At 36.0% G+C, this 72089-nt stretch overlaps 3 protein-coding genes across 11 annotated transcripts; 2 read left to right on the forward strand and 1 right to left on the reverse strand.

The window, feature by feature from the left end:
- The first annotated feature begins 7788 nt into the window (after positions 1–7788).
- On the forward strand, positions 7789–19636 carry LOC113322508 (valine--tRNA ligase, chloroplastic/mitochondrial 2-like). 3 transcript variants are annotated; one of them, XM_026570604.1, is made up of 29 exons: positions 7789–7884; positions 8201–8289; positions 8384–8471; positions 9444–9570; positions 9812–9895; positions 10134–10228; positions 11049–11140; positions 11450–11503; positions 11806–11858; positions 11967–12034; positions 12136–12211; positions 12981–13064; positions 13261–13409; positions 13504–13621; positions 13721–13837; positions 14198–14418; positions 15221–15310; positions 15959–16070; positions 16169–16279; positions 16360–16497; positions 16877–16993; positions 17126–17176; positions 17263–17375; positions 17697–17844; positions 17930–18034; positions 18200–18301; positions 18651–18723; positions 18851–19017; positions 19166–19636. In XM_026570604.1, the coding sequence occupies exons 3-29, from the start codon at positions 8392–8394 to the stop codon at positions 19295–19297; spliced, it is 2877 nt and encodes a 958-aa protein (XP_026426389.1). In that variant the 5' UTR covers positions 7789–7884; positions 8201–8289; positions 8384–8391; the 3' UTR covers positions 19298–19636. The 3 variants fall into 3 exon arrangements, with proteins under 3 accessions (XP_026426389.1, XP_026426387.1, XP_026426388.1); XM_026570602.1 differs by lacking the exon at positions 7789–7884 and having other exon boundaries at positions 7929–8289; XM_026570603.1 differs by lacking the exons at positions 7789–7884; positions 16877–16993 and having other exon boundaries at positions 7930–8289.
- Positions 19637–20061: 425 nt separating this feature from the next.
- LOC113322327 lies at positions 20062–23737 on the forward strand. 5 transcript variants are annotated; one of them, XR_003347106.1, is made up of 9 exons: positions 20062–20199; positions 20305–20508; positions 20602–20746; positions 21365–21435; positions 21568–21610; positions 21701–21774; positions 21868–21986; positions 22847–23312; positions 23398–23737. XR_003347106.1 is itself a non-coding variant. In XM_026570401.1 (9 exons), exons 1-9 carry the CDS (start codon positions 20088–20090, stop codon positions 23407–23409), a joined length of 885 nt encoding a protein of 294 aa, XP_026426186.1. In that variant the 5' UTR covers positions 20062–20087; the 3' UTR covers positions 23410–23737. The 5 variants fall into 5 exon arrangements, 3 of the variants coding, with proteins under 3 accessions (XP_026426186.1, XP_026426185.1, XP_026426187.1); XR_003347107.1 differs by having other exon boundaries at positions 22847–23300; XM_026570401.1 differs by having other exon boundaries at positions 22847–22951.
- A 313-nt stretch (positions 23738–24050) lies between these two features.
- On the reverse strand, positions 24051–33506 carry LOC113322326 (ubiquitin carboxyl-terminal hydrolase 12-like). 3 transcript variants are annotated; one of them, XM_026570397.1, is made up of 32 exons: positions 33358–33506; positions 33054–33114; positions 32705–32852; positions 32432–32589; positions 31700–31965; positions 31386–31604; positions 31156–31264; positions 30922–31037; positions 30444–30542; positions 30188–30297; positions 29507–29581; positions 29340–29418; positions 28999–29145; positions 28845–28925; positions 28636–28755; positions 28369–28491; positions 28085–28162; positions 27852–27940; positions 27654–27762; positions 27442–27510; positions 27236–27346; positions 27034–27089; positions 26768–26945; positions 26563–26664; positions 26398–26469; positions 26165–26230; positions 25713–25778; positions 25502–25588; positions 25295–25411; positions 25096–25170; positions 24910–24996; positions 24051–24700 (listed from the first exon to the last, which is right to left on the reverse strand). In XM_026570397.1, exons 1-32 carry the CDS (start codon positions 33385–33387, stop codon positions 24659–24661), a joined length of 3345 nt encoding a protein of 1114 aa, XP_026426182.1. In that variant the 5' UTR covers positions 33388–33506; the 3' UTR covers positions 24051–24658. The 3 variants fall into 3 exon arrangements, with proteins under 3 accessions (XP_026426182.1, XP_026426184.1, XP_026426181.1); XM_026570399.1 differs by having other exon boundaries at positions 25295–25408; positions 33054–33117; XM_026570396.1 differs by having other exon boundaries at positions 33054–33117.
- Between the last annotated feature and the right edge of the window lie 38583 nt (positions 33507–72089).

Consider the following 72089-nt stretch of genomic DNA (forward strand, 5'->3'; position numbering starts at 1 on the left):
TAGCATAGGGTAAATACTCAACAAGCCATGCATTAGTGAATAATGCATGTGAGAGTTCAGTAAAACTTATAGAATACCTGGGAGTTGCAACCAACATTATTCTAAATAAATTTCGTATAAAAGTATACTGAGTTACTCAGTACATATGTAAGCAAAAAGGCGTAGGCACTCGTCACCTTTAAATGGCTCTATTTCTCTGCAGAACAAAGGCACATAAGTATGGGGTTTTACGGTTTTGACCATGAACTAAAAACCACCATCAACAACCTCATAAGTTTGTGTTTGTAGCAATCTGACTATATGGACGAGTCTATCTCTAATAACGTACCAGTTCAAAAATTAGTAGATGATTTTCAAAGCTTGGAACCTGAGAGAACTGTCATATCTAAGTCAATATCTACATTCTTTTGATGTAAAAACTGTTGATAGCTGGGAAACGCGCCTAAAAGAACAGTTGGATGAACTTTATGACGAAGGTGACCTAGATATCGATAGAGATGTTGATGAGGAAGTCTCATAATACGTTAAGCTTTTGGATTCATCGGAAAAGAAAAAGTTGACAACTTATCATGTGACACCTTTTCTGACTAATTTCTGTCGCAAAAACAAGAAATTGAGAAGAATTTATTAAGGTCTTTATATATGGAATTCTACTAACGATTCAATCCTCAAAGATCGTGAGAATGACCTATATAAAAAATCACTTGAATGTGCTAATCTTCATAGAGATTTCTTTAAATTGGAAGAAAAACTTGCAGCAACTGAAGCAAGTATTAACTCCCAGCAAACAAGTTTTGATGACAGAGAAAGCGCTTATCTCGTTCGAGAAAAACGCCTTGAGCCTAATTTAACTGCTGCTTTTGATAAAATCAAGATGTTGGAAGATGACTTGAAAAAAAATTAAATACTAGTTCAAGCAAATTAACCACAATAAGCTTGTCTTGTGAAAAATCTTGGAATATGATTCTAAGCAAAGATGTTCAACGGTACTTAACAATATTAGTTATATGAATTAATTTGTGGATCATTTGAAAATTTTCCATGCAAATGATTTTATCACTTGGGAATATTTCAAACATATTAGAGAGAAATATTGAACTTAATGATATTTTTACAGGGAAGGTTGGAAAACCAGTTTGCTAACCATAAATATATGAGTTTCAGAAATACATGAAGGTTGGCGAACCATTTCGCAAACCAAAAGTTCAGTTGGGAACAATTCACGAACCCGGTTGGCAAACTGTAGTGAACTGAATTTTCAAAGTTGGAATAATAGGCTAACAGTTGGCGAGCCATGTTCATGAACCGTTGTCAATTGAGTTTGGTAGTCTTGTAGGGTTTATGAATCTGATTCACGAACCGTTGCACCCTGACTCGTGAAAAATCCCTACGATTGGAAAAACATTGTACCGAATGTCCTGGTTTATATTTTAGTAAATGCTCAAAGACTTATTTTCATAATATGTATAACGTTATTATAACTCTCTTAAACACTTCTAAGACTTCATTGATCACTTAAACACTTGTGTGTGCATCATGATTAAACTCTTAAGTGCTTGAATGAATATCGAATTGCTTTTAGTTTTTTGGATGACTTGCTAAACCGAGTGGTCGTTATACACGGTTCAGTAACCAAACCTAAGTGTATTTTTAAAAAATATAGTTTGCTTGATTCTCAAGTTATCTTAGATTCAACTTTATGCTAACCATGGTCATTGGAAAACTATAAACAGAGATGCTATTTCAATTGGGAATATCAATCCCTGACACTTTGTATCCTAGTTGATTCTAGAGTCGTCCTCTATTGACCTAGATTTCCTCTAATAAACATAATTAGGTCAACGACTAAAAAACTTCGCTTTGGGGATTCGTGAAGCCAGGTCCGACTATCTTTACCTTGATAGTTCATGAATCCTGATCTTGCTTTTCTGTTATCGAGGTTCTCGTAATCTCTTTCAGGAAAGATAGATAGTTATCATAAAGTTTTCTTCGTCTCAGACTTTGTGATTCCTCAAGATAGATATCTGAAATAGTTGATCTTTTGAAGATTGTTCTTGAGAAGTGGTTAAGAATCTAGGCGGCTCTTCGGGAGTTGTAAGATTCGGATTTGTGAGATTTGCTATCTTTGTCTATTGCAAACATATTTTCACACCTTGATCTTTGATCAAAATGGAAATCCAATAGGCTTATTTGTTAGAGGAAGATTGGTATTAAAAGTCTTCACTGAGGCTGAAACAACTCTTAGGCTGTAAAGGACGTCAGCTAAGGAAATCAAGTGCGTAGAGCCTTGCAAGGTTCAAGAGACGTAAGGAGCGCGACTATAATTGAATCACTTGGAAGGTGGGTTCGATGTCAACTACATTCCATTCTGAAGTATGATAGTAAGCTAGTGTTTGTAGTGGCTTAATATAGTGTGATGTTCAAATCTGGACGAGGTCTCGGGGTTTTTCTGCTATTGCGATTTCCTCGTTAACAAAATTTATGGTGTCTAGTGTTTTTTCTTTTTCGCATTATATTGATTATCTTTATAATTGTATTTGCACTGGTTTGTACATATTCAACCTAAGTAGATACGTCCAGTTAATTGTAATCAATTATGAGACTTGTTTCTTGTAGAATTCGTATCTTATAAGATAGATAAGAAGTTTAATTACTTGGAAGAATTCCGATTGGATTATGTAGATACGATTAGATTGATATTGGATATTGATTTTTGAGATCGTCCAAGTACTCTGCTTAATAATCAGGTTCACAGACCTTGTGTCTATACACATATTGATTGACTAGATGTTCAAATATAAACTATATATACATATTTTCAAGGATCATTCAGTTGGTCTACTTGTTATTGTATTAAGTTTTTTTCTATACAAGTTGTCGAACGATAAAGTTGGTGTATTTGGTATCCCATGTGTTTTCATAAAGCGCAAAAACTATTAAATTAACTATAAACTCTTCGATTTCTGAAAAGGATGACAAATACACCCCATGTGATAACCCGTACTAATAATTAGCAACAATAAATTTTCTATCTCTCATAGATTTTTATTTTTTTGATCAGTAAAGTGTTGGCGAGTTTCGAACTCACGTCATTGTATCATCACCCAATGACTTTACCATTGTACTAAATTGATGTATGTTACGTGATTAAATATTTAACTTTGGCGTATGTCGCATGATCATAAAATGTGGAGAAAATGTCACCAAGATCACTAGCTGACAATACAAAATCTTTATTAAAATATACTTATTCTTTTAAGAGAAATAAAGATATTCTCAATCTGAGCAAAAACCTAAGATCCAATATCTTGGTCGTATCACTTATCTATTTAAGTAATGACACCATCTTGGTGCTGCTAAAGAATATCTCTGATCTAAGTTGTTAAAGCATATCTTTGAACTGAGTTGTTAAAGTCTAAAAATACTAAATTAAATTTAAATAATAATAAAGTCTAAGGACTACATTTAAAATAAATTGGTGGAAAATATGTAGATGACAAAATAGAACATCAACCAAACAACTGACAGTCGTGAGGTCATAGAGCTCAGTGCCAAGAAAGAGCTCAGGTTGTGTAAAAGATAACTAGTAGACAGCTCGACCACGACCTAAAGATAACAACATAGCTGAGAGCGAGACGTGACAACTAGTATCGGTACATGTGTAAGATATGAGTTATAAAATAGAAAGCGAAGACGAAACCAAGGGTTGTCATAGTCAAAACCTGGAGATTGAGAACTTAACAACGTAGTAAATTCTGAATGGAACGGGACGTCATCTTCACGTATACACAAGTGGTCCCTCAACAAACATACACTTAGGATGACTCACACGCTTGTAATCATATACAAGGCCGAGAGGGTAATATTATAAACTAAGACATATTATTCAGTCTAACTTGTTCAATAAGAATTATCTTTGATATATTCTCTCTACTACTTTCCTTAGCATCTCAACTATGTTCGACCTAAAGACAGTGGCGAATCCAGAAAAGAAGTTCTTTGGGAGCACACTGTGTATCGATGTTTTAGTCACAGTCATTAAGATGTAATATGTTTTTGTGCAACAGTTCCGCTAGGGACTGCTGGGTATAGGAGAACTTGGTTGTGACCTTGAAATGGAAAATAGCTATACAAAATGATTGCTTACCTGAAAACTAAACGACTAAATGTTTTTCTAATCCAAAAATAAACACATCCAAAGTACTTTCCCTTTTCTGCTGCACTCAAGAAAATGACTATAACATCGAACTTAGACTCTTAAAGGAAGTGTCAATTAACTTAAGTCTTAAAATACAGTGTACTGTAGAATAAACTTTAGTGATTATAGAAAAGCATTAAACCTTAGTACCTAATAGAGTATATTTTCAGATTTTTACCCTCCTAACATTTTTCGAAAGGGCAACAAACTGTTTTTTTGTTCTATGCAACCTACAACACGAACACTCAAGCATTAAAGAAAGAGTAACAACTGATAAAACCAACTACATACACAAATTTCTTCCCTAAAGCTACTAAAATTGAAATCAAAATCTATTATTTTGAATTGATAAAACCAACATCCACCGACATCTCAAAAATTTATGACTATTAACCCATGGATGAACAACTTTAAGTAAAAATCAACTTAGTTTTTTTACCGCAACAAAACCAAGCAATGACATACACTGGTTGTTTGTAAAAATGCGGCAACACTTTTCCCCTTAAAATTGATCAATTTCTCTGAATCTGAAAGAAAAATCCAAAACCCACCATCATAATAAACCAAAATCTAATCAACCAGTTAGAAAATATACATAAATTAAGTGATTAAAGGATAAAAAAAACAAAAATTAGAGTACCTTTGGAGGTAGAAGTAAAAACCCTTCCTAGGAAACGAAATCTATGTAGACGGAAACTGATTAGACTTTAGCAGTTCAAATGAATCATATACAAACCTCAAACCTAAAGAAATCATTTTCATTTCGGTAGAATATGGATTATTTACATGTTATCCTTAATTTTATGGAAATTTCTAGTTCGTGGAAGGTGAAAATTAGTTTCAGAAGTATACCTTGTGTAAACGATGAGGAGGAACAAAATTATATCTACAAAAAAATAAATGGGATTTTTTTTCTTCACAAAATTTAGGGGGACCTTGTGACCCCACCGATCCCACTGTGGGTTCGGCCCTGCCTAAAGATGACTCGATAAGCCTTAATTGTACTAAAACTAAGTTATCAACAAACAAAGATCGGTAATTGGATCAAGTCACGAATATAATCAAACTATTAATCAGGTCGTGATCCTGTGTAGCTACGTATTTCCTTCATCATTCCTAATGCGAAAAACACATATCTTCACGTATTAAATTCACAAGGAATCATCTAGTTGGTTTTTATATTCACAAATTGATTTGCTCAGTACGCAAATTCGGAACTTATAAATAATAAAACTTGATGAATTATTCATTGATTAACTCGCGCACACAAATTGGTCGACTTTGAGACGTTACTGGATACTTTTTAATTCTCTGTACATGACATGATCTGGTCACTTCGGGAACTGGATGATTTGAATAGTTCCTTGACACTTTTTGGAACTTGAGTACACGAACTGATTTAGAAAGTTTGCTGACTTATCAGTACAAAAGTTTCTTAAACTCTGAGTCGACAAAATATTCACGAACTGTTTTGCACAGTTCACAAACTATTTTGGTCTTGGTAGTGATTGATCTCCAACTTATGCTTCATATTTCATGAACGACTTAACCTTGTGAGCTGATAGTGATATAGGCTTCTCTTTGATAAGAATGTAAGTGTTCCGGATCCTCGAGGTTTGATGGACTTTGTTCAATTCCAAAAATAAATTTCCAGACCTTGATTTAAATACATTTAAAGGAAATCAATAAGCAATATGTTAGGGGCATATTAGTTAAAAAGTATTCACTTAGGCTAAAGCAACTTATTGGGCTGTAAAGGACGTCACCTATAGGAGCAAGTGCGTAGGACCTTGCTAGATCCAAGAGACGTAAGGAACACAACTGAAGTTGAAATTTCTTGTAGGGCTAATTCAGCTCAACTACATACATCCCATCCCGAAGTATGATAGCGAGCTACTGTCTGTAGCGGCTTAATATAATATGATGTTCAAAACTGGACTAGGCCCCATTGTTTTCTTTACATTGCAATTTATTCCGTTAACAAAATTCATGTGTGTGCGGTTTTTTTTCCCGCATTGAAAATTTCGTATCATTTTAACTATTAAAAGTACTACACATGTTTATAATCCTATCAGATAAAAAGTTGGTGATATACTTGGTACCCTCTCTTTTTAGTCTTGGTAGAACGTAATAAGTTCACATTCATGGTATACTTTAGTTTCAAGAAATTGCATGCCTATTGTTTCTATTGTAAGATCATTGAGCATAGTTTTCGAGAATGTATATGTAGATCTACATCTATTATGATACCTAAAATTGTTGCCTTGAAGGACGAAAGTAAAACAAAATTCATGGGAAAAACATGGCAATAAGGGAAAGAAATTAGTCGCGTAACGACATGTGCAAAAAAATTGTTGATGGTAACAAAGACGCACGTAAGTTTTACGTTTGAATACAGATGGATCAACTTCTCTTCACGCACCTGAAGGTAATAAAAAACAAACTCCTACCGATTTTAATAAAGTAAATGATGATAAGAACGAATGTAGGGAGTCTATGGTTAACACAAAGATTGTAAGTGATGCTTCTGTTGAGGACGAGGCCATCAGTACTGCTTCCACTAAGGCAGATAACACGACTTATCCGAGAAGTGAAACCAAAGTTAAAGTGGCTACGAGCAATGTCAGCAGTGCTCAACTAACAATTATTGAATAATAACACTTCAAGCTTCTAATCAAGCCATAAAAAAATTATCAACGGAGGTTGTTAACGTAAGATCTCGTGTTAATACTAGATAAGGTAGTAACACTGTTAATGTCGTGAGTCCTAACTCTTATAAAGGAACTCGCCAGGTAGATTTATCTGATGAAGAAGGCGAGGTTTATTCGCAAAGATCAAGAAAACAGAAAACAGATCTCCTCTCAGAGATTAAACATGATTGCAAATGCTAAAACTAACAGATTTAGTAGGCTAGCCACGTACACAAATGATATGATGAACATGATGACTATCCACACTTTCATCACCCCCGGAATTTGAGAATATGTTGGTAGAAGATACTCATTCTCCTCCACGGGTGGTTTATAACGTGGTTTGCATGATACTAAGAAGAGAAATACTAAAGGAAAACAAATAATTTACCTAAAGCTTCCGAGAAAAATTTCCGAAAGAACCATTTTATATGAGCTTGTTGATGTAGTTTTTCGCTTCTCGATTTCTCTCTTCTTCCCCTTCTCTTTTTAAGAAATTTCGCTTTTATGTCCTCTTCTGATTATTTGTTTATTTTCTTTTATTAACAATTTTTTCTTTTCATTTTTTTTAGTGGCCAAAAATGCCACGGGAACGTTTAAGAGTATGAGCAAAATAGAACTCACACGAAAAGAAATCCATATTCCAAAATTTACTAAACGAAAGTAAATTTTTCTGGAAAAGAAATCCATATTTCAAAATCCATACACCTCAACACTTGGGATAAATCATGAAAGTCAAAGTCTCTTGGCGGAAGGTTAAAAGATCACAAAAACACCAATACTAATTGCGTTTAACCTTGGCCGACAAAATTGCCGCATTGAGGACAATCGGCGTAAAAAACAAAATCGACCACAAAATTAAGTGCCCCTCCGAAAGACACACAACACAATTCGGATTGGTACTTTAGTATGGATTCTTTTCAACCGTGAAAACGTGCGAACATGCCTTCGAAAAAGTGTAGACTCCGATGACAAAGAGCAAAGTAGCAAACCAAGGTATTCACCGTCAAGTGAGTCGAACAATTCAACGAGTTTTCTTGTCCATGGTTGGTAATTTACAAAACAGCCATTTCATTGCTCCCGCGTTATCCCTCTTAGACCTTCACTACCACCACCACCACCACTATCTTCTTCCCCCACCATTAAAACTCTGAAAAACCCAAACCTGCTGCCTACTATTTTTCTCATGACTAGTGGGTTTTAGGGTTTTTGTTGACTGATGAGTTTCTTCTGAATTTTTGGTTAAAACTTTCTCTCTGTCTTCAATGGCATTAACAACTCCGTCATTATCTTCCTTTCTATCTTCTTACAGATTGAATCCCCTACTAATTTCAAGATATGGCAGAAGGTCAAGAAGCCCCTATCGAAATTCTATTCGTTGTAAACCAAAAATTTTCACAGGTTATCATGCAACATACATACTTTATAGGATCGTTCTTAATGTAATGTTCTCTTCAGAATTGTTGTCCTAAACTCATTTCTTTTCGTGTTCCAGTTGCGGCCATGGATAATGATGTTGGTTTTACCTCTCCGCTAACGGAAAAATCGTTTGATTTTACTTCGGAGGAACGAATATATAACTGGTAAGTCCTTGTATAATTTGTTGAAACGAGCGATTATATTTCAAATTCAGCTTGTTTAAACTGGCATTCAATGGAAATGTGGAAGTTTAGAGTTGAATTTACGAACTCAAGTTGGGTATTATCTTTGTATAAGAGTTGTTCATTTATTGGAGTTCCTTTGAGGATTTTTTTTTTCTGTGTGCTAGTCATTGGTCAGACTCACATGACAATAATTCCATTTCGCTTTATTAAAAGCACACGTTGGTTCTTACTTCTTAGATAAACACTAGGTGTTTACAGAAATGTATTGGTAAATGGGCATGCTTGTTCAACCATTTATATTGTGTTGAATCCGAATTGCCACGTCCAAGTGTTACTTCCAGTCTATACTACTTGTATTTAGGAAATTCTTCCTGCAAATAGTGTCCATTTTTAGTTTCATTTATCTTTCTGTGGGTTGTTTGTATCGTTGTGGGTCTAAATACGGAGTTACTCTACTTAGTGGGCATGAGAATTGCATTCTCAATCCTGACTGCAAGAAATTATAAGTTTGTGTGGTTAGTATGTCTGAAATAGGAATCTTTCAAGTCAACTATAACTCCCGAGGAACAGAATTTTGAGAATTCAGTGATATCCATTTTTGAGAAGAACAAAGAAGTAAATTTCACTCGAGGTGAATGATGTCTAGAACATGTTGAAATTTTGAGATTGAATACTCCCATGAATCCGGAACTGGTCATACATCTCTGCACTTTATTCCACATAAGTATTCTTTTTGGGGATGTTGTTGTTGCTAAAGGATATACTAAATCACCATACAACCTAGAGTAAAACCCCTTTGACCCCGCAAGCTTCTTAGAAATGAGGTGTAGTTGTTGACTATTCTCAACGATTCATTGAGTTTAGTCATTGGAGCGCCATATGTTAATTATATTACTTTTGTGCATTTCTGCATTTTTTTGTCAGGTTTGATGTCAAAATGTTCTAATGCAGGTGGGATTCTCAAGGATATTTCAAGCCAAATGATGATTCGGACGGAGAACCTTTTGTGATTTCCATGCCACCACCTAATGTTACTGGATCACTACATATGGGACATGCAATGTTTGTCACTCTTGAGGTAAGAGAAGTAGCTCTAATAGTTTTCTGAATGACAGTTTAATTGTTAGAGGACCTTGTGATATCATTTGAAGTGCGATAATTGCTTCTTTGTGCGTGACCCATTTCCTGAATATTGGAACAGTAATAAGAATATTAAGCTTGTTTTCCAAGTTCTTTGATTCCACCACCATTTTCTCTTTCAGTATTTTTGATAGATATGATCACCTTGATTTATATATTTTGCTTGATGATTTCATTAGGACATTATGGTTAGATACCATCGCATGAAAGGAAGGCCTACACTTTGGCTTCCTGGGACGGATCACGCTGGCATTGCAACTCAGGTTCTTCCTTACCTTTTGAGCTAACCAGGGAAAAATTGGAATACTATGTAGCATGTTGTTTGTCTTTGGTTAGGATGGTTGTGATTCTTTCAATTTCAAATATGGTGTTAATTCACAATTGTGGCAACACTTTCAATCTGAAAAAAATTGTTCATTCTTTTGTGAAGATCATATCTGTGGTTGATCTTTCAATTGTAGTTCAACTGACATTCTTAATTTTCGTGTTGTGCCCTTTCAGTTAGTTGTTGAAAAAATGCTTGCTTCTCAAGGAATAAAAAGGGCTGATCTTAGTCGAGAAGAGTTTACAAGCAGGGTTTGGGAGTGGAAAGAGAAGTATGTTACTTGTCTGTATTTATTCTCACCTGCAACAATAGTACGTTCATGTGGTTTGTTTGTTGGTCACATGTTGTTATCTTCTGCCTGCTATCCTTCCTATGATTCAGTATCCTTCTGATTGAATGTGCAATTTTTCAGTATATGCTATGTTTAAATTCTATCCTTTTCCTTTTGTTTGGATGAGTAAATGCTGTTAACAAACGAACCGATATGTTAGTTTTGAGCTATATCTACTTATGTTGCTGTCTGCAACTATCAAAATGTAAAATAAAATATGTAAATTACCAACAAGGAAATATGAGAGTTATCTAAAAAAATTGTATTTACATTTATTACTCATACTAGACTTGTAAGCCTCTGATACCCGTCTTACATATTAGTTCATTCAAATATAGTTATACATGTCAGTTGGTGATGATATCTGTAGACAGCTCACAAGTGGTTTACTAGAATAACATTCACAGTAATCTATGTATAACGAAATCATACAGTAGTCGTATGTAGTAGTGGTGTACATTTAATAATGGATATGTAAAGCATCCAGTTGTTATTCATTATTACTTCGACATGTTGGTAATCATGTCAGTGTGTATGAAGGAGACAGAGAAGTGTATCTAGAAAAATGCGGATCTCGACCCTTTCTGGTACATTATCAGTCAATAATGGTTTCTCAAAACATTTTTGCAGCATCAAGAGCATGTATCTGATTAAAATCCATTTAGCGTTATTGCGTAGTTATAATTTCTTGTTGAAATTTTGCAGCAAATCTGAATTCTACTATAATCTAACCATTATGTATATCATCTTGTGTTTCCAGGTATGGTGGGACCATCACAAACCAAATTAAGAGACTGGGTGCATCTTGCGATTGGACAAGAGAGCACTTCACCCTTGATGATCAGCTGAGTAGTAAGATGACTTACTTATTTGTCAGTACTCCTACTAGTTTAGCTATAGCAGTTCATCAGAACCTTCAAGCAGTTAGTCCATGTTTCCAGGATGTTAATAATCATAGATCTAAGGTCTGAAGTAACTATACATAAGTACGTCTGAAAATTATTTGATTCATGAAGGTTATTCAAATGTTTGTGCTTGTATTACTATGTAAGCCTGCTCCCTTAAAAGCAATAGCACAATATATTTTAGGCTGATGTATTGCAACTTCAAGGTAATTTATATCTTCCCGGTATTCTGACTTAAAACTGTCATTGGTTGCAGGATCTGTGGTTGAGGCCTTTGTAAGACTTCATGAGAAAGGCTTGATTTATCAAGGTGTAAATCTAAACCCAAGTGGTTAAAGCTAGAAAATTTTTACCTAACGAAATTGAGATGATATTCTAATGTCAGTGTCACTTCAAGTTTACTTTTGAGCTTTCCTAAGTTGTCACTCTTAGTTTTAGAAGTCCATTTGTTTCTTTCAAATACACTACCAGGCCTCGTAGATCTTCACTTGTGCAATTTCTTTGTTCCAACCAGTTTCTAGCTTTTATCTCGTCTACCAGAAAAGTTAGTTGTAGTTTCAATACCATTATGTGCTATTAATTAGAAGGATTTGTTGTTCTTTTTACTGGCAGGGTCTTATATGGTCAATTGGTCTCCTAGTCTTCAAACAGCAGTGTCTGACTTGGTATGCTATATTATTATACTGAATACAAGTCATATAGCAACTACTATCAACTAATATGGTTCAATCTAAAAATTTAGAAATTTATGTGAATTTTTCCTTGCCTCCTAGGAAGTGGAGTATTCAGAAGAACCTGGTTTTCTGTATCACATCAAATATCGTGTTGCTGGAGGATCAAAGTAAATTTATAATTTATTAAATCTGATATATATTGTTTCCGTTGTGCTCATATATTGATTTTGCTTCTTTTTCTTCTTCCGTTACTTGTCTATGTTTGAAGGAGCGACTTTTTGACTATAGCTACAACACGCCCAGAGACACTCTTTGGCGACGTTGCTATTGCTGTTCATCCTGAGGTAGTATCTCATTTTCACTTTAATCGGAGGTGGTGTCTAATTGTTTCCTTGTGCTAGTGCTACACTATGTGTCTTTCTTTCCTTTTTCAAATGAACGTTGGTAAGGTTTCTGCTTCTGACCTCCAGTAGAGTATTACTGTTAGTCCATTTTAATCTATAGTGTCGATTAAGCAAGATAATACAACTGCCATCGCTTGTTCTGGTCCTAATTCGACCATGTGCAAGTTACCACAAACTGCAACCATAATTGTTGCTTTTAGTTACTGGATCTTTGTTCCCTGCACATATATTTAGCTGCAACGCTGTAGGCTGTATCGTCTTCTTGCTTTTGTTTATGTTCTTCATAACTGTTAATTTATGTTTTGGTGATCCGAGGTGTCTCGTCCCCATAAAGTACCCTGACATATTCAGTTTCATACTAGGCTGAGCCACACTCTGCGTCTGGGGTTGAACCTTCCATAAGCTTGTAGTTGACCTTTTGGAGGAGCCGAATACTGAACTTTCAGTTTTCTGTCATGGTTCTAAAGTGATGGACCTCAGTACCTCACCCCTCTTAGGCTTGCTCTTTATTTGTTACTGCAAGCTTCTTTTAGCTATTTCCTGCTAGTGCACTTGTTTGTTTCTTTTATCAAGGGTTATGTGCATTTATTGAACTCTTAAGTTTTTCATATTTTGGCGTCACAAGAATTAGAGTTTGTAAATATTGTAAATTATCACATCCAGTTTACTAGAAGGTTCTTAATTTTTTTCTCTCTCTCACTAATTGTAGGATGATCGTTATTCAAAGTATATTGGCAGGCAGGCAATTGTACCAATGACATTTGGCCGTTTTGTCCCCATTATAGCTGATAGAGTAAGATACTCCACATCCCCCCATTTTTGATGTCCGTGCTTTGCATTTTTATGTCATGATACGTGAGTTTTGAAGGCCTAGTATTGTTTTGCCACTTCCACTATGAGGTTGTTTGACACCATAAACCTGAGTTGACGAGCCGGGACTTGATAAGTGCAATCTGCTGTCTAATTCCTAAGAATTGAACATGTGGCAGTATGTTGATAAAGAATTTGGGACTGGAGTGTTGAAGATAAGTCCGGGGCATGATCACAATGACTATTTTCTTGCTAGGAAGCTTGGTCTACCTATCCTTAATGTAATGAACAAGGATGGAACCCTCAATGAAGTTGCTGGACTGTACAAGTAAGTGTTGTCAAAGACTTTTCCTGATTATATGTTCACGTACATAAATGTTCTTCATCTTGTGCATAGTAACTGTAAATGGATTTAATTTCAGTGGGATGGATCGATTTGATGCACGTAAGAAGTTATGGTCAGAGCTGGAGGAGACAAATTTAGCAGTCAAAAAAGAACCCTACACCTTACGAGTTCCCAGATCTCAGCGCGGTGGAGAAGTGTGATATATTACCCCAATTTTTTTTCTTTTTGTTAACTTTGATGGATGTCTCTTGTACAGATAAGTGGCTCATACTGTGGTTTCATTCTATAATTAGATAATAGAGCCACTTGTGAGTAAACAGTGGTTTGTTACCATGGAGCCCTTGGCCGAGAAAGCCCTTCGTGCAGTTGAAGAAAAGCAAATTACCATTTTGCCTGAAAGATTTGAGAAGGTACTTAAGTTACACGTTTTGACTCTTAAGAGGTTTCTATCTAGTGTTTTGTATTTACTTACCTGGTGGACCCCTAATAATAGATACTTAGGGGACTGGTTTTCCCAACTTACAGCGAATTCCTTACTTCATTGGCTTCTTTGGGACTAAAATGTTTCATCTGAATCCATATGTGCAGTCAAGCAAATGGGATGACATGTTTATCTCGCGATTCTATTACCAGATACCACATTTTCATGAGATTCTCATGCCTTGCTAAACTATACATGCGTCTTGTCTTAAATTATCATGTGAAAGCTAGTAGAGTTTTGCTGCTATGTGGGCTTTTCTTAAACGTTTGCTCGTTGTTTTTATCTGTAGATTTATAATCATTGGCTCTCAAATATTAAAGACTGGTGTATAAGCAGACAACTCTGGTGGGGACACCGAATACCAGTTTGGTACGTTGAGGGTAAAGATTGTGAGGAAGACTATATTGTTGCTAGGAGCCAGGAAGAAGCCCTAGTTAAAGCCCGTGAGAAATATGGAAGAGATGTCGAAATATATCAGGATCCAGATGTTCTTGATACTTGGTTTTCAAGGTAGAACTTGCAATAGTTACTAAGTAATCAGTGTTTTATATGATTTAATCTTGTATATATTGCATATCATTATCATCTGTTCATTTGTGAGTTTTTAATAAATTTCACGTGTTGAGGTCCAAAAGTCTAACTAGGGCAGTTCCTGCACGCAGTTTCCATATAGCATTTTTGACCCTTTATTTCGGAGATTCAGGCCTTCTACATAAAGCCTTTAAACCTATATATGTCATCATTATGGTCTATTTAAATGCCTTCTAAAGCAGGTTCATATAATGGCAAGCTTGTATTTTCATGGCATGTGATTAACCATTTTAAGTAAAAGTTAGAAAGGTCGAGTATCCTGTTGATCTCCATGATACCGGCATCACCAGTTTAGGCTTCTCCATTAAGCTATAGATGTTTATGCCTCCTCTGGGACTTCAGGATAGTGAGCCGGTGATCCGACCTTTGAGCTTAATGAAGCACCTTGAGCACAAAAGCACTTTGATCTACCTCAGTGTGTGATTATGGTATCTGGTGCAGATCTATATCTTGCCTGTGGCATGTGTACAGATCAGTGTTGTCTTTTGTTTGTGTGATATTGAGGTTTAATGTACTGTTTCATTTTGCTGTAAACAAGTGAAGCTCATTTCCCTATTCCCTCGGCAATTAGTAAGAAAAATATGCTATCGGCGAGACATGCTAATTCATTTTAAACTTGAGATACTCGTTCTCTATTATTTCTTGCAGGTTGATTCTAATTCTATTTACCATTTTACTGAATAACGAATTCATTCTTTGCCTCCTTGTTATTTCATTTCAGTGCACTGTGGCCATTCAGCACTCTTGGGTGGCCAGATGTATCAGCGGAGGATTACAAGAAGTTTTATTCGACAACAGTCCTTGAAACTGGGTATGAAAGTTCATCTCTTGTATGCTGCGGTGAACTCATCGATTATTGTTGGCTTGATATTTTGAATTTTCACTTTGGTTGCAAAAAACTGAAATCAAGTGCTGGGTACTTAAATTGCCTGGAAGCTTTGAACTGAGATGTGAATCAACAAAGTTTAGTATCACCTACCACTTCAGACTGCAAATAAAAGTGAAAAAAAATCAACCTATCAAATTTCTTGGTTTGATTTTCTTTTCAAGTTGTATCAAATAATTTTGACGACCCACTTAAATCTGAAAATTTGAATCTCATCAAAGCAGTCCCTAAAATGTATTATTCCTTTTACAGTATACTGATTTGTGTACTAACATACTGGTTGAAGATTCTCAAGTATTAGTAAATCCTCCAGTTAATTCTGCTTCAACTAAATTTGTCAGCATTTTGGAGTATAGAATTTTTATTGCATGTAAGATTGCTTTAATTATTTTGTTTTTATCAACTATATTTCAAGTTTTTCTTTTTAAACAGAATTTGCTCGCACAATGTTCAGTGTTCCAGTGAATGATTGGAATTATATTGCATGGGGTGTTCTTTTTGGTAATTCTGGTGTTTTCAGGTTTCTTTTGGGACTAATTGAGTGATCTGCAAGTTGTTATGCTGTTTCGACAGGCATGATATTTTGTTTTTTTGGGTGGCACGAATGGTAATGATGGGAATTGAGTTTACGGGAAAGGTTCCCTTTTCATATATATATCTACACGGACTTATCCGTGACTCCCAAGTGAGTATTGGGTTATTGAAATCTTTTTTCCATTGTGAAACTAGGCAATCTCTGCTGTTCTTTATTGTCACACTTATCATCAAATAATTTTTTTGCAGGGACGAAAAATGTCTAAATCATTGGGAAATGTCATTGATCCACTTGATACGATAAGGGAGTTCGGAACAGATGCATTACGATTCTCAATTGCTCTGGGGACCGCCGGGCAGGTTTGCTTTGCTTGCAAGGAGTTTTTAGTTCCGGCGTGCTGCTCTCTTATCAATGATTCTTGAAACTTTGCATTCTTCAGGACCTTAATTTGTCAGTCGAAAGATTAACCTCTAATAAAGGATTCACTAACAAACTGTGGAATGCTGGCAAGTTTGTGTTGTCAAATCTGCCTAGTCAAAGTGATGCATCGGCGTGGGACAACATATTGGATTTGAAGGTTTGTTTTTCTTTTCTTCTTTAAGCCATATAAAAGATCTGGGCTTCCATACTGTGTTGCCATGATCTTGCAAGTGGAAAGCTGCTGAAGTTTGGATTTTGTTTTTTCGCATCATTAGAATATGAAGTCATTGTTGTCTGAAAAGCTAATCATATCGTGGCTATGACCATAATGGAATGTTCACTCAGCCATAAAAAAATTCTGGAGAAAATGTTTTCCTTTCTAGAACTTCCATCTACGTAACCGAAACTGTCCATCTGCAGATTATTTGTTAGGTTTTATAAGTTGTGCAAGAAAAAGATAATTTGAATTTTTATAACTTCTGGTATCATATTCAGATTTGTTACCATTAGCCTCCTAAGTGTTCCCACTTAACCAGGAAACCTGTACATGTGTCTGGTGTAATCTGATACGCATACACCCCTCCTTGAGATGTAAAACAGGCTACAGATTTCACCAATGCAATATCTTTAGGGACGTTTCAACTCCTTTAAAGGTTTTCTTTGCTACCATGTTCTTTTGTGCTGAGTTTATCTCGTGTTTCATTTATTTGAGCTAGTTAGGTAGTAACGTGGATATTTTAGTATCTAGTCCTGCTGCTAATTTGGCGACTGGTGGTCTCTTTCAGTTTGATTCGGAGGATTCTGTTTGTAGGCTACCTTTGCCTGAGTGTTGGGTGGTGAGTTTCATCTGTTCCAGTGTTGTATCATGTTCTCAAATTTCTTACCACAACTTATTTTCTTAAATTTTATACTTAACCTCCAGGTCTCGAAACTTCATCTGCTGATTGATTCTGTAACCTCAAGCTATGAAAAGTTTTTCTTTGGGGATGTTGGGAGAGAAACATATGATTTCTTTTGGGGCGATTTTGCCGATTGGTATGTCTTAAAGTTTTCTTCAAGTTCCTTTTGATCATTAGTTAAACAAAATCCTAATGTCAATAATGAAAATCGGTATATATAAAGGTTCCATTTGGTAATTTTAATCAGTTGCAACTGAGTAGTTCATGGATTATTAAATAGGATAGTTTTGAAGTTATACTATTATGTGGATAAAAGAAAAAATAACATGAACTTCCTTTCCAAGCAACACTGTTGTCTGAGTTGTTTTCTTGTTACAGTGGATTGACCATTAATGGATCTCCGTTTCAATTGCGCGAATTGCATTATGTCACTGTAACTAATATACTTATTTCTTAGGTACATTGAAGCTAGTAAAGCTTGTCTTTATAAGTCCGAAGGAAATATATCTGCTCCTGTTGCCCAGGCGGTTCTTTTATACGTGTTTGAAAACATATTAAAGATGCTACATCCGTTCATGCCATTTGTTACTGAAGAATTGTGGCAGGTAAGATTATTTTCTGTTGCTTAATTTCTGGGTTTCTTATGTATTCATATGTTTTCTTATGATGCTTCACATGATCCAAGCATAGGCATTACCTCATAGGAAGCAAGCACTCATTGTTTCTCCTTGGCCTGAGACGTCGCTTCCAAGGAATGAGAACTCCATTAGAAGATTTGAGAACTTGCAAGCTCTGGTGAGTTACTTCATTTCTTCTTTTGTCTTGATTCTTGTCCCCCCCCCCCCCTTTTTTCTTTCCAGTTCATGAGAAGTTCAATGTCGTGTTCCTTTGTTCCTTCTCTTTTACCAACGAAACAGTTGTATATTTGTTTTGTTTTTTTAATATCTGCATTTTACTCAGACTAGAGCAATCCGAAATGCCCGAGCAGAGTATTCTGTTGAACCTGCCAAAAGGATATCTGCTTCAATTATTGGAAGTGATGATGTCATCCAGTACATGTCTGTGAGTATCCTTCATATTGTTTCTACTGCATTATGTGCTTCAGACCTGGTCTCTAATTGATATGGCTAAATAACGGATTGGACTCGGAGAAACTTAATCCTTTCCCATTTACATTAGTAGAGGTGTCATTTCCTTATGTAACATCTCTGGATCTGAAAGAAACATCTTTAGCAAAAATCCAATTTCCTTTCGCCCTTGTCAGAAAGCTTTTTTGGTTGAACTGGTACTTCATGCTAAAATTTGTACTTTCTTTAATGCTCAACCAGAGAAGTACTTTCTTACAGCTCAGGTGTCAATCCACACTTTCTGTAATGCTGAAGGTTAATTTATTTTAGTTTATTTCGTACAGAAAGAGAAGGAAGTCCTGGCATTGCTTTCCAGACTAGATTTACAAAACGTTCATTTCATTGGTTCTCCTCCAGGCATGTATCCTGATTACATCAATTATCATCTTTAAGATAAAACATTCTGGCAACTTTTATGTAAAGGAAACCAAATGCTAAATGTTTAATCTGGTAAGTGTGTGGTGGGTCACTGATTGTGTTTCAGGGGATGCAAAGCAATCGGTACACCTTGTGGCCGGTGAAGGTCTCGAAGCTTATCTGCCTCTTGCTGACATGGTGGATATCTCTGATGAGGTCCAACGCCTGACAAAACGCCTTTCAAAGATGCAATCAGAATATGATGCCCTTAATGCTCGCCTTAGTTCGCCCAAGGTATATAATTCTTCCATCCTAGTCTATACACACTGCACACATATATCGCATTTTAGTTCCACGCTTGCCCCCATATTAGCAGTGAACTTCATATTAATATTATTGTAATGTTGTAATATAAAAAGTGAAGTACCTTCATGCAATGCAGTTTGTAGAGAAAGCTCCGGAGGAAGTTGTTCGTGGGGTAAGAGAGAAGGTAGCTGAAGCAGAGGAGAAAATAAGTTTGACAAAAAACCGTCTTTCTTTACTAAATTCAACAACTTATATCGCCTCAGAGTAGCCCGTGATCATTTTTCAACATCCGCTTTTTCTGCAAGGCCATAGTTTGTGCGTCTTATTATGATATTAATGGTAGTAGAGATTAGGATGATGACCTAATATAGGGTCCTCAATTCCTCCATGTTAAGCTGAGGAACTGGATACAAGGTGAAAGCCTTATATTTTGCGAGTGTATATGAAACTGATATAGCAGCAATCTTACAGCTCTCCTGGTGCCAAATGGGCCATCTGTGAGGATAGGACCAATAGTATAAGGTGCTCGAAATTAAGAGTACAAAATGTATGGAGGAACAATGACAATTTCGTATCGAAAAGAAGAGTGATTTATTTTGTAGTTGTACATACAACTTTTTTCTGCTCTCGCTATATCCTTTTGTACTTTTGTGTCAAAACTACTTCCTTTCGTCTTCTTTATTTGTCATGGTGTAATCGTCTGTGTGTTGTCTTCAACAATAAAAAGTATCGTCAAGGAATCAGCAGTGCAGAACAGTAAAAGCTGAACCTACAACTTTTGGAATTGGAGCAAGCAAAAAGAAAAACTTCATACGCGCCAGGTAGGGGTCGAACCTACGACTTTCTGCTTAGGAAACAGACTCTCTATCAACTGAGCTACAGGAATAGTTGTTGTCCACCTTGTTCAGTTGAGGAAACTGAAACCGTAAGAAAAAGGCCTGTGCTGTAAATATTCAATTGCCGCCAATGAATTTCGAAATCCAAGAATTTATTAAAAAGAAATTCGAAATCAAACTCGAGAATTCCAAACCGCAATCCAGTGCGAGAAATAGAGAGAGATGGATGAATCAATATCAACCTTCTGTAAAACCCTAGCATGTTTCTGCAAACATCTTCAATCCAGTTCTGATACTCTGAAAGAATCGGTTGAAAGACGACCTATTCCTCTCGGTATGTTTTCCTAATCCCTTTTTTTGTTTTCTTTTGCTCTTAAATAATGTCTCAGTTTCTCTAAAAAATTCTGTTTTTATTATCCTTTGTATGTTCCCCTCAAAGATTCGGCATCATCAACTTTCATACAGTGTCTGAATCGTAGAGTTAAATCTGCTAGTTCAGATCTGAATTTACTCGAATCTATGGCGTTTGACACTGTATCATTTGAGGAGTTGTTAGGGCACTGCAATGAACTCTATAAGAAGAATCAAGACGATTTGATCGAGCTTGAAGATCGGTTTAAAAGCTTTGGTTACATTCCTGAAGGTAATAATAAGCAACAACTATGAAATCCCTAATTTAATTATTATGTATTTGTGAGATTAATTAATTTATTTATTTTTATGGGGGTATTTTAAGCTGAAATTGACGATGAAGATGAAGTAAGCGAATTGAAGACACCACCTGGATACAATTCCAAGTTGTTTAAGTCCGACGAATTGGATTTATCAGCTTTCTCTTGTGAACCAAGGTCTATCATCAAAAGACTTGAAAATGACGATTTGTATCCTTTCTATCTATCCTTTCTATCAAAGTTCTTTTACTATTTTGCTCTTTTTACTTAATGGGTAGGTTTAGGTTGTCAAGAATGAAATTTCACATAGTGTTTAAAATCGTGCTACTGCAAGCTGCATTTGATTATAGTATCTAATATGGAGGTCACATCACATATGATTACTGTGTTGCATTTCAGCATACTCTTATGGTGGTTGAGCAACATTCGGTTAAGTGGGCTTTTCTACTAACCTTAGTAATTTAGTGCATGTAGAATATGACTCAGTTTTTGTAGGAAAACCTCTATTATTGGCTCAAAAGAACTCTAGACCATAACACAAGTGAGTGCGTAAATACCTACTTGGATGCCCTTTAAAACAAATCCCCGAGGTGAATCAACATGGTTGAATTATGGTTACCTGCTGTCTCCCAGCCGTCGCAAGTGAGAGTTCAAAGCCATCAGGCTGATGGGTTACAATTTGGAGCGGAGGAGGAAATGCTCCATCGTTGGCAAAGACATTCCTGGAGGACGTGCCTATGCGGATTCTTTCATTATATTATGAACCTGCATCAAGTAATCTTAAACGGACATTAATTTGAATTTTATGTGTTTCTTGACATTAGAAAGATTTCAGAAATCCTTAAGCATACAAAATATGGGACTTTCGGATGCTTGTCTCGCCACCTTAGCCTCTGGAGGTTAGTGCAGATAATTTTCATAGAATTTTTTTCTCTGTCAACTAATTTGAGGGTAGTTCTTAGAAAATTCAAAGTTTGGTCATTGTTTCTCGTCCGTTTCCTCTTCAATGTTCTTTCGGCTATTCATTGCAGCCAGAGGTGACATTGATATGCCCTCTTTGAGGAGGCCAATAAAGTAAGTTCGTGTAATATGTTCTATGATCAATGATCTTCTAGTAAGGTATCTCATTCCTGAATCTCACTTCTGCTTCTTCCTTTTTTAAAGCTTTGATGATGCTGAGCTGCCTGGTGCAAAAGGGCGTCATGAACCTGCAACGGAGGTGTTGGACAAGGCAGGAGGTGTGGAACAGTATTCCTCTTGTACTCTCAGTCTTTATAGTCCGATTATATTTTTGAGGATCTGATTGTTTTATATTTCTGTCATAAATTTAGGGGAATTGGAAGATAAACCCAAGTCAGTTGGAGCAGCGGCTGCCACTCTTATAAAAATATCAAAGGATGACTACGAGAGTAATGTTCCTTCTTACATGAAAAGTTTAGCATCATGGGAGGTATGTTTCTTCTGTTGTGTTGAAATCCCTGTAATATCGTGAGTACTTGTTCTGCAATCTGCATCATATGCTTGTTACCTGCAGATTGTTTTTCGTCTACATATAATATGATAAATATGACAGTACTAGCCATATAGAGTATATACAGAAGCACATGGCCCACAAGTAATGTTAAAAGAATTAGAACTTAATCACAAAAAAACATGAGCGAAGAGAGACCATTAAAGAGTTTCTCAATAGAGGCAGGTGTCTAGCAGACTGCACAAATTTGATACATGGTAAGAAATCAAACTCAACATAGAGTAACATTTGGGTGAACTACATTCTTGGCGCTTTGTTAATAACATTGAAAACCAAATTACAGTTAGTTCCGTTCTGTTGTGAGGAATTTGTCTTAGCAGATTCTGTTACTACAATACGGTAGTGTTTGAGTTGACAAAATTATCAGTATGGTATTGCTGTGGTGCTTGACTGCTTGGTCTCTGCAAGTAGTTATAAAATTGTGCGCGTCACTACAAGATGCAGACCATGTCAAATTCACAGTTGTGAAATGGTTGTTTTGAGTGGTTTGCTTAGTATGCAGTTTACAATAACATCAAAGTCAATTGAAAAATCTACCAAGTAAGGGATACCCTATATGGAATCTGGGTATAACAGTGTTTATAAAATCTCTTTCTGAATGACGGCTTACTATCACTTGTACTGGTCCTATAGCTCCTGTTTTAAAATTTCAGGAGTTGGCTACTTTGTTAGAGGTTATCTTTTGTTACTTACTCAATTATCTAGGTTGCCATTAGAAGTGAAGCTTTGAAATGTTGTTTATTGTTGTGAATTCTGACTCAAATGTTAAAATACTGTAGGATATGGAATCAGCTGTAGATACGATGAACTCATGCCTAAGGGAAAATGAGAAGCCGAAAGATGGCAACTTATTTTACCAAGATGACCTTGCTACTTTGAATCTGGTTTTGCACAGTCAAGCTCTTTACCTTCTGGCTTCATCTTTGTTGTCAATAAATAACTTAATAAAGTCTCCCTTAGTTTGCCCTTAACAACCCCAGGAGTAAGTCATGAATACATTGATTTTTTAACCCCAAATTGGACGTCCAATGGTATTTCCACATCTGAATATTTTGGTGCGAAGGTCATTAGACGTAGTGCAACCTGTCAAAAACCTGCAAGGGTTTTAAGGTGGTAAAAAATATAGCCTTGTTCTCTGCAGTTCCAGTAACAAGGCATACTCCACGAATAAATTGATAGAAGAAGATTTGGGACTTTTTCCAGGACGTTTTTTCTTCCAAATCTGTTGTCCAGGTCCTCTCAACGGTACAGAAAACTGTCGTTGTCAGGAAACTATACGTGACCTTTTTAGGGTGCTGGGTATTGATGTAACTTTTTTTGAATTGTGCAGGGCCAAAAGTGAGATCTTACATGCTACTGCTACTGCTCCTGCGAATGAATCGTCTTGTTGTTGAGACTGTTGGCGGATCAATTGTATATCGAGTTCTGTAAATTTCGAACAGCCGATTTCATGAATTTTGCAGGGCCAATACTACGTGTTGTTGCTCCTGCGTATGAATAGTCTAGTTGTTGAGAGTTGAGACTGTTGGCGGATCAATTGTATCTCGTGTGCTGTAAATTTATTGCCGTTCTATGTCGAAACATTATAAAGTCATTTGGTCAATTGTGAATCAAAGTCATAAATTTCCAAGTTTTTGGCCCATATGTGTATGTTGTGGTGTTTTTTAGAACTTTGATTTTTATGAAATAGATGGCGAGTCGCTTTTCACTCCCGTTTCATGCCAATGGGTGACGACTTGACATCAGAGACGAGAACACCATTTAAAAATTATTGTTTTTTCTACCACCGGGGCTCAAAGGATTGGAAGTTAATTCCTACCAGGAAAACAACATCCAGCGACCTCCACCCTTGCCGTTAGGAAAATGAAGAACATTAAAGACGTCGTGGAAGTAAACTACTAGCCAGAAATCTGTTGAGTTCTTAATATAGCACACCTAGTAGCTTGATGGTAACTAGAAACAACCTGATTACAGAATCACAGATGGATGAGAATAAATCCTTGTATGACTTGCCTGAAAACAGCATTGCCAAAGTTCTTTTACACAAACCTTACAGATACGAAAAGAAGACCATGAACCCTTGTACAAACCCACCAACCGTCTGAACTGAACTAAACCCAATTCTTTAATACCGAACAAAGACAAGAAAAGCAATGTCAAGACACCTCAGAACAGCTACACACCATATACAAAGAGTCCAAAATCTTCTTATATACCTACTATTACACTGGAAAATAAGATTTAGAGGACAACTGCAAACCTCACATCCTACTACAACAAGGGCCTTCATATTCGTCCTTTTTGTTTTTCTTTACCTAAGAACAAGAGACGTTCAAGGAGCTACAGTTGGAAAACCAGCGGAAAGGAAAAACTATATATAGCAAAAAGCCTTAATCAACACGCTGTATAGAAAGAATACACAATTCAACAAAATCAATATGCAAACACTGCAGACACCTCATTTCGTTGCTAGCTTCATTCTCCAAGCGGATGAAAGATTAGTTCCCATCTTGTCTTATCACATTTATGCACACGTCGCTGAAGGATTAGAGGGTCCAGTAGGTAGTCACGAAGGCTTTATCAGCTTTACCCTAGTTGTAGATTTTTACTGGCTTTTCGAATGTATGGCGATTCTGCAAATGGAAAAGCCACTACACATTAGGAAAAATAAAATAAAAAAGTTGGACGACTACTACCAGCAGGTTACTTTCAAGTAATGCAAGATGAAAGTTCAAATAACCAAAATACAAAATTCTTATAAAAAAAACACACACAATTATCTCAGCATCGGAAGAAAACTGCCATCAAAGCGGAAGAAACAACAGCCTAGGATATAATCTACCTGATTGGCTGCATATGCTCTTTTGGGGGAACTATCAGAATGCTCCAAGCCAAGGTACTGTTCCCAAGCTCCATAAACATCTCGTCTCTGCAGTGCAAAAAAGATTATTAGCAAGTTAGGTCAAAAAAACAGTAAAACATTGGTAAAATCGAAAAGAACGAACATTAAAGGAATAACCAGACACACCTGAAAACGGCTGGACACTACATCCGAGTCCTGAAGGTACTCAGGACGGCCCAGTGACAAAAATGCAAACTTCCACTGGTGAAACATTAAACAGATTTCAGTGCACGCACAACTGAGTGTACAATGTCAATGTGTATAGGTATTCAATTGTAATGTAATGGTTTTTAAACAAGAAAATAAACCATGTCTGAAAACAAACCTTAGCGAATTCCTCGTCAGGAATCTGCAATTTTTTCTGTATGCGGAATTTGACTGCACCTAAAGTCTCTCCTTCATGGATAATTAAGAAAAATGGTTCCCCAAAATTCTGAACCTGCTGCAGATCCAATGTGAACGATATCAACACTTGTATATGCTTCGCAATTTACACAGATTGTGATGGACTGCTATTAAAACTTTAATGTACCATTTGGGTTTGAGATGCATCCTTTGTGAAGTGATAAACATGAATCAAGCGATCCTGAGGACCCAAGTTCTTCTCCTCCTCTGGAATCTGGAAGATGAATATAAAGCAAACCATTAAAAAGATATAAATTGAATGTCAGACTTCACAATAAAATATCATACTTGAGAAACAATCAAACAAAATGGAAAACTCAACAAACTAATTAGCTTACCTCCTCTGCACGAAGAGTCCAGTACTGATCATTAATGTTCTCAATCTTCTCACTAAGCGGGAAAATCTGTACGATACCAGTTCAGTATTATTCACAAAAACTCACAAAAGCAGAAAATGAACTTGTATGACTCGTTTTAACAACATTAAGTTGGGCCTCAACTGCATCATTAGGGACACCTACAACAAGCATCATTTGCCTGGAAGACAGCATGCAACTTTAGAGGTCTCTTTACTTCAGAAAGTATTGCAGAGTCTCATAACAGTTGCAATTGAACAATTTAAGTTTCGATGGGATTCTGTTTTAGTCCGACCAAGTTGGGCAAACCAACAAGGATATTACCTCCATATTTGATATTTGACAGTAAATAAACTAGCTCCACTAGCAAAGAATATGTTTAAAAATAACTTTAGGGTATATGTAACTAACACATCCAAATGCTAACACGATACCTTATAAATCTTGTGGTAGAAAACTTCCAACAATCTAAGTTCCGCATCGGGATGAGACAGCTCAACCTTCAGAGAGTTGAAACAGGCAAATAAATTTGTGTACGTGCAAATAATTGGGATTACTCTGAAACATCTTTCTGCTAGTAAGTACAAAAGGTAATTCGGTAACCTGAAAAAAACATCTTTCTGCTAATAAGTATGACGTGACAATGTTTTAACTGTACGATACATACCTTTGTCTTCAGATCATTTATCACGTCACCTACTGTACTTTGTTTTGGAAGTCTAATACTATGAACAACGGTCTGCGAACAAATCAAATCCGACTTTATTAATATCATAGCCTTCACATGATTCCCATAGAGATTATGAATGTGGTACATTACTACATTACTTACATCTTCTTTTGTTGCATGATGGAATGCAACCTTTAGAGTTTTCAAACCTTGCAACTCTGGTAGAGGGATGTCCAAGACTTCGTAATACAAAATATCAGATGTCTGTTGATAAGATTGAGAAAAAAATTCAGCCAGTCACAAAATATTAAATATTCTAACCTAAATATCAAGCTTCGGAAACCGCTAGGTCAGGGTAAGGAACTACCTGATTGTAGTGAACCAACATCTCAGACAAGTGGTCAACACCTTGGTACTTAATAGCTTGGGGTTTGGGTTGCTGAGAGTAACAGTTATGAGGGGTAAGTCTGATCTTGGTTGGGTCATCCAAACCAAGATGGCGAGCAACTCTTTCCGTGACATCATCATATGTTAAGACCTTTGACCTGCATATACAAAAAAACAAAAAGTGAAACGAAACTCAAATAGTCAAATATATATCACAGAACACTTTTTAGATATGGAAGTACTTACAGCTCTAAACAAAAATCATCTTCCTTCGGCTTCTCCAAAGATCGGAAATGCACAACCTAACACACCAAAATCAATAAAGACATTTAAAATAGGTTATGATTCATGAATACACTCAAGATCATTCTACTGTGTCAATTTTCCTGCCACCAATTCTGTTGTTTAATCCAACTACTGATCATACGATAATGCATGTCACAAATACCTGACGGTTATGAACATATTCAAGAAAAGTAGGAACATCAGGATAGCGGCATAGTGTCATACTATCAGCTGAAGTGGGTTTCTGGAAGCAAATAATGTCTCCATCTTCAAGCTGAACAAAAAAAGGCAATCCAAGTAAGCAAAATAGAATCAAAAAAAAATAAAAAAATCCCAACAGGTGGAGATTATGCTCTTCAGCTACATTACCTGGCTAGCACGGAATGTGAGCTTCTTGTCTATGTGCTCACACATAACTGTGGGCTCAAACTTTATTTCCTGACATCAGAAGATGAGCCCTAATCAGATGCTTGCATTAATGTATATTTAAAGCTTCAATATCTGGGTTGAAGACTACTGAACAAAAAACTAAATACAGAAACAAGTTATTGAGCAACTCCAAATCTCAAAGAAGGGCAAACCTCATAAAGTTCTATTTCTTCATCTGGAGAGAACCCAGCCATCTCATTAAGCTTTTTAAGAATTTCCAAGGGCTTACCACTACCCTTCACAAAGAGTCTCCCCACATACCTGATATATCATTTGAGTGTCTCAAAACTCACAAGGATAATAAATTCTGACCAAATGAAAAATATGACAACTCAAAACTCAATACATACCGAAGTTCTTCTTTTTCAGCATCATAAAGCTTGAAAAAAAGAAGAATATCTTCTTTTGTTCTATCAGGAGGAGGAATGGGATGTGATTCCTGTCGAGTAGTACATATGTCAGAACACGGAACAATAAAATGCATAGATCCAAACCAGATTAATGTGTTATCCTAACAACTTAGGAGGACAACTTAAATTGAATTAAATAGTCCAGAGATAAATTTTCCATATATAACAATTACCGGCCCAAGCTCTATTTCCAAGAATAACTTTAGTTCCGCATTGTGAGCCTTATTTGAAACTTCTCTCAACTGTCCAACCTACAATCCAAAAATGAAACATGATGAGCCGTGCGCTGGGTTTTTCCATGTTTCGCCTCACTCGAATAGTGGAGATTAGAAGATCTAGAATCTAGTCTTATAAAGAAGTGGCTCATGAGTCATGAGAAACTCAAAGAGCAAGCATGTTAGTACTTCAGCAGAAGGAAATCATGAAAAATGGCAAATATTTATGGCCAAGTAGTTACAGATTGTGTCTCCTCTTGAGGCGTTAACGGTCGGTTTGGACGATAAGTATGATTTTGACGCTTTGCCCATAACCAAAACCGTTGAAATTGCACAGGTACACCAAACTCTTTAGCAACCTCCTCCTGCAAACAACTTCAAGTAAGAAAACCGCTATATCCAGAAGACAAACAACTACGAAGCCAGCTATAGTTTTATTATGTTAAGAAGATTACAAGTAAACATAAGTTTCAGAACACTGGTGAATAATGAATATAATAAGAAGATACCTTGAAGAGGTTAAAAGGCATCTGTTTCTGGATACGAAAACTGCGAACTTTGTCGTGATCAACAAGATCAAAATAGATATCCCTCCCAATCTGTTCAAAAAGGTCCTCATTTCGAGCAACCTAGAAGCAAGCAGTACCACACTAAATGAGTTAACATAACGAGATAACAATGGAGCATTGATAACAAAGGGAACGGTGAGGGCGAGTACCTTTATAATGGTATACAGATGAGCCTCTGCTTTTTCTTTCTTTTTATGCTCCTTTTCTTCTTGTTCTTTCTTCAACCTAATCTGTAAGATGACAGTGCAAGTCAGTATTAACCCTTCAAGAGTTCACAGAAAGCACATATGACGAGCATCTCACCCTCAGGTGTTCAGCGATGTCCTTCTCATCCACGTTACAAATAATTTTATCTTTATCGCTTTCACGTATATACACAAGCATATATGCATTTGAATATTTTGTAAATTTGAACGGCGTATTATTGAACCCTGGATTTGTCTGAGGCAACTGCAAGGCAAAGTGCAAAGAGAAGAAAGTACCAGTTAGGATGACACTTCAAGTAAATAATCATATTGACAATGAAAATGATAGTTATGACAGTAACTTAAATTTTGTGATGCAATAAAGATAAATATGACAATAACACTACTGTAGGAACAACACAAAAACAATAATCAGAGCACTTGATTGCTGAATATCACCTCCTCCTCCCCACCATACTGCTCTTCTAATGCCCGCTTGATATCTTCTTTTGTTACCCGCTCATCATCGAATTTGAACCTGATAAGAACAAGTTCTTTTACTACCACGCCAAACACTGATTTAGACAACTTTCAATTGGCAGGCTAACTTTTTTTCTTATACATACCATTGCTCTGACAGTGTTGGTCTTATAAAAGCATAGTAGTGTCCACCATGTACCCCACCACTGTGAACCAAAACACTGCAGCAATAGAAATAGGAGTAAGATGCTAACAAAAAGATGCATTAATATGCATGACCTTAAATGAGGACAAGTATTTTAAAAAAAAATAAAAACAGACTAATATTATTGTTGGCAATTGTACAATGCTTCTAACAAATGCTAACAGATTACCATCCATCTGCCACACATTACAATTCATACATAACCTTTATCAAAAGCTCTTACCCATCAGTTGAATACAACATAACTACAGTACAAAACATAGGTTCCCACTCAGATTTTTATTTCTTGTCAATAGTTTCTTTAAACCATGATAGAGCAAACTATTTATGATCTATACATCAGCCATCGCCTAACTAACATCCACATTGCAATATATGATCGAGAAGCTAGAACAAGATCTCTGCTTCAAGATTCAAAACCTTTTGCACAAACTCCAACTCCCAGGTTTATGATTTCGATTCTCAATCAGGATATAGCAAAACCAAGAACTAGCCTAAAGAACCAGCTGCCACCAACTCAGAAATCTCAGAACTCGAGCACTAAAAAAAGCTCATCAACATTTAAGCAGAACCAAGATAGTCAATGGTTGCAACAACTTTGAAACAGTTTGCGAGTTCATACCCATGAAGTGTGTAAAGATTGCGGACTCTTCTATCAGCATCTGGTGATAAGTATTTGCCGTCCTCCCTGTCAAGATCAAGTTGCAGGGGGAATTCATACCGATCATTTATCTGTAAAGTACCAGTAATTACTTGTTAATTTACAGCGAAAATACCACTTTCATTCTTGATACTGACCTTGAAGCAAGTACTTTAAAGAACAGTAAAAGTAAAGACGCTTTGATATGTATCAGTACAGTTAGATTATACAAACTAACCTTTACCATAGTATCCCGCATAAAATCATATTCAAACCGTTTTAGCTGGAGTTGGAGAACAGGTGGGAAGTCAATGAAAAGGACACCCTTCTTTGCATCCTGAAATAAGAAACCAATTAACTCTCTACTCCACTGACTTCAAAGAGAAGCGCCTCATCCAGAAACTTTGGCTGAAGTTGAATATCAAGATAATGCGAAACAGATAGATAAATAATAACTCATTCACCAATAGGGCCGTGAAGGTTATATCATAAATAAATGCATCACTAGACTACATCATAGACATTGTACTGGCTTACAGTTGGTCAAAAGCTATAAAAATAGCAAAATTACTAAGCAAAAAGAAAGTTTTGGAACATCTGAAGAAGGATTCCTATTTTGTAAGCAATACATAAAAAATCCATAATTTCCTAATAACATGCCCTCGCATCATCACATGGGCGGACCAACTCAAATTTGGTATATTCATGTGACTGACCTGTAAACCATGTTGTTCAGCATGATACTTGTTATCACCTTCAAGACGCTCCACTTCCACATACTTGTCGAAAGAAGCATAAACATCCCGACAGCCTTTTACATCAAGTTGAAGGTCTGCAAAATACGGCGATCAGTTCTGGTTCTTCTGAACTAGGCCGGTATCTTGATTCATTTGTTTTTGAAAAGTAAGCCAATCAAATAAACGGACAAGTCAATGTTGTAGAAATCATACCATAAAATGACTCCTTTCTAGTAGATTTGTAGTCCACATTAATGCATTCAATGTAGTTCATATGGTGACCTTCGAACAACTGTTGTATCGTACCCTCCACAACAGTTCCCTAGTAAAATCAGCACAAATTAGTATAAACAAAAGAGGCGGTGGAAAAGAACAAAAAAACAAGCAAGGTGAACAACCAAATGTATTAGTCTTTCCCTCAAAAACTTTTATCATGCATATACCTTCATCTTATCTTCAAGCTTTTCACAAAGAACCCTATTAAGTTCCTGCACATCATGTTGCATGAAAGAATCATATGTATCCCATCCAAAAGATTTAGTCAGCTCCTTTGTTGCGACGCTATTGTCACTGTACTGAAGCTTATAAAACAAACTCTGTAGAGCCAAAGGGATGCTTCCTGATGGCAAATCATTCTCAGTTGTTGGCATATGGTACACCGCCTAAGATGCAAAATCCACAGTATCAAAACATTTATACAATCGGAGGGATAACCTGTGACTGAAATGATAACGAAAATGTAGATGCAAATCCAAACCTTTCTAAAATAAGGAATATGATACAGAGTCTGGAGAAGAGAGTTCATATAACATGTTGCTCCCTGATTCTTAAGACCAACATAACCTGTCTCCTTTCTGGAGTCATATGTCCAGTAATCCGTGATTTTACGGACAGCAACCTCCGCTTCAACTATACATGTATCATTTACGAGATACCCTCTTCCGGGGTCGTAAAGTTCACTAAGAGGCATGAACGATGTAAAACCCCAATCACTTTCTCGTGCAGTAAATTGGTGTTGTGTATCTACAGAATGTAGAAGGGTTAAAGTTAGCATTAGATTACAGAGCACTGATACCCAGCTACGAAATATGCACATGTTTCATGCAACACATAATTGAAAAGAGACCAACCTTGCATAATAAACATATAGGTGCGCTGACAATATTCAAGTGTTTACGTCTGCTAAGCAAAATTTTCTTATCAGAATTATAGATCATTTTTATAATTTACAACGGGTGTTACAACGACAAAAACCCAACTACTACCATAAAGCTAGGCTTTTCAAAACCTTATCGTAAACATACAGTACGCCCTTATCATAACCATGCAGTATGCCCAAGTCAATGTTTGTTCAAAACCTCGGAGATAGACATCATTTTATTGTAATACCGAATCACAACATGTAGTTGCAACAACCTCCAAACTTTCCAAGTAATGATATTTGCTACAAAGATAGACAAGACACAATCATAACCAACAAAGGGAGTACCTTTTCTCACTGTGTACTTGTTATGGATTTGATTGACGATTGCCAAACTGAACTGTGCATACCTACTCCACCCATACGGCAAATTAGCTGAGTCCGCAACATCAAGGTACATAGATAAGTGATCTACATTATTTCCCTTGGGAAAAATCAGCACCCGCCTAATGACAGTAATGCAAATCATCAGAGTTAAGCAAAAATTTTAAAAAGAATTAATAAAGAGGAAAACAGGATCAACTCAAAAACACAACAACGAACAAAAAAATGTGGATGTACCATTTATAAGCACCAACAGTGAAGACATCAGAGTAATGTTTCTTAGTGTTTAACCTAGAAAAATTCTCAATCGTCCAGGTAAATCTCGAAGATGCAGGATCCTCAACCGGCTGATTTTCAACTGTACTAACTGCTTCTGCTGTTGCGACTGTCAAAAACAAACAACACAAACCCTAAGCATTACTAAAATTCACCTTACCACCATAAAACATTCAAAATTACTAAACCGAATATTAAGATTACCAAATCTAACAGTTAAACCACCAGAAAATGAAACCCTAAATCCTAATTCAACAAAACACTATAATTTGGGGAATCAGGTAAAAAAAATAATTAAACATAATCTTACCTTCCATAGGTTGAGGACCTTCAACAAACTCTGAATGTGGAACCAACATCTCATCATCCTCCTGCTATAATAAACCAACAGTATAAATTTTAAGTTCGGATCCAGTAAAATCGAACTCTATTGATCGAGTCAAAACTCTTACGAAATCAAACAAATCTATGAAACGAACTATTAATCAAATTAAATCAAATAAAAAAACCCTAATTTAACATTAATTTGAAAAAACAAAAATCACTGAAATAAAAAAAGAAAAAAACTTTCAAGTGGTAGAATGAGAAGAAGAGAGGGTTTTAGTGAGATATACATCTAACGGCGGAGGAGTCATCAGAGTCATGTCTGGAAATTTGAAGATAAATTAAACGATTTCTGAGAAAAATCGAAGCAGAGATTTTTCGTGTTCTTTTTTAGAGAGAAAAAGGGGAAGAAAAAAAATAAGAACGAGGAGGAAAAGAGAGAAAGAAAGAAAGAGTGCTATGGGATTTAGTCCGAGAGGGCAGTTTCGGTATTTGCGGTTTTGGGAGAAGGAGAAACAGTAAAGTGTTTTTACAGTGTGGTCGGTATTGAGGAGGATCGTGTACCTTAAGTTTTAACCGTCGGATTGATTCTTTGGGTTTTGAGGAGGTGTGTGTTTGGAGACTGGATATGGTGACAACGGTCTGCCCGCGCTGTGGATGATGAGAGAGATGAGGAGGGGAGTATTATTTTGCATAAGTTAGTGTACGAGGACAGCAATGTATGTTTGTCTTCCCCCTCGACTACGTCGGATATTGTAGTGACTCACTTCTCAAGACAGCCAAGTGGCACTGGCAGGGTAACTTATTTGGTTTGTAAAATGTAAAAAATATTGAGTTAGTAAAATGTAAAAAAAAAAAACTAGTTGGGATTTATTTTTGATTAATTCATTTATTGCGTGGTAAGAATTATGAACAAGTAACATATATTTTTGGAAAATATTTTACTTGTACGGTGTATGTATACGAACATTTTTTGATCAAGCAGCATCACATTTTAATATTATGGAATATGAATGGTATTTTATTGGGGTTTCAACCATTTTGATTTTCCGGTTTAATAAAGTGCCACCGTTTTCTTCAGGATTTATTAAATGCCACTCGTTATCAATTCCGTCAAGGCTCATATGATTGGTCATTTATTGCTGATCGGGTCAATTTTTCAAGATCTAATTACTTAACTATTCTCACAATCAGTTTTTCCTCACTATTCTTCTTCTTTTTCTCCCTGCTCTCCGTTTCTGGCAATTGTGTCAAGAATATATGTGGTTGCGAGATTGAAGAAACTTAGAGGAAACGTTAAAGTTTGATTGTTGGTGCTGGTGATGATATTGGTTGGACAAGAAAAATAGAAGAAATGATAAACTGAAGAGAATCAAAAGTTAGGGTTTTAGTCTGAGTTGAAGACAAATAAGAATTGAGAAATATGGGGTGAATTATAGGGTTTTTGCTGGAATTGAAGATAGGGTTTGTGAGAATTAGGTATGTAACTGAAGAGATGGTCGGAGATTTGAAATAGTCAGTTAATTAGGGTTTCGTGAAAGATTTAAAGGAGTTTAAATAAGTAATTGATGGTGATGCTGAGTTTGACTGAACACAGGAAGTCGACAAAAAGGTAAATAAGTATGATTTGAGTTAAGTTCTTCTTGTTTTGATTTCTTCCCGAATATTAGATGAGAATTTGGAAAACTAGGGTTCCAGTTCTTCCCCAATTTTAATTTTAATTAAGGTTTGATAGAAGCGACGAATGAATGGATTATTGTGACTTAGGTATTATGAATTTCTTCACAAATGCGGCTGCAGTAAGAGAGAAGTAAGAAAAACAACGCAGCTGCTACTGATGTTTATGAGAGATGAAATCGATGGGGAGAAGAGGTTCTGTGGAATTGAAGCTAGGGATCGAAGCTGACAAAGTAAGAAAGGAAGAAAACCTTTTGTGGTTGGTAATGGAAGCAATAGATGATTTTTTTAGTGGAATTAGAAGAGGAAGCTGCACAATTTTAGTCGATAAAAGATGGGTTCAATTCAGATTTGATTTTGGATTGATTTAATTAGAGAAATTGATGATGATTTAGGCTTGGTCGAAGCATGAAAGAGCTACAAAAGAAGTTAGGGTTTGAGTGACAATGATGCGCTAAGATGGAAGAAAGGGAATCCGGGAGTGGTTGAGTTATTGATCGAGAAATCAAGAAAGAATGAGATGAAATGGGTTTGTGGTGGTGTTGCAGATAAGAGAGCTTGTTGTTGTTATGAGGAATGAAGAAATAAGTTGCAGTTGAAGATGATGTTGAAGCTGAGATGTGTTGTGCTGATGAGATGGGAGTGTGGTTAGCTGAATCTGGTGAATTGAAGTGATAGGTTTGTGTTTGTTATTTCTGTGGGTGTTGATGAGCTTCTAATTGACAGATACAAGAAATGAATGAGTTCCTGGTAAATTTGAAGATGGAGTCTGTTGGTGGCGCTGTGATGAATGGTTGAAGCAGTAGTGAACAGAAGGTTGCAGATGAAGTTTATGTTATAGAGAGAGTAAAAGGTTGTGTGGTGCTCAAGCAATTTGGGTAGTTCTGATGGTTTTGAGCAAATGGGAGTATCGAATCTTACTGTGCAGTTCTCATGGTAAAAGTTGGACTGGTGATTAAGTAAGTGGCATGGCAAAGCTAGGTCCTTATGTTGATTGTATTGGGTCCTTATGTTGGCAGAGCAAAGTAGTGAATTTGTACTTCGAACACCCATAAAGAGCTTGCTGAATTGATTCACTGCTAACTTTAAGCAAGTTGTAGACAACGGTGGAAAAATTCAACTTGTTATAGAGATCATGCCATCTTGATGGAGATTTTCGACATGTGGTTGGTAATGTTAAAGCACTGCTCGGTCGAACTCGTAAGTGTTGTTATCTCAAGCTTGTTTGTCAAGTTTAGTTCTCGAAACTATAAGTCTTGATTTATAGTCTACTTATAGCTATGTCTCGTATTAGGATATAATGTGTAGTTGAGCTTTAGACTTCACGGCGTTCATAGATTGAAGACGAATAACTACTAACGGGAGCTTGTTGAACTTCATCAACAAAAGGTATGTGGAGACTTGAACACATCTATCACTCAGAAGTCAATTCTACTCTATCTCCTATTGAGACTAAGTCGTATAGATATATAGACTTTACATTATACACATTTGATATTCCCAGTTGAGTTCAACTAGCTTATATCATTCTCGAAATATGTGTTGGAAAGATTTTTGCTTTAACTACGTTCATCATTATTCTTGACGAAAGTCAAAATATGATCATGTGAAAATCACCTGATAACATCTTACATGATTTGTGTGAGACAGTCATTTGATGTAGACTCAGAATGTTTCGTATTGATCATTTGATCACTTGAAAATTGCTTATAAGCTAATAGTTTGTGTGAGGCAACTATTATCGTCTTCTAAGAATGTTTCAATGATTGAAAGGGGAGTTTATAACAATTAACCATTGTCTGGATATAGCACAGTATGCATACCCTTATGCAAACTGTTGTAAGAACGATTCAAATCCGGGAACCAAATATGCATACCCATATGCGAAGGGTTTTAACTGTCAAATTCCAAGAACTAAGTTTTAGTACCCGTTTGCAGACTTATTCACCGGAGTTCGGTCTGGAACGATAGTATGCGCACCCGTTTGCAAACTGTCGGCATGACCAAAGTCCGGAACTTAAAGTTTGTGTACTCGTTTGCAAACTTATGAGGTTAAGTTCTAAAATAGGCTAAGTACGTTTTCATACTCATGAACAAATACATTTATACATTAAGGAATGCAATCTTTGCAAAATGTGGCTAAATGTTCATGAACTGATTCTTTTAAATCAATCCGATTTTTCTTCAATTGTGTCTTGTATACATATAAACAATTGAACAACTCTATGTAACACAATTAGATTCATTTGATATAGAAGTGTTAAAATGCACATGGTTAACACAAAAGTGTTCATGTGACTAACTTCGGTTAATTGTTATTGAGCAAACTCAATATACACGTTTAGGTACAGTTACTCGTATCTAAATGAAAGTATATTTCATATGAGAAGGGATCGGCTGACAAAGGGTTTTGACAAATCCTTTTGACAAATCCTTTGACAAAACATCTCAAACGTATGATCTTATAAATCTAACGGCTGACATTGTTACCATATTTTAGGTTTAGTCCGTGTTTGGTCGTCACACTAGTTTGGGGATATAAGTTAAAATTTAATGGATATATATGTTGCCTTCTCCTGCATTTTTGGTCTCGATCAAAATTTTTTCTCATCTAACAAGTTAGATGAAATTAGTAGTAAGATCAATTGTCTAACGAGACTTTAATTTCTCCTATTTGTAGTTTTACTAAGTCTGTAGAAACCTTGATTAGGTGATAGTTCGCGTTGGCATTGGCATTGAACACGAGGAAAATCAAAACTCGAGAACCCAACGTAAACGACCTTATCAGAGATGCCCCAATTTCTTGATTAATGTATTTTTTTATGATGGATCGTACTTGGTCGTATATTCAAGGTGAAACAAAACTTGATCAGAACCATTATTCAATTGGAAGAAAATTTGGATCAAAAAGATGAATTTGAGAATGGAATATAAACGGAATTTTGGTGAAGGGGGCAATTTATGATCCATCAAGCAGTTAATAGTATCCATATTCTTTTGAATTATTAAAGTATGATATATATCAAGCTAATCATGATTATAAAATAGTGGAAGAACATGTTAGTTTTCCGGTACTATCTTTCTCCAAATTCTGATATGACTACTATTGATAGAGTCAAACACACACTAAAATAAAAATGCTAACATGTCATTAAAGACAGTGACCGTTAGATATACAAGATCTTAAGGTTGTTATGTTTTGTCAAAATCATTTGTCAAAACATTTTGTTGAGCGATCCCCTCTCACTTCATTTATGTGTAACAAGCTAAGACCATCTAACGGTGGAAATATATTAGCTTGAATCTTGAATCATGTTTCATCTAACGGTGAATATTGATTGCGTTGTTACAAAGTTATCAAACTCTGATTTGAAGACTATATAAGGGAGAACTCGAGCAACTGAGAAACTAATCCCCACACCTCATATGTGATACTAGTTGCGACTAGAGTCGATTCTCCTTTAACCTAGGTTTTTCCTAAAACCATTATAGGTTAATGACTCAAAGACTTCATTGGGATTCTGAAGCCAGACCCAACTATTTTCTCTGTAGTTGCGTGTTCTGATCTTACTTATTCTATCGTATTGAGTATCACCTTATCTAAGATTTGCTCGTGATTTATCTCTAATATGTAAGATATAAAAAGTAATCACAAAGACCTTCGTCTCATTCTTTGATATTCCACAATAACTTTTTCTTCTACCATATGGTTAAGTTATTGTGAGGTGATTGATATTTCTAGGTTGTTCTTCGGGAATATAAGACCGGATTATCAAATGGTTCATATTCACCTTGATTTATCAAAAGACGAAACAAAAACTTTGTAGGTATTTATGTGGGAGACAGATTTATCTATCATGATAGACTATTTTGTGGGAGACAGATTTGTTTATCAAGTCTTCGACTTTGAGTCGTAGAAACTCTTAGTTATGGGTGAGATCAACTAAGGGAATCAAGTGGCGTAGAGTCCTGTTGGGATTCAGAGACGTAAAGAACGTAATTGTACCTTAATCAGTGTGAGATTGGTTAGGACGCAACTACATTCCAGTCTGAAGTTAACTTGTAGTAGGCTAGAGTTTGTAACGGCTTAATACAGTGTGGTATTCAAATCTGGACTAGGTCCCAGAGTTTTTCTGCATTTGCGGTTTCCTCGTTAACAAAACTTCTTGTGTCTGTGTTATTTCTTTTCCCCATTGTATTTGTTTATATAAATAAAATATCACAGGTTGTTCGTAGTTCAATCAATTGGTAAATCCAACCTTTAGTTGTTGATTGAAATTGATTGACACTTGAACATTGGTCTTTGGTACCGTTCAAGTTGTTTGTCATAATAATCAGGCTCACGGATTTCCATCTGTTTGATTTGCTGATTACATTGAGAAACATAGATATAACTCTTGGATATATTTTCCTTGATTGAGTCTGACTGTCTAGTTGTTTCTTTTGGAATTATATTGGAGTTAGTCCATACAGATTTCCTAACAAAATATTGGGTGTGGTTGTTATACCCCCGCTTTTTCAGGTACGTTGATGTTGCAAATTGCAAGCTTATTACTTCACCGTTTTTGTTCCCAAACTTAGCACATTGGTATCTCGTGAATTTTTTTTTTTGCTTGTTCAGTACAATGATGTTTGTGTAATCCACATGAATTGCTAAACAACTGCCTTGATGACGAGTCTAAATGCAAATTATTAAACTCGATAATGACTCGCTATGATGACTCGAGTTTAACTCAGTGGGACGATTCGAGGGCATAAATTTCTTTTACTAAGCTGGATAACTTCCACCTATGCACTAAGGGATGATAACTGTTTTTTCAACAAAAAAACGGGACAGAAAAGGTCAAATGTGTGGCATTAAATAAATTCTGAAAAAAACGGTGGCACTTTCTTAAATATGAAATTGAAAATGTGGCACTTTATCAAAGTCCCCTATTTTATTTAATTTATACAAATTTTTACTGATGGATGCGAGTACTGTAAGAATCATCTATATGTCGAATGTTTGATTGGGATGAAAATGTTCGGGAAAAAGAAAAGGAAATTCACGTATAAATGACAAATGAATGGTTCCCACCATATATGCCAAAGAACTTATTGTCGAACTGATTCAAGATCATGCGAATTTTTTAGTGGCTTGTTAATCCCAATAATGGATGAAATATTCATCATGAATTTCCAGTGATACGCAAACATTATTAAGTGTAGTTCGTTGAAGTAGTTTGCCGATCTGAAACCAATAAAAATTTCTGTCGGAATCGATCGTTGCAAAAATAAATAATATATATATATATAAGCGGACTACTAAAGATTTCTAGAGAAAAAAAATTGCAGAAATTTGTACCCAAATGTGTCAAGTGTGTATCATATTTCTCATGTAACCAAGCAAAAGCGTAATTAGAAATTCAAATATCTTTCCACGTGATAAATAGATAGGGTTACAAAAAGTACGGTAAATAGGTTAGCATAGATAGGCTACAAAGAGTGTGGTAAGTAGTTTAGTTGTTGGGTTGCTGGCTTGGGCTACTTGGAAATTTCAACATGGGCCTTTGACATTTTATTTTATTTTATTTTTTCACTTTGTTCTACTTGGCACTTGTAAACAAGGGGCAATACCCTGTTTGGGGACGTATATATTGCGATTGAAAAAATAAGGGGCGAAAATATTAAAATTCCTAACTAAGGGACTTCGGTCATTTCGCGCCCGGAAAAATTCGTAAATTTCAAGAGTGTCCTAAATTTCCTTCGCTTTTCGATGTTGGCCTGATTGTCCCGAATTTTATCGGACAACAGGACAGTATGGTGTATGACAACGTTTGCAATAGTTATTGTCCTGGACAACACGGACTACACCATGTTTAATGATATCCAGTTCTTTTTACTTTTTCTTTAAATACACCAAAATGTTCAACTTGACATCAACAACTATAATGGTTTGAGTAGAAAATCAAAAACCAAATACTAATTTGAAATCTGATGATCTTCGAGCTCGAAGTAGTGAGTATAAACATGTATTTTGACGACACTCTTACTCTTTACACATACATAAGGATAAAAGTTTATTTCATTATATGTAATAAAATGATTTGTTTAAAACGGTACATCATACTTTGTTGTGTGATATCATATATTAGCTTTTAAATAAATGATATCTAAGATAGTTTTTTTTTTTTTTGAGTTTTTAATATGTTTTACTAAGCAATATTATATTTACATCTTCTATGTGATACTATAAATATCACAAATGAATTTTTGCATTTATATTTCATATACATAGTTATATGTTTTACATGGAGGTTCATACTTGTTTAAGTTAATAACATATACATAATTGATACGTGACAAACTATAAACTTAAAAAAAAACAATATACAATACGATTCATAAAAGTTGATGTTTTCTACAAACTTGATGACTTACATTGAGTTTAATCATTTTTTGTTTTTGCATCTATCGTCATAGCAATATATATTTGTAGTTGTTATATGTTTGTTGTAGTGTGACTTTTAGGGTTTCGTCACTTATTGAGTTATAGTAAAATGATTTCATAATTTCATAGTCATTTGTGCTTGTGTTGATTATTTCGTTTATGAAGTTCATTATTCTTCTAACAGTTTGTGCTTATACTTTGTTGTTTTAACGTTAACGTTTTGTTTATTTCCTTAGGGTGCTCTAAATCACAGCCTGCTTCCATAAACTTATGGGAAACAAGTAACAATCATTTCAAAAATATCACGGTGAAGAATAGCCCAATGTTTCACGCCACTATTCTGGATTTGAATAACTTTGAAGTCCACAACATCAAGGTGGAGTCTCCATAAAACAGTCCAAATACGGATGGACTGCGTACCCCAAACGTGAAGAACGTTAGCATCAGCAATACTGAGTTTCAAAGCGGTAATTTATTCTTAAAGATTTAATTTATGTAAAAAAAATAATTCAGCACTTAAAACTTTTTTGTAGTTTTTAGGTGACGACCGTGTTTCCATCGGAAATAGCATCTCTCATGTCTACATCAGAGATTGTCATTGTGGCCCTGGTCACGGTATCAGGTAGTAATCAATACATTAAAGATATTTCGTTATGTTTGATCTTTGGTTTTTGTTTGGGAGGGACTTCTTCCCGGTCATTTCTTTTAAGAGCATTTCTTATTGAATAAGAAAAAGAAGCAGATCATATTAAATGGTTGAATCGAATTCCGAATTATACCATCATTTTTTCCTTCTACATATACAAAAATTGGATATCTTTATGGTTTATGGATTTTTCTCTTCGCGATTTACTTGTAATTGATATCTTCATTTGTATTAGGGTTTTGTTATCTTGTTTTTAATGTTCTTGTTATTCTTGTTAGCGATTATGTAATCACTATTTTGATTGAATAAACTAAAATATTTTGGTGAACAAAAAAAAAAGAAGTAATTTCACTAACTTTCTATGTATGTGGAGTTCAAATAAATTTATACCATTAAAAACCAAATCGTGATGCCATGTAACAAACTTAATAAACGAAAACCTAGAAAAGTAAAGTTTATTCAAATAGTATTACAAGATCTATGTAGCATTTTACATTTTGAAATGCAAAAAATATCACAAAAATCACATAGAGGAAATACCCTGTTGGGAGACGTATATATTGCGATTGACAAAATAAGGGGCAAAAATATTAAAACTCCTAACTAAGGGACTTCGATCATTTCACGTCAGGATAAATACGTATATGCCAAGCATGTCCTGAATTTCCTTCGCTTTTCGACGTTGGCCTAATTGTTCTGAATTTTGGTGGACAATCGGAATATACCCATGATGTCCATGCCACTAACACGTTCCCTAGGTTATCGATGTAGCTTTTTTTTTCTTGTTGTTTTTGCTTTCCTAAGTTGTGTTTTTTGTTTTAATGTAGATCGTCACTTCGTTAGTTACACATTCGCTATATAATTATATTATATTTTCCGAATAACACTCTTCATGTAAACATTTGTGATTTGTGCCGTGTTTCTTTATCGATTTTTTTTTATTGATTACGGTTTGAACGATATATGGTTGTCTATATATTGGAAGTGCACCAATGCACATTTATAATGCTACAACATCCTTTTCATCATAGTAGGTTTAAGTGTTGATCCAACATATTGAAATAATTCGACAAATATAGATTTAAGTCAATCACAAACCATATCTATACATATAAACTCAACATGTAAATGGAAAGAACACTCTTTTAAACTATTGATAACACAAAAACATAATTCGTGTTATGTCAACTCAGAAAATTTAGTTAGACGCCTATTGAAGTTTAATCACATATTGGTTTAATACCACAGCAGCGAGGTGTTGGCATCATCACACCTTAATGAACACCAGAAACTTTGAAGTACAGACCTTTACGGAACTCACCCTAATTCAAGAAGAAACATGCAACTTAATCTGTAAAAAAATTCTTTGTAGCAGGATTCTCAACCAAATAGTGTATGTTAAAGCCCATATTGTAACAGGCTTTTTCAAAGAAATTCATAGTTGACCAAGATTCCCCATAACATGGAATTCCTTTCTCTTTATGAAAAGTGTGTTCTACGGGTGGAGAAATAACTTTCCAAGAGCGAACTTGTTGATCTGAAGCAAACCCAAAATAAAAATTGTATTAGGTATCAATCAGTTCGATGAAAATGATCTCACCTCAGTGGTTGATATATTTGAACCACCGAAGCATGCGTGAAGTGTGATGTGTATTTAATTTGGACAGATGTTGAGGCATGTACTTCGTTGTTAGAGGGCGTTTCTTTTCTATTATATTTTGAGGACCCGTACACAATAACATCTTTAGATTGTATCAAGATCCTGTACCGGATTTGCATTGGTTATACCTCTCAATTTATGATGGATCAACGCTGGTGTAGGTTCTCCTTTGCAGGAGTGGATAACGCAAGGAATTCCAATCAAAAAGGTTTTTCCTTTGTCAACGATAGATCATAAGGCAACACCACACCTTAGTGACCGTTAGAAATCAAGAAGTACTTGGACGATCGCACTAACCAAGACAACAAAGTCTGTCACTTAACCTTGAACCATGGAAGCATGCAATACCTAGACGTATGTCAAGGCTACTTAATTCTTCTTTGCAGAAGTGTACCTTGGTTGTATGAAGAATAAGGTCAGGATGTTGAGGATGAGGATAGCGAGGATGTTAATGGTGGAGATGAAGAAAGTGAGAATGATAATTAGGATGGGATAGTCTACGATAGTAAGTCGGATGAATAAAGTGAGAACGATAATTAGGATGGGATAGTCTATGATGGTGATTCGGATGAAGAGTTATGTGTATAGTTGCATCGTTTTTATGAATAATTATATGAAAACTAGTGTTGATTTCTCCGCTTGATGTATGACTTCTACCATCAACACTAAATCACCCCTTCAGAATAATGGACATGCTCACAAACTTAGGTTATCTCTCAATCTTCTTATCTGGTGTGTCCAAATTTTTACAGACCCCCCCCCCCCCAATGAACTACACAAACAAAAAAGAAACAATACGATCGGTGTGCAGTATAACTCATCTTTTATATTTGCGATAATGACTTTGTTGTCCTATACAACAAAAGAACTTACAGGTTATTACAATATTTGTTTTAACCCATCTCGGTATAGAGTTCCTTAGTTCGGTAATAGGAAATGTCACGTCCATATATGAGCATTATTAAAAAAGCCCGTCCCCATCTTAAACCATTTCTAATGTAAATAAACCTTCCTACAAATGCTGGTTTTTCTTTTTCTTTTCTTTTTTTATAGAAGGAAACATGCATTGATTGAGAGTTGGTTAAATTATGGATATCTTTAGCTGGCATTGTTAGAGCACTGCTCGGTAGAACTCGAAAGCGTTGCTATCTCAAGCTTGTATGTCAAGTTTATTTGTCAAAACTATAAGTCTTGATTTCTAGTCTACTTATAGCTATGTCACGGATTGGGATACAATGTGTAGTTGAGCTTTAGACTTCACGACGTTCATTGATTGAAGACGGAGATCTACTAAGGGGATCTTGGAGGAACTTCATCAACAAAAGGTATGTGGAGACTTGAACTCAGTTATCACTTAGAAGTCTATTCTATTCTATCTCCTATTGGGACTAAGTCGTATGGCTATATAGACTTTACATTATACAGGTTTGATATTTCGTGCTGAGTTTAACTCGCTTATATCTTTCTATAAATATGTGTTGGAAAGATTTTTGCTTTAACCACGTTCATCATTATTCTTGACGAAACTCAAAAGATGATCATGTGAAAATCGCCTTGTAACATCTTACATGATTTGTGTGAGATAGTCATTTGATGTAGACTCAGAATGTTTCGTATTGATCATTCGATCACTTGAAAATTGCTTATAAGTTAATAGTTTGTGTGAGACAGTTACGGTCGTCTTCTTAAAATGTTTCAATGATTGAAATGAGAATTTAGAATAATTAACCATTGTCTGGATATAGCACAGTATGCATACCCGTATGCAAACTGTTGAAAGAATAATTCAGGTTAGGGAACCAAGTATGCATACCCGTATGCGAACTGTTTTAACTGTCAAAGACCGGGAACTAATTTTGCGTAAAAATCATCGTGATATACGAGGATTGGGCTATAAGGTAATAAATGCTCCAAGTATTAGCAAATAGGTAAAATTTGTCAAGGCTAGTGATTCTTCTCAACAAAAGGTTTCCACTGATGGTAAAAGTGAAATTCCTTCACCGACAGTTAAGGTTTGAAAGAGGAAAATATATTAACCTCCAAAAACAGTACACATGAATCCGTGTAAGAACGTTCCTTATATTTGTCATTATTGCGGAAACAAAGGTCACCTGGAAGGAAATGTCGTTTTCGTATAATGAATGAGAAACTTCATGATGTTCTTGTTTGGGCATCACAAGAAGTTGTCAAACCAAGATCTTATGTTAAGGATAATCCCCTTAGCATTACAGTTTGTAACTATCCAACCTTTAGGCAAAGGAATCAATGTTGTAATAAACTTAGATTTGCCTATAAACGTCATATGAATCCTTTTCACAATCGTAATGGTTATCAAAAGAATAAGTTCGTAAAGACGAAGACAATATCTGATGCTCCCAATTGGAGAAAGACTAACTTGCAAAAGAATAGTCAATCCAATTCTCTTCCGAGAATTCTAGAAGAGAGTAATGGGAAGAAGGTTGCGGTTGTTCCTAAACACACTCAGAAGTGGATACCAAAGGAAGTCAATGATGCTTTGATTATGAAAAGGAATGATCTTCCAGAAAATTCCATGACTATGGAGAAGGCAGTATCCATGATGTTGGATTTAAAAGTTCTTTGGGAAGACGAATTTGGATGTGAAAGTTTCTAAAAGCGATCTCTTTCATGATGATCCAAAAGTGAAACGGAATAAGCCAAAAACTATAGATGGTGAAAAATCCATAGTTGCCAAAAAAATCGGTTTCAGTCACTTGTGGTGAGCAAGACCTTGTTCACCTCGACAAAACTTGATTGTGTTGTAAGTGCATCCTCACGAAGGAATGCCCTGCTATGTATACAGTGAGGGAAGCACGAGAACTGGGGCGCATATATTGTGTTAGGTATGATTTTGAATCTTTGTTAAGGCCGCGAAATTCAATTGGATTCCTCTAAAAAGGCATGTCTATAAACTTGAGCAAGATTTATGTTTTTTTATTTGCTTAAAGTACTTATAATGATCCATGTACCTTGTGTATCGTTCATGTCTACCTAACTTGATTTGTGTTTAAGGTTCTTAAATGTTTAGGCTTGAAAATAGTAGTTCGGAATATTTGGCCTTCATGGTACACATACCAGGTATACATACCATCATTTAAAGTTAAAATCCAGGGACTTCAGTTCGCATACCAGTTTGAAAACTACTCTAGTTCACTAAATCCCGTTTGCAAACCGGTATACAAACTTTTTTTGTCTTTGGTATTTGATAAAAAGCTTGTTTTGGCCGTAACTTCTGCATACGAAATCAGAATGACCTTATTCTTTTTGCATTCTTTTCCTATTTGAATTTTCTTCGAAATCGTGATGAGAAACCATGGATTTGGATGAGTTAAGATTGGTCTTTTTCCCGTTTCTTGTGTTTTGAGTGTTTTGCTCCGTTTCATCGCACTTATTCCACTTTTCTTGGTCTTGGGCACTTGGATTATTGGAGTACTTCTATTTTAAGATCATTTGTAGCTTTTGTAAGAATGTTGTTGGTGAATCACAAAGAAGAAAGTTCAATAATGGGAAGTGATATGTCTGGATTCTTGAATGTTCACAATTCTCTTATGTGAACTACGGTGCATGGTTGTTAATGACTTTGTATTTTCTTCTTTATTAAGAAAATATTTTTATAGGTCTTTGGTATCCATTCTTGGTGTAAGTCCGAGCAAAAAAGATTGATTCTACCCTCTATGTGCATTACGAGTTTGTCTTGTTGTTTTAGGAAACTTTTTATGAGAATTAATTCTTGTGTTTTAAGAAGGATAACTAGGGTTTGAAATAGAAAATATTATTATTACACATAGCTATTGCCAACACTTTTCATCTTGCAATGTTTTAGATTTATTTACTTAAATTATAAGTTATTTGGAAGATGATTTTACAGTATTGATCTTTATTGGTTTTATATATTGCAATTTTTTTATGGGATATGTGTGTTTACATCCGTGAACTATGATTATCTCATATGTAAAAATTTAAGTCTATTACGTCATTATGCAAATATTGATAAAAGATAGAATGAACTTTTGAATATTCCGCAGTATTTATCTTTCCCTGCCACTTCTATGTGAAAGTATTGTATGGCTCCGTAAGTTTTCTTATGATGAGAAATTCCGATTAAATTAATCATTAAGGTTCTTTTGTGGTAAATTTAATTGAGTTTACTGGATACAAATTCATGTCTCATGTGATTTATTAATGTCCAAAGAAATCCTTATTTTTTTGTAAAAGTAAAGTCGCTCTTGTTGTTCTTTCGAGAATGACATTTTATGGAGGAGAGTTCTTAATTGAACTTGTTCTTTATTACCAAATCTTTGTGGGGAGTAAGGCTGTGGAATATTGTAGGAGTTATCTTGTATATTTGTAAACTCCTTGATAAATACACTAAGTTTCGACTATGTGAAATCATCGAAACAAAGTTGATATGTTCTCTATTAGTCTTCAATAATCTCTTTCAGAATTTCATTATGATCCCGCTAGTTTTCGTACCTTTGCCAGTTTATATTGATAGAAAGGGGGAGAATTATTTTGCAGTTCACACTACATACATATGGTTTACGGATCATTATGTAAGGGAGAGTGGTTTTTCATTGTGAGATGAAGTATTGACTAAGGGGGAGTGATACATATCACCATAGTATAATTGTCAAAGTTGTGATACAATTGAACTTTGATGCCGTGTAATACTACTATGACAGTGTATAACAATAATTGAGAACATCTGTCTTCTTATTGTTATGGTTACGGATCTTCAACAACTATGATGCTGAGTTGAACACGTTCAGAATCACTGGAGTACTTGGAGTGACAAAAAATTCAAAAAATGTTAAAGAACCAAGGAAATCAAGCATTTGGATGAGAATCTACAAAGTTTATTTATTTTTTAATCTATATGTATTGATAGTTTTGTTACTAAAATTGACAAAGGGGGAGACTGTTAGAGCAATGCTCGGTCGGACTCTCAAGCATTGCTATCTCAAGCTTGTTTGTAAAGTTTAGTTGTCAAAACTATAGATCTTGATTTCTAGGATAGAATGTGTAGTTGAGCTTTAGACTTCACGGCGTTCATCGATTGAAGACGAAGATCTACTGAGTGGAGATTGAAGGAACTTCATCGACAAAAAGTATGTGGAGATTTGAACTCATCTATCACTCATAAGTCTATTGTATTCTATATCCTATTGAGACTAAGCCGTGTATCTATATAGACTTTACATTATACACATTTGATATTTCGAGCTGAGTTTAAATCGATTATATCTTTCTCGAAATATGTGTTAGAAAGCTTTTTGCTTTAACTACATTCATCATTATTCTTGTCGAAATTCAAAATATGATCATGTGAAAATCGCCTTGTAACATCTTACATGATTTGTGTGAGATAGTCATTTGGTGTAGACTCAGAATGTTTCGTATTGATCATTCGATCACTTGAAAATTGCTTATAAGCTAACAGTTTGTGTGAGACAGCTATTGTCGTCTTCTAAGAATGTTTCAATGATTGAAATGAGAATTTAGAATAATTAATCATTGTCTGGATATAGCATAGTATGCATACCCGTATGCAAACTGGTGAAAGAATAATTCAGGTTCGGGAACCAAGTATGCATACCCGTATGCAAACTGTTTTAACTGTCCAAGACCGGGAACTAATTTTGCGTACCCATTTTCAAACTAATTCACCTGAGTTGGGTCCGAAACGACAGTATGCGCACCCGTTTGCGAACTGTCAGAAAGGATCAAGTCTGGAACTTAAGTTTGCGTACCCGTTTGCAAACTTATGAGGTTAAGTTATAAAATCTGTTAAATATGATTTCATACTCATGAACAAATACATTTATAAATCAAGTAATGCAGTCTTTGAAAACCGTGGCTAAAATGTTCATGAATTAATTCTTTTGAATCAATCCGATTTTGCTTCAACTGAGTCTTGTATACTTCTATGAGAATAGAAACAATTGAACAACTATATGATTAACACAATTAGATTCATTTGATCTAGAAGTGTTAAGATAAACATAGTTAATACAAAAGTTTTCATGTGGCTAACTTCGGTTAACTATTATTGATCCAACTCAATATACACGTTTAGGTACGGTTACCCATATCTAAATGAAGGTATATTTCATTTGTGTGTAACAAGCTAAGACCATCTAATATTGGAAAGATATTATCTTCAATCTTAAATCAGGTTTCATCCAACTGTGAATATTGATTGCTTTGTCTCAAAGTTATCAAACCCTGATTTGAAGACTATATAAGGGAGAAATGTAGCAACTGGGAAACCTAATCCCCACACCTCATATGTGATACTAGTTGCGACTAGAGTCAATTCTCCTTTAACCTAGGTTTTTCCTCAAACCATTATAGGTTAACGACTTAAAGACTTCGTTGGGAATATGAAGCCAGACCCAACTATTTTCTCTGTAGTTGTGTGTTCTGATCTTACTCATTCTATCGTATTGAGTACTATCTAAGATTTGTTCGAGATTTGTCTCTGATAGGTGAGATATAAAAAGTAGTCACAAAGCTCTTCGTCTCATTCTTTGTGATTCCACAATAACTTGTTCTACTACCATGTAGTTAAGTTATTGTGAGGTGATTGATATTTCTAGATTGTTCTTCGGGAATATAAGACTGGATTATCAATTGGTTCCCGTTCACCTTAATTTATCAAAAGACCGATCAAAACTTCATAGATATTTCTGTGGAAGAAAAATTTATCTGTGAGAATAGACTTTTATGTGGGAGACAAATTTGTTTATCAAGTCTTCGACTTTGGGTCATACCGACTCTTAGTTGTGGGTGAGATCATCTAAGGGAATCAAGTGAGTAGAGTCCTGCTGGGATTCAAAGACGTAAGGAACGCGACTGTACCTTAATCGGTGTGAGATTTGGTTATTAGGGCTCAACTACATTCCAGTCCGAAGTTAACTTGTAGTAGGATAGAGTATGTAGCGGCTTAATATAGGGTGGTGTTCAAACCTGGACTAGGTCCCGGTTTTTTTTTGCATTTGCGGTTTCCTCGTTAACAAAACTTTTGGTGTCTGTGTTATTTCTTTTCCGTATTATATTTGTTTATATAATTGAAATATCACAGGTTTTGCATAGTTCAATCAATTGGTAAATCCAACCTTTGGTTGTTGATTGAAATTGATTGACACTTGAAAATTGGTCTTTGTAACCGTTCAAGTAGTTTCTAATAATAATCAGGCTCACGGATTCTATCTGTTTGATTTGCTGATTACATTGAGAAACAGAGATATAGATGTTGGATATATTTCCTTGATTGAGTCTGACTGTCTAGTTGATTCTCTTGGAATTATATTGGAGTTAGTCCATACAGATTGCCTAACGTAATATTGGTGTTTTGGGGTAAAAACTGATTCTGCTGGAAATGGTAAATTTGGGTGTGCCGCCAAGAAACAAATTTAAACCTTAAACAAATGCACTGCACGGGAAAACTTTAGATTCGAGAGATCAATCTGTACAATTCTGGCCTAAACCAAGAAATGGCCGTTCCGGCCTTGCTTCGGTCACAAAGTGAAGGAGGAGGGTTGATCTTAGGGAGGGAAGCGAAGAAGGTGTTGAGATCAAAAATGTTGAATTTTGAAGGTGTGGCCGTTTTTTATGACTTGTATCAGAATGTTGTTTCTGGCTACTTGTGTTGATAACACTTAACCCTTCTTGGCTAAGATAGGTCGAAACCTATTTATATCAGTCATAGTTGCACGCACCCTGATCTCATAGGAAGTGAAATTAGTTGAGTGATATAGAAGTGGGGTCGTGTGAAAATGTAGAAAACCACGTCTTACTATGAGGGAAGACGAGTCAGTTTACACCCACGACTCCTCTGTTGCCACTAACTGTCCGCCTTTCCTGACACTTTCTCTTAATGGGTGTGTTGCACGCCGCATACTATAAACAGCCGGACCAAAACCCTGATGAACATCCCCTAGTTTGTGACACGTTTGATGTCTCGAGTATTTTATAAAAAATATGTAGCAAGTTGCTGAGTCTTGCCTAATTATTCTGACCAAACACGCGCAAGCTAGGTGGCGGGTAGTCATGTGTGACGAGCCAAGTCATGAGACTTTCCGCAAAGAATAGCATGTGACGCTATTAGGTTAAATAACAGAGTTATTTGTGAAGCTGATATTCGTAAAATATCGTATACATTCGATGCATGTAAAGCATCGCTTTTAAGCAAGCAACTCAAAATAATCGATACATGTAAAGCATCGTTGTATAAAGCTCGCTTAAATCAGTCACGGAACTTAATATATTAAAACGAACATGACCAGCCATTTTCAGGAAGCTGCCAGGAGCAATTAACGCGCGCCAAAGGCAGGCCGGTCGGTCTTTACAGGAGAGTGATAGCTGGCGACTATGCTGACATCTTATTGGTCGCCTAAGATTTAATCTAGGCCGGTGAATTTGGCTGGCAAAGTTGGACGACCAGCCCCTTTTGGAACGATCGTTTGGGAGCCATATGGGGAGGTCGTGGCTCGCCCGATCGCGGCTTATGGAAGAGGAGTGGTCGTTGATCATGAACACATCTTGTTGGCTACCTAAAATAGGAGTTAGGCCGTCCAATTCATCTGGCGAAGTTGGGCAGCCGAGATGATTTGCGGAAGTTAATGGTCGCCGTTGATTTAATTTAAGTTTTATAAAAGTCGTGTGGCCAACCTATTTTAGGGCTAACATTTTTTGGTGTTGGCGCACGGTGGGAGTTGTTCGATCGGCCAGCACAATAGCTGGGCCGCTGGCGAACGTATTCTCTCCTTGCACGTTGATTAAGGTCGAATCTAGGCCGGTCAATCCGGCTGGCGAAGTTGAGAGGCCAAGATCATTTTGCGACAGTAATGGAATGCCGCTTAATAGAAATTAGGGTTTTGTAACTCGTGTGACCAACTGTTTTGGTAAACTTTAGTGGCTCCGCTTGTGAGTTGGAAAGATGCCGATTAGCCTAGGCATTAGTAGGCCCGCCGGTGTACACGATGACGCTTGTCCGACCATGTTAAAAGGCGACTAGGTTTGATAAATCGACTGGCCAAAACGTGTGGCCGTGATCGTTTTTGAGACTGACATGGGAAGTCTAGATTAGATTTCTTAAGGAATTAGGTGCATCGACCAACCGACTTCCAACTTTATTTAAAAGTGTGTGTGGCGGGTTTAAAGCGATATGATTGGTCGATAGGAAAGGAGGCTGGTAAGTAGCAACATGGAGCGTGGCCAGCCGGCCATAGGTGGCGCCTGTTGGGGAAAATCATTGGCCAAGTGGCGCGGCCACGCCTCCTCTTGTTGTTTCTCCTACTTGTCGCAACTCCTCTTTTACTTCTCGTTTTCTAGTTTTTTGGGTAGGATTTTGCTCCTACTAGTCCATGGCGGATTAATTTCCTAGCTTACCTAGGTTTGGTCTCGACCAATAATGTTCAAAATATTGCGCAGGGCGCAAAAAACCTAATTTTTGCAAATTAGTTAGGCCAAAATTTGAATCTTGTGAGCTATCACAAAATTGAAAAAATTTGATAAATTATGCGTGTTTGACAGAAAGTTCTTTAACTTTATCCTCAGAGAGCATTTAGCGCGTCTTCTGACTGAGTACTTTCATGTAGACCTTAATCTTGATACTTCGGGGAATTCTTGCTACTTAGCTGCTAGTGAACATTGATTGTCATGTCATACCAATATTAAGGGTTCAGCCGGGGAACATAGCATATAACAAATACTTGGCAGGCTCCGGCATTCGTGAGTAATGCATCTAGGAGCTTATATACTCATTAGGCTCTATACTAGTGAACAATACAACAGTCTAAAGATCCATGTCGAAACTCTGAACTAGTTTGAGTGGATCTTATATCAGAAGAGAAGATTCTCAAGAATAAACAAACTAGGTGCAATCATATTTCAACCACCGTTAGTCAATCAAAAACAAAGATAAACCGCAATTATCTAGTTTCCCACCAACGGGTCGCGCTAGAGCTTCTAAATCCCAAATAAGACTTTAAACTGAGCGGCCGTTAGAGATTTCACCTAATTAGATTACTCTCCTCTCTGATAGGCGACTACACCAGTAACAACAACAAAAGAGTAAATCTGTTGTTACAAAGGATTAGTTTGCTAGAAAGGCAAACTTCGTGTATTTATAGACAAGGAAGTTTAGACACCAAGTAATTTCCAAAACCGAAAATATTCTCAAGATATTCATTAAAGCACAAATTCGGTTTCCATAATTCCTGGAAATGCTCTGTCCAAAAATAACATTCGAAGTCTCTCGGAAAATCTAATTAGTAAATGCACATTACTAATTCTGTAATTTTCCTGCAAAATAAAATTAATAACCTCAATTAAAAGATTCTTAACTTACTTATGTTTCGATCCTGGGATTCTCTTCCCTTATCCGTTAAGGAATATCTTTGAACAATTATAGAAATAAACATTCACGGCACGTGTTAAAAGTTTGTCGACATCTTTACCTTGTAAGTTCTCTTTCACACTTACAACCTTGAAACCGATTTGCCACGCTTCCAAACAAGTTTAGAATTGGTTCATCTGACTTTCAAGAACTATGTGATTGATCAAACCAACATCCAATCACAATCATGTGTTTAACGGTTCTACCAAAACAAGTATCGGTTCTACCTCCATGTGAGTACTACGCATAGTCATACTAGCTTCCCAAAGATTCGGTTGACTAGGTACTAGGATCGGTTCCCCACATATATATGGTATATAACTTATATGTGTTGCTCATGTCTATAGGATCGGTTCCCTTTTCTGCTATAAACCTTGATGCACCTCATACAAGGATCGGTTCCCCTTGATGTACTGCACCCCTTACTAGGATCGGTTCCCTTTCCCTCACTAGGATCGGTTCCCTTTCCCTTACAAGGATCGGTTCCCTTTCCCTTACTAGGATCGGTTCCCTTTCCCCAAGGTTAGACATAATCCGATCATACCACATGTGATCACTTAAGATTGGTTTTACTAATAAAAGTTATACCAATACATAAGTCAGGATTTTGTGAATAGTTCTACCAAGAACACAACAAGTTGTGAGCGGTTATACTCTATCACACATATTGGTTGTTCATAAGATATGCAATGAACAACAAAACCAATAACTCCTGGCAATTTCCTTTTCGGTTCACAAACAAGTTTATGAACTTACTTCCTTAGAACACATGTAAACATTGTTCCCTAGGATGAAATCCTCACTTCATACCCATACATAATCACAATAGCATTCAAATGATTATGGCGATCTCTTATCTACAAAGTTTAATGGTTCAGCAATAAACCTCGCATTGTATTCCTTAATACTATGTCTATCTAGAGTTTATATATGCTTCGCAGTTATGTTTTCAATATGCACGACTTGAAAGATACGTTAGGGAATGAAACAGTTCAAGTCAAATATCACTAACCTCAAGTGGAAGGATGATTGTTGTCGTTGTAGCTCCTTGCTTCTTCACATCTTCAAGACTTCGCAATACTTGTAATGTCTCATATCCTAATACTTTCAAGTTAACCTATACGAAGTTTAACTCTAGTACATAATCAAGCGACTCTTAACATGAGTTTTGATTCACTAAAATATGACAACCAAACTTGACATACCAACGCTTGGTGGGTTCAACCGAACAATGATCTAACAAAGGTGTTGAGATCAGAATGGTTACCTTTGAAGGTGTGGCTATTTTATGACTTGTATCAGAATATCGAACTGGCTTGCGGAATGTAAGCTATCAGTTCTTGGTGTTTTTCTGGATACTTATGTTGTTAACCAAAACTCTCGTTGGTTGAAATAGGTCGAAACCTATTTATATCAGTCATAGTTGCACGCACCCTGATCTTATAGGAAGTGGGATTAGTTGAGTGATGGAGAAGTGGGGTCGTGTGAAAAAGTAGAAAACCACGTCTTACTATGAGGGAAGACGAGTCAGTTTACACCCACTACTCCTCTGTTGCCACTAACTGCCAGCCTTTCCTGACACTTTCTCATAATGGGCGTGTTGCACACCGCACGCTGTAAACCGCCAGACCAATACCCTGATGAACATCCCCCAGTTTGTGACACGTTTGATGTCTCAAGTATTTTATAGAAAATATATAGCAAGTTGCTGGGTCTTGCCTAATTATTCTGACCAAACACGTGCAAGCTAGGTGGCTGGTAGTTATGTGTGATGAGCCAAGTCATGAGACTTGCCGCAAAGAATAGCATGTGACGCTATTAGGTTAAACAACTGAGTTATTTGTGAAGCCGATATTCGTAACATATTGTATGTATTCGATGCATGTAAAGCATCGTTTTTAAGCAAGAAGCTCAAAATAATTGATGCATGTAAAGCATCATTGTATAAAGCTCGCTTAAATCATTCGATGAGCTTAATATCTTAAAAGGAGCATGACCATCCATTTTCAGGAAGCTACCATGGGAAATTCACGCGCGCCAAAGGCAGGCCGGTCGGTCTTTATAGTAGAGTGATGGCTGGCGACTATGGTGATATCTTATTGGTCGCCTAAGATTTAATCTAGGCCAATCAATTTGGATGGCGAAGTTGGACGGTCGAGATGATTTGCGGCATTTAATGGCTGCCTTAAAATTAATGTAAGCAGCTCGACCATCCCCTTTTGAACGATCGTGTGGGAGCCATATGGGGAGGTCGTGGCTTGGCCGATCCCGGTTATGGAAGGGGAGCGGCCGTTGATCATGGCCACATCTTGTTGGCTACCTAAAATAGAAGTTAGTCCGGCAAATTCATCTGGCGAAGTTGGGCGGCCGATATGATTTGCGGTAGTTAATGGCCGCCGTTAATTTAATTTAGATTTTATAAAATTCATTTGGCCAACCTCTTTTAGGGCCAATGTTTTTTGGTGTTGGCACGCGCTGGGAGTTGTTCGATTGGCCAACACAATAGTTGGGCCGCTGGTGAACGTATTAGCTCCTTGCATGTTGATTAAGGTCGAATCCAGGCCGGTCAATCCGGATGGCGAAGTTGAGCGGCCATGATCGTTTTGCGACAGTAATGTAATGCCGCTTAATAGAAATTAGGGTTTTGTAACTCGCGTAGCCAACTGTTTTGGTAAACGTTTAGTGACTCCGCTTGCGAGTTGGAGAGATGCTGATTGGCTTAGGCATCAGTAGGTCCGCCGGTGTACAAGACGGCGCTTATCCGACCATGTTAGGAGGCGACAAGGTTTGATAAATCAACTGGCCAGAACGTGCGTCCGTGATTGTTTTTGAGACTGACATGGGCAGTATAGATTAGATTCCTTAAGGAATTAGGCGCATCGACCAATCGAATTCCAACTTTATTTTAAAGTGTGTGTAGCGGGTTTAAAGCGATCTGATTGGTCGATAGGAAATGAGGCCGGCAAGCAACAATATGGAGCGTGGCCAGCCGGCCACAGGTGGCGCCTGTTGAGGCAAATCGGTTGGCCAAGTGGCGCGGCCACGCCGCCTCTTGCTGTTGCTCCTAATTGTCGCAACTCCTCTTTTACTTCTCGTTTTCTGGTTTTTTGGGTAGGACTTTGCTCCTACTAGTCCATGGAGGATTAATTTCCTAGCTTACCTAGGTTTGGTCTCGACCAATAGGGTTCAAGATATTGTGCAGGGCGCAAAAAACCTAATTTTTTCAAATTAGTTAGGCCAAAATTTGAATCTTGTGACCTATCACAAAATTGAAAAAATTTGATAAAATCTGGGTGTTTGACACAAAATTCTTTAACATTATCCTCAGAGAGTAGTTAGCGGGTCTTCTGACTAAGTACTTTAATGCATACCTTAATCTTGATACTTCGGGAAATTCGTGATACTCAGCTGCAAGTGAACACTACTTGTCATGTCATACCAATATTAAGGGTTCAGCCGGGGAACATAACATAAAATAAATACTCGGCAGGCTCTGGCATTAGTGAGTAATGCAGTTAGGAGCTTATGTACTCATTCGGCTCTATACTAGTGAACAATTCATCTAGGCACTCATCAGATTTTGATATATTCTTCAAATTCCTTGTGGAATATAGGCATATCAGGGTCTACTACTTCTGATGCCGGGTCAGGTAGATAAACTTTTACATTTTCCGCCCTATACTAAAAACCACCATCAACACCCCTGGACCTAGTCCATATTTGAACACCACACTTTATTAAGCCGCTACAGACACTAGCCTACTACAAGTTAACTTCGGAATGGAATGTAGTTGAGCCCTAACCAATCTCACACTGATCAAGGTACAATCGCGCTCCTTCCGTCTATGAATCCCAACATGACTCTACACACTTGATTCCCTTAGTTGATCTCACCCACAACTAAGAGTTGCTACGACCCAAAGTCGAAGACTTGATAAACCAATCTGTCTCACACAGAAAAAGTCTATTGAATAGATAACTCTGTCTCCCACAAATATACCTACGAGTTTTGTTCCGTCTTTTGATAAATCAAGGTGAACAGGAACCAATTGATATACCTGACTTATATTCCCGAAGAACAACCTAGAAATATCAATCAACTCATAACAATCTTAATCGTATGGAAACAAAACAAGATATTGTGGAATCACAGACGATGAGACGAAGATGTTTGTGACTACTTTTTATCTTGCCTATCGGAGATTAAATCTCGAGCAAATCTTAGGAAATATAATACTCAATCACGATAGAAAACAACAAGATCAGAACATGCAACTACAGAGAAAATAGTTGGGTCTGGCTCCACAATCCACATTAAGTCTTCAAGTCGTTAACCTACAGGGTTTTGGAAAAACCTAAGGTTAAAGGAGAATCGACTCTAGTCGCAACTAGTATCACACATGAGGTGTTTGGATTAAGTTTCCCAGTTGTTAGAGTTCTTATTTATATAGTCTTCAAATCAGGGTTTGCAATCAATGTTACCTTAGTAACAAAGCATTCAATATTCACCGTTAGATGAAAACCTGATTAGAATCAAGCTAATATCTTTCAACCGATCAAACTTAGCTTGTTACATACAAATGAAAAGTGACTTCATTTAGATATGAGTAACCGTACCTAAACGTGTACACCTTTGTTGGCTCAACAATAGTTAACATAAGTTAGCCATATGAACACTTTCATATCAACCTTATTCATCTTAACCATAACTAGCTCAAATGATTCAAATGAAACTAGTTCTAGAGTTGTTCAATTGTTTATATTCTCATAGAAGTATACAAGACACGATTGAAGCAAAATCGATTTTGATTCATGAAAATTATAGCCACGGGTTGCAAAAGATTGCATTCCTTATTATATGTGTTAGTTCATGAACAAACCGATTTTAGAACATAACCCACTCAAGTATGCAAACGGGTACACATACCTTAGTGGCCGGACTAAGTTTGGGTTCGCCAGTGTGCGAACGGGTATGCATACCACCACACTCAGTTAAGTCCCGGAACTTGAACCTCACGCCAGTACGCGTAGCGGTATGCGTACTTAGTTCCCGGACCTCTACTAAACCAATCAGTACGCATAAGGGTATGCATACCTTGGTTCCCAGACTTGTATTACACATATGAAAGTACGCATACTCTGCTTATATCCAATTGTTCTAAACTCTCATTTCAACCATTGAAACATTACCGGAAGACGACAATATATGTCTCACACAAACTATTAGCTTCAAAGCAATTTTCAAGTGATCGAATGATCAATACGCAACATTTTGAGTCCACATCAAATGATTGTCTCATGCAAATCGTGTAAGATGTTACTAGGCGATTTTCACATGATCATCTTTTGACTTTCGTCAGGAATATAAGATGAACTTGGTTAAAGCGAAAGCTTACCAACACATTTTTCGAGAAATATGTAAGCGAGTTAAACTCAGCTCGAAATATCAAATGTGTATAATTGAAGTCTATATAGCTATACGACTTTTGTCGGAAATAGGAGATAGAGTAAATAAAATTTTGAGTGATAGATGAGTTCAAATCTCCACATACCTTTTGTTGATGAAGTTCCACAAGCTCCCCTTAGTAGTTCTTCGTCTTCAATTGATTGAACACCGTGAAGTCTAATGCTCAACTACACTTTTTATCCTAATCCGAGACTTAGCTATGAGTAGACAAGAAATCAAGACTTATAGTTTTGGCAACTAAACTTGACAAACAAGCTTGAGATAGCAACGCTTGTGAGTTCGACTGAGCAGTGCTCTAACAATTTCCCTCTTTGTCAATTTTAGTGACAAAACTATCAATACATATGGAATACAAAATGAATAAACTTTGTAGATCTCAATCCAAATGCTTGATTTCCTTGGTTCTTCAACATTACTCAAAATCTTCGTCACTTCCAAGTACTCCAGTGATTCTGAATGTGTTATGGAAAAGCAGGGGTCTAACAACCACACCCAATATTTCGCTTAGCAATATGTTTGGACTAACTCCAATATACTTTCAAGAGAATCAACTAGACAGACAAACTCAATCTTAAGAAAAGTATATCAAAGAGTTATATCTCTATTTCTCAATTTAATCCGCAATCAAACAAATAGGAATTTGCGAGCCCGATTGATAAAAGAAATAACTTGGATGGTATCAAAAACCAATATCCAAGTACCAATGAATTTAATCAACAACCAAAGGTTGGATTCACAATTGATTAAACTTACGCACAACCTGTGATATTTCAATTGTATAAACAAATATAATGCGGAAAAGAAATAACACAGACACCATAAGTTTTGTTAACGAGGAAACCGCAAATGCAGAAAAACCCCGGGACCTAGTCCAGATTTGAACACCACACTATATTAAGACGGTACAGACACTAGCCTACTCCAAGTTAACTTCAGACTGGAATGTAGTTGAGCCCTAACCAATCTCACACTGATCAAGGTACAATCGCGTTTCTTACTCCCCTAGAACCACGCCGGATTCTGCGCACTTGATTCCCTTATCTGATCTCATCCATAAATAAGAGTTGTTACGACCCAAAGTCGAAGACTTGATAAACCAATCTATCTCATACAGAAAAGTCTATTGAATAGATAAATCTGTCTCCCACAGATAAACCTATGAGTTTTGTTCCGTATTTTTATAAATCAAGGTGAACAGGAACAAATATATATACCGAACTTATATTCCCGAAGAACAGCCTAGAAATATCAATCACCTCACAATAATCTTAAGCGTATGGTAGCGAAACAAGATATTGTGGAATCACAAACGATGGGACAAACATGTTTGTGTCTATTTTTTATCTTGCCTATCAGAGATTAAATCTCAAGCAAATCTTAAAGAAGATAGTACTCAATCACGATAGAAAACAACAAGATCAGAACACGCAACTACAGAGAAAATAGTTGGGTCTGGCTTCACAATCATAATGAAGTCTCCAAGTCGTCAACCTACAGGGTTTCATGAAAAACCTAAGGTTAAAAGAGAATTGACTCTAATCTCAACTAGTATCACACAGTAGGTGTGGAGATTCGGTTTCCCAGTTGCTAGAGTTCTACTTTATATAGTTCTCCTTTATATATTCTTCAAATCAGGGTTTGCAATCAACGCTACCTTGGTAACAAAGCATTCAATATTCACCGTTAGATGAAAACCTGATTAGACTCAAGCTAATATCTTTCAACCGTTAGATCGAACTTAGCTTGTTACACACAAATGAAAAGTGACTTCATTTAGATATGAGTAACCTTACCTAAATGTGTACATCTTTGTTGGCTAAACAATAATTAATCGAAGTTAGCAATATGAACACTTTCATATCAACCTTATTCATCTTAACCATAATTAGTTCAAATGACTCAAATAAAACTAGTTGTAGAGTTGTTCAATTGTTTATATTCTTATAGAAGTACACAAGACACAATTCAAGCAAAATCGATTTTGATTCACTCGAATCTAGTCATGAACATTATAGCCACCGTTTGAAAAAGATTGCATTCCTTATTATATAAATGTATTAGTTCATGAAAAAATCGATTTTAGAACTTAACCTACTCAGGTATGCATACGGGTACGCATACCTAAGTACCCAGGCTAAGTTTGGGTTTGCCGGTACGCGAATGGGTACGCATACCGTCCAAACTCAACAGAAATTCCCGGACCTGAACCTCATGCCAGTACGCGTACCGGTATCCGTACAAGGTTCCGGACTTTCACTAAAGCAACCAGTACGCATACGGGTATGCATACTATGGTTCCCGAACTTGGATTACATATATGCAAGTACGCATACTATGCTTATATCCAATTGTTCTAAACTCTATTTCAATCATTCAAACATTATCGGAAGATGACAATAGCTATCTCATACAAACTATTAGCTTCAAAGCAATTTTCAAGTGATCGAATAATCAATACGAAATATTCCAAGTCTACATCAAATGACTGTCTCACACAAATCATGTAAGATGTTACAAGGCGATTTTCACATGATCATCTTTTGAATTTGATCAAGAATATAAGATGAACTTGGTTAAAGCAAAAGCTTACTAACACATATTTCGAGAAATATGTAAGCGAGTTAAACTCAGCTCGAAATATTAAATGTGCATAATTGAAGTCTATATAGCTATACGACTTTTGTCTCAAATAGGAGATAGAGTAGATAAACTTTTGAGTGATGGATGAATTCAAGTCTCCACATATCTTTTGTTTATGAAGTTCCACAAGCTCCCCTTAGTAGTTCTTCGTCTTTAATCAATGAACGTCGTGAAGTCTAATGCTCAACTACACTTTCGATCTTAATCCGAGACTTGTATAAGTAAACTAGAAATAAAAACTTATTGTTTTGGCAACTAAACATGACAAACAAGCTTGAGATAGCAACGCTTGCGAGTTCGACCGAGTAGTGCTCTAAACCCCCCCCCCCCCTGTCAATTTTAGTGACAAAACTGTCAATATATATGGATTACAAAACAAATAAACTTTGTAGCTCTCAATCAAATGTTTGATTTCCTTGGTTCTTCAACATTACTCGAAATCTTCGTCACTTATAAGTACTCTAGTGATTCTGAACGTGTTCAACTCAGCATCATCGTTGTTGAAGATCCTTAGCTATAACAATGAGAAAACAATTCCTCTCAATCATTGTTATACAGTGTCATAGTATTATTACACAGCATCAAAGTCCAATTGTATCACAACTTTTACAACAATACTATGGTGATATGTATCACTCCCCCTTAGTCAATACTTCATCTCACCTGAAAACTACTCCCCCTTACATAGTGATCCATAAACCATATGTATTTGTAGTCTGAACTACACATTAATTCTCCCCCTTCTTGTCAATATACATTGGCGAAGGTACAAAAACTAGTGGGATTCTAATAAAATTTCCATAGAGATACTTCATGACCAGAAGATTACATATCAACTTTGTTTCGATGATTTCACATAGCCGAAACTAGTGTATTCATCAAGGAGTTTATAGAGATACAAGAAAACTCCTACAATATTCCACAGCCGCACTCCCCACAAAGATTCGACAATTAAGCACGAGTTCAATTAATAACTCTCCCTCATAAAATGCCATTCCCGATAGAACAACAAGAGCGACCTTACTTTCATAAGAAAATAAGGAATTCTTTGGACATTAACAAATCACATGAAACATGAATTTGTATACAAAAATACTCAATTAAATTAATCACAAGAAAATCCATGATTAATTTAATCGGAAATGCTCAACATAAGAGAATTGATGGAGCCGCACAGTATTTACACAAAGATGTAGATCAGGGAAAGACCAATACTGTGGAATATTCAAAGATGCATTCTATTTTTCATCAATATTTGTATAGAGACGTATAATAGACTTAATCTTTGTAATCAAAAGTTCATCATATCTTCCATCAATATTTGCATAATGACATAATATGCTTAACTTTTGACACATTCATCTGTACTTCTTATGGACTTAACACATTTAACAATTTAATTGAAGGATAAAACCATTCAAGGCTCGTTAAGGTTTCTACAACTATTAAAAGATAACATGTACTTAATTCCAACATGAGAAATTTAGCAGACAAATCAAGCAGCAAAATTGCAAATACAGAGATTAATCAATCATCTCATAATATAAGCAATAGCAATTTCATTAATTTTTTCAACCAGATCAGGATGTTAAACTTCAGCATACTCCATCTGCTCTCTCATGCACCCAAGTTCATGCTGAAGACGGACAAGTTCAGAGTTTGCAGTTGCAGAGGTTCTAGCTGAGACTCTGGTTGAAGGTTGCTTCATCTTTTCGATGCTTGACATAGTCAGGACTTTTGGTCTCCCAAGATCAGAGCCAAAAGGAGTGATGCCAAAATGATTGCAAATCCTTGAAATGAGGCAAGGAAAGCCTGGAGTTTTCCTCGAAGTATGTTTCACACTTGTTAGAGCATTGCTCGGTTGAACCCAACAAGCATTGGTATGTCAAATTTGGTTGTCATATTTTAGTGAATCAAAACTCATGTTAAGAGTCACTTGATTATGTACTAGAGTCAACTTCGTATATGTTAGCTTGAAAGTATTAGGATATGAGACATTACAAGTATTGCGAAGACTTGAAGATGTGAAGAAGCAAGGAGATACAACGACAGCGATCATCCTTCCACTTGAGGTTAGTGATATTTGACTTGAACTATTTCATTCCCTAACGTATCTTTCAAGTCGTGCATATTGAAAACATAACTGCGAAGCATATTTGAACTCTAGATAGACATAGTATTAAGAAATACAGTGCGAGGTTTATTGCTTGACCATTAAACTTTGTAGATAAGACATCGCCATAATCATTTGAATGCTATTGTGATTATGTATGGGTATGAGGTGAGGATTTCATCCTAAAGAACAATGTTTTACATGTGTTCTAAGGAAGTAAGTTCATAAACTTGTTTGTGAACCGAAAAGGAAATTGCCAGGTGTTATTGGTTTTGTTATTCATTGCATATCTTATGAACAACCAATATATGTGATTGAGTATAACCGCTCACAACTTGTTTGTGTTCTTGGTAGAACTATTCACAAAGGCCTGACTTATGTATTGGTATGACTTTTATTATTGAAACCGATCTTAAGTAATCACCTGAGATGGTATGATCGGGTTTGTGTTATGTCTGACTGAGGTAGAACATCTCTTCGTTCTTTTTTTCTTTCCAGAACTATTAGATGACTTGAATACCAAGTCTATTGTTTCATGTTTTTAGACTTACTTGTTTTAGAGTTTATTTATTTTTAGACTCTAGTTTCATGCCTATATAAACAGGCTCGTACTTTGTTTTAAGACGTAATTATTATTATCAAGTTTATGAAACTACTCTTTACAGAGAACCTATCTTTCTCTCCCTCTTTTCTTTCGACTTGTTCAAATATTATATTCGTCCCTTAGCATACCTTTTCTTCCTTCGCATCTCCTACAACCTCCGTGTTGTATTCTTCTCTACAAGTGCTATATTAAGTGGCATCGAGCCAGCGTTTTGAGATTCTTATCTCAAAACAGATCCTTAAAAACGCTTCCGCAATTTTTTTCAAAAAAAAAAAAAGGGTTTTGTTTCAATGGGAGACCAAGTTATTAGAGCTGAGCTTACCAAGATTACAAAGAGGTTGAATCAACATGATACAACTTCTGCAAACTTAAGCAGTATCCTACAAGAGTTACAAAAAGAGATTAAGAAGATGAATATAAAATAGATTCTCTTGTTGAAGGAAGAAATGAAGATGTAGAAAAATCAGAAAGTGAAGAAAAATCTGAATATAGAACAAATTTAATGGAGAAGGAAAACATTCTAGATCCATATATTCTTCAAAGAATGGGAAGAAACATAATTTTATCCAGGATACTAGTACTCCAGAAGGTGTTAGAGACAAGCTTAACAAGATTAGTCAATATGAAGGGTATGTCTGTCACCCTTACAAGACATTTGCAAATCCTAGAGGTAACAGTAGTGAAAAAGATGAAGTTAAAGATATTTTAGATAAGAATTGGACAAAAGAAAAATGCCTGCATTCAGGGCAACGCTCTTATGGATCTTTACCTGAGTACAAGCTTAAAATATACATTCCAACTTTCAGCGGAAGGTTCAAGATAGAGGAATTGTTAGATTGATTTTATGAGGTTGAAACTTTTTTTGGATTCATGGAATTGCCTGAACTTTCTAAGGCTAAACTTGTAGCCTATAAACTTAAAGGAGGTGCAGCTGCTTGGTGGACTAAACTTTGTGAAGACCATAGGAACCGAGAAAAACAACCAATTCGAACCTGGAAAAGAATGAGTGATCTTTTAAGAGCTAAGTTTCTTCCTAGAGATTTCAGACAACAATTATTTATTAAACTGCAGAATTTCCAACAAGGTGTGAGGTTAGTTGAAGAATATGTAACCAAGTTCTACAATTTAATTGCTCGTAATGATTCCATGGACAGTGGCAGCATGGACAACTATATTTCTGCAGAAGTTGTTAAAAAACTGTGATTACTAGTGATTCCTTATCCTCATCCTTATTCTGTTCGATGGGTAAATAGATCTCCTTCTCAAAAGATTACTCACCAATGTCTTGTTGAGTTTGCACTTAAGGGTTATCAAGATTCGGTTTTGTGTGACATTATTAATATGACTGATGCGCATTTACTACTTGGAAGGCCTTGGCAGTATGATATGTGTGCAGTACACAATTGTTTTGAGAATACTTATACCTTTTTCAAGGATGACAAGAAGAAAATTTTAGTTCCTTCTAAATCTACAGCCGTTTACAAAGAGCATAGTGATGGAAAGACAAGTGCATTAGTAGCTAGCATTGTGAAACAACTGCAAGAACATACTCTACATTCGCATGAAGATTCTAAGCCAATGATAGTCATTCTAGAAAAGGTACAACCATTTCTCAATCAATTTCATGTTATATTTCCTGATGACCTACCACAATCTTTACCACCTTTGAGAGATTTAGAACATCAAATTGATTTCATTCCTGGAGTGTCTCTCCCAAATCATGCTCATTACAGATTGAGTCCCAAAGAACATGAGATTCTAAAAGGATAGGTAAATGATTTATTAGAGAAAGGATTAATAAGATTGAGCAAGAGTCCTTGTGCTAGTCCAGCTTTTCTTGTTGACAAAAAATATGGAGGTTAGAGAATGTGTATTGATTATAGAGCTCTTAACAGAATCGCTATTCCTTATAGATTTCCTATTGGGTCTAAAGTGTTTTCTAAGATTGATCTTCGCAGTGGTTATCATCATATTCGCATTAGAATTGGAGACGAATGGAAGACAACTTTCAAAACTCGTGAAAGGATTATATGAATGGTTAGTTATGCCCTTTTGGATTATCAAATGCACCTAGCACTTTCATGAGATTAATGAATCAGGTACTGCAACCTTTCCTTGGTAAATTCGTCATAATATATTTTGATGATATTTTGATATACAGTCGTAGTGAAGATGAACACCTTTCTCATCTTTCTCAAGTATTTACAACTCTTGTTGAGAATGCACTATATGTGAACCTTAAAAGGTGTACATTCTTAGCAACATCTGTCACTTTTTTGGGTTATGTTATTTCTGATCAAGGAATTTCAGTGGATGATTCAAAGATTAGAGCCTTTTCTAAATGGCCTACTCCAACAAGTATTAAATATTTAGAAGTTTTCATGGTTTGGCATCTTTCTATAGGTGTTTTATTCGCAACTTTAGTTCTATTGCTGCTGGAGTAACTGATTGTTTGAAACAAGAAAAATTTCTTTGGACTGAAGAAGCATATAAGAGTTTTAATCTTCTTAATGAAAAGTTATGTAGTGCACCAGTTCTTGTAATGTCAGACTTTACTAAACCTTTTGAAATCGATTGTGATGCATCTGTTGTTGGGATTGGAGTTGTATTATCTCAAATTGGTCATCCAATTGCTTTTCATTGTGAGAAGAATTCTGAAGCTAAACAGAAGTGGTCAACTTATGAACTTGAATTATATGCTCTTGTTCAAGTTTTAAAACATTGGCATCCTTATTTAGTGCATAATGAGTTTATTGTCAATACTGACAATCAAGCTTTGAAGTTTTTGCAGACATCAACTAAGGTAAATAGAATGCATGACAGATGGTTATCTACCATAAATCAGTATACCTTCTCTATTAAACACAAGAGTGGTAAGTTAAACCAAGTTGATGATGCTTTGTGTAGACGTGCTCACCTTCTTGTCACTCTTCATAGTGAAAGTACAGCTTTTGATTACATCAAAGACTTGTATATTGATGATGAAGATTTTAAGACAATTTGGGAACAATGCAAGAAATTGTCTTCTCAATTTGATGATTTTCTTATCCAAGATGGATTTCTTTTTAAAGGTAATCGCCTTTGCATTCCACAGGGTTCTTTAAGACTTCATTTAATTCATGAACTTCATGGTAGTGGACTTGGTGGTCAATTTGGTCGAGATAAGACAATTGCTTTAGTAGAAGAAAGATATTTTTGACCTTCTTTAACAAGAGATGTACATAAGTTTGTTCAGAAATGCATGGTGTGCCAACGCTCCATAGGTACGATACAAAACACTGGTCTATATACTCCCCTACCAGTGCCTGAAGCTCCTTGGGTTGATTTTAGTATGGATTTTGTACTTGTATTACCAAGGTCGTTTAAAGGCAATGATTCAGTTATGGTGGTTGTTGATAGATATTCAAAAATGGCACATTTTGTTGCCTGTAAAAAAACTACTGATGCTTCCAATGTGGCTTACTTATTCTTCAAGGAGATAGTACGTTTGCATGGGGTGCCTAAGTCTATCACTTCAGATCGTGATACTAAATTTCTCAGTTACTTTTAGAAGTCTTTATGGATGATATTGGGAATTAAGTTACAATACTGCACTACAACACATCCACAAACTTATGGACAAACTGAGCTTGTCAACAGATCCTTAGGAAATCTGATACGTGCAAAAATTGTTGATTCAAACGAAAAACAATGGGAAACTTTTCTTCCCCATATGGAGTTTGCATTTAATACTTAGGTGAATCATTCTACTGGTAAGTCTCCTTTTGCAATTGTATATTCCAAGGTTCCGAATCATATTCTGGATTTAGTAGTGCTGCCTAAACTTTCACAGTCTCATGTGAAAGATGATCAACTGGTCGACAAAGTTTCCCAGCTTCATAAAGAGGTGAAAACTAAGCTTGAGGAGTCCAATGATAAGTACAAGATAGTAGCTGATCAACACAGACGACTCAAGACTTTTGAAAAAGGAGAACTTGTCATGAAACATCTTCGAAAAGAACATTTTCCAATTGGTACTTAAAACAAAACTAAAATAAATAAGTATGGTCCTTTCAAGATTTTGAAGAAGATAAGTGACAATGCTTATGTGGTGGATCTTCCTACAAATTGGAACATATCTAACATATTTAATGTGCAGGAAATTTTTATGTTCCATGGGGGAATGATTTAAGTTGATCAACTTGAGGCCAAGTTGTTTTCAAGAAGGGGGGCTGATGTAGAACATCTCTTCCTTCTTTTTTTCTTTCTAGATGACTTGAATACCAAGTCTATTGTTTCCTATTTTTAGACTTACTTCTTTTAGAGTTTATTTATTTTTAGACTCTAGTTTCATGCCTATATAAACAGGCTCGTACTTTGTTTTAAGACACAATTATTATTATCAAGTTTATGAAACTACTCTTTACAGAGAACCTATCTTTCTATTCTTCTTTTCTTTCGACTTGTTCAAATATTATCTTCGTCCCTTCGCATCCCTTTTCTTCCTTCACATCTCCTACAACCTCCATGTTGTATTCTTCTCTACAAGTGCTACATTACTGACCAAATTTGGGAAAGGGGACTCGATCCTAGTAAGAGGTGCAGTACATGACAAAGTGGAACCGATCCTTGTATGAGGTGCAACAAGGTTTATAGTAGAAAGGGGGACCGATCCTACAAACATGTGTGACACGTTCTTAGGCAAAGGGGAACCAATCCTATAGACATGTGCAACACATATAAGTTAGATACCATATATATGTGGGGAACCGATCTTAGTACCTAGTCAACCGAATTTTTGGGAAGCTAGTGTGACTATGCACAATACTCACATGGAGATAGAACTGAAACTTGTTTTGGTGGAAGTAAAACCCATGATTGTAATTGAATGTTTGTTTGATCAATCACATAGTTCTTGAAAGTCAGATGAACCAATTCTAAACTTGTTTGGAAGTGTGGCAAATTGATTTCAAGGTTGTAAGTGTGAAAGAGAACTTACAAAGTAAGGATGTCGACATACTTTGAACACGTGTTGTGAATGTTTATTTCTTTAATTGTTCAAAGTTATTCCTTAATAGATAAAGGAAGAAAATCCCAGGATCGAAACATAAGTAAGTTAAGAATATTTTAATTAAGGTAATTAATTTCATTTTATAGGGAAATATAAGAATTAGTAATGTGCATTTACTAATTAGATTTTCCGAGAGATTTCGATCATTATTTTTGGACAGATCATTTCCAGGAATTATGGAAACCGAATTTGTGCTTTAATGAATATCTTGAGAATATTTTCGGTTTCGGAAATTCCTTGGTGTCCAAACTTCCTTGTCTATAAATACTTGAAGTTTGCCTCTCTAGCAAACTAATCCTTCGTAACAATAGATTTCCTCTTTTGTTGTTGTTACTGGCGTAGCCGCCTATTCGGAGAGGAGAGTAACCTAATTATGCGAAATCTCTTACGACCGCTCAGTTTAAAGTCTTCTTTGGGATTGAGAAGCTCTAGCGTGTACCGTTGGTGGGAAACTAGATAATTGCGGTTTATCTTTTGTTTTCGATTGATTTGATTGACTAACAGTGGTTGAAATCTGATTGCACCTAGTTTTTTATGCTTTAGGATCTTCTCTTCTGATATAAGATTCACTCAAACTAGTTCAGAGTTTCGATATGGATCTTTAGACTGTTGTTAGTTCTAAAGACGATCTTGTGATAATCCATTGTTAACAGACTATGTGTTGTGCGTGATTGATCACAAGAGATTCAAGTGATTGTGTGCAGTTTTTTATTGAAGATTTAAGAAGATTTGAAGACAAAGAAGATATTGAAGATCTGACTTGGGTTTATAATCTTTGGTGTGTACAATACTTGTTTTGGTAAAAGAGGATCCAATTAATAATCGGTTTATCCTTGTGGTAGATTGGATTGATTAATTGAGTAGATCGGCATCAACACAATTCTTTGGATTAAGAGGGTTGTTGGCTTAATATTAAACGGTTACTTCGGTAATTGAACATAAGATAGATCTAAGGACCCGACGAAGGAGTTTATGTTAATATAAATGGAAGAGCTTTTGTCCGACTCATATCACTTGGTTAAATAGAGTTGATACCAAACAGATTTGTTGTTCCTTTACTGTTTAGAATTGAACCAAAGGAATTGTTCCAAGTACGTGATTTATTTATAAGTTGGAGACGTGGGAATACAGACGAAACTAGGTGAACTATAGGTTTAGTTGCTTGGTCTCAACTATACGAAGTTAGGTGTAATTTTGTGTAGCGGCTTAATCCTGAGAGTATTCAATTCTGGAAAAGGTCCCGGGGTTTTTCTGCATTTGCGATTTCCTCGTTAACAAAATCTTGTTGTGTCATTTACTTTATGTTTCCGCATTATAATTGTTTTATTATAATTAAAGTAAATTACACAAACGTTAATTCCTATTTACTTGATAAGCAATCCTATTGTGTTTGGTTAAAGTCCGAACTTTTGTATCAAGTAAACATACTTCGTTGTTGTATTTTCTCGATCTCGTATCCATAGACGATAACACGAAGTATGAACCGATTAGTTGTATTGTCTCGACTCAGTCCATAGACAATCACTTTCGGGTAAAGGACTTATAGATAGGAAAAGTTTTAGCTTGTGGTATATTTGGGTACCCTCGCTTTTTCAATTGGTATCAGAGCAGGCAAACACGAAAAGATCTAACAATCTGTGTTTGGTGCGATCCAACCTATAAGAAATTGAATTCATGTTCGATTCAATTAACGTTCCAAGATCCTTTGTAGATTTTCAACAAGATTCTGATGAATATCTCTCAGGCCTTGTCAAGATGTTAGATAAATGGATTGAACAAAACCGGTTATTTACTGATGAAATCATTAATATCATGAGTGATAGAAAACTGGGAAAAATTTTAGATGACTCAAAGGATTCATTAAATTATTCAATTCCGACATCTAGATGTTGTAAATAGTCCAGGAATTTATTTCAAGAAGGATGGAGTCATTTTTGTCAGAAAATTTATTTTGCAAAACTTCTGATCAATCGTGTTAAGGATCTCTATAAGAGCTTAACAATTCATCCTAAACCCGGTGAACAATGTCTGGGAGACTTCACACTTAAAACAACTTCACCATTCCAGTGGTTCCTAGATAGTGGTTGTAGTAGACATATGACAGGTGATCTCTCTTGGTTCACAAAGACAGAAGACTATAAGGGAGGCTCAGTAACATTCGGAGATGGAAGCAGCTGTCTTATTAGCAAGAAAGGTACTATCAAACTTCCTGGTATTCCCGAAATTCATGATGTTGTTTATGTTAAAGAAATGAAAGTGAATCTTCTATCTATAAGTCAAATTTGTGATAAAGGTAACAAAGTTATCTTCAATAT

This window comes from Papaver somniferum, chromosome 11 (genome assembly GCF_003573695.1).
Source record: "Papaver somniferum cultivar HN1 chromosome 11, ASM357369v1, whole genome shotgun sequence".
NCBI classification, from domain to species: Eukaryota; Viridiplantae; Streptophyta; class Magnoliopsida; order Ranunculales; family Papaveraceae; genus Papaver; species Papaver somniferum.

Coding starts and splice junctions, on each gene's coding strand:
- LOC113322508 (XM_026570602.1), top strand. CDS start 8,154: ATGGCATTAACAACTCCGTCATTATCTTCCTTTCTATCTTCTTACAGA. Junction 8,290..8,383: donor TAAACCAAAAATTTTCACAG/GTTATCATGCAA, acceptor TTCGTGTTCCAG/TTGCGGCCATGGATAATGAT. Junction 13,838..14,197: donor TGCCTGAAAGATTTGAGAAG/GTACTTAAGTTA, acceptor TTTTATCTGTAG/ATTTATAATCATTGGCTCTC.
- LOC113322327 (XM_026570400.1), top strand. CDS start 20,088: ATGGATGAATCAATATCAACCTTCTGTAAAACCCTAGCATGTTTCTGC. Junction 20,509..20,601: donor CTTTGGTTACATTCCTGAAG/GTAATAATAAGC, acceptor GGGTATTTTAAG/CTGAAATTGACGATGAAGAT. Junction 21,611..21,700: donor TCTTTGAGGAGGCCAATAAA/GTAAGTTCGTGT, acceptor CCTTTTTTAAAG/CTTTGATGATGCTGAGCTGC.
- LOC113322326 (XM_026570396.1), bottom strand. CDS start 33,387: ATGACTCTGATGACTCCTCCGCCGTTAGAT. Junction 29,146..29,339: donor AGTATGGTGGGGAGGAGGAG/GTGATATTCAGC, acceptor TTTGCCTTGCAG/TTGCCTCAGACAAATCCAGG. Junction 27,763..27,851: donor GCTGAAAAAGAAGAACTTCG/GTATGTATTGAG, acceptor ATGATATATCAG/GTATGTGGGGAGACTCTTTG.